The sequence below is a fragment of the Pongo pygmaeus genome, chromosome 4 (assembly GCF_028885625.2).
Source record: "Pongo pygmaeus isolate AG05252 chromosome 4, NHGRI_mPonPyg2-v2.0_pri, whole genome shotgun sequence".
Taxonomy (NCBI): Eukaryota; Metazoa; Chordata; class Mammalia; order Primates; family Hominidae; genus Pongo; species Pongo pygmaeus.
Window position 1 is genome coordinate 90,796,921 of NC_072377.2, and position 60,948 is coordinate 90,857,868.

Sequence of the window (60,948 nt, forward strand, 5' to 3'; positions counted from 1 at the left end):
GAGCTTTTTTTCATGTGATTTTTGGCAGCATGTATGTCTTCTTTTGAGAAGGGTCTGTTCATGTCATTTGACCACTTTTTAATGGGATTGTTTGGTTTTTCTCTTGTAAATGTGTTTAAGTTCGTTATAGACGCTGGATATTAGGCCTTTGTCAGATGCATAGTTTGCAAACATTTTCTCCCATTCTGTAGGTTGTCTGCTTACTCTGTTGATAGTTTCTTTGGCAATGCAGAAGCTCTTTAGTTTAATTAGGTCCCATTTGTCAGTGTTTGCTTTTGTTGCAATTGCTTTTGGCGTCTTTGTCATGAAATCATTGCCCATGCCTATGTCCTGAATGGTATTGCATATGTGGTCATCCAGGCTTTTTATAGATTTTGGGTTTTACATTTAAATCTTTAATCCTTCTTGAGTTAATTTTTGTGGATGGTATAAGAAAGGGGTCCAGTTTCAATCTTCTGCCTATGGCTAGCCAGTTATCCCAGTTGCAGCAGAAACTGATGGGTATGTGCTTGATCTTTCTTTACTGGAAGAGACTCTCTGTTGTCTCAGGCAGTGGTTTGGTCTGTGAAATGCCCAGTTCCCTGAGTTCCATGCAGACCCTGGAATGGGGGACAAAGATGAGAAGATCTAGGTCCACAGTGTGTGTGGTGGGGGGTGTGGGATGAGGGTCACCTTGCTGTACCAGCTCCACCTCTATCCTGGGGCTTGTCGCTTTCAGTTCAGATAGACACTGTCATTTATCTCGAGGCTGCCATGCAGCTGAGGGTCATGGAAAATACCTGTACCGTTGCTCTCCACCAGATTGGCCTCAGGAAAGACCTTTTCCCTCAGCACAACATAGATAGCTTTGCAGATCGTCTGATCAGCATTCCTGTAGCCGCTCCATGTAGAGAGGGAGAAGAGCCCTGCCCACTCTGTAAGCCCAGCCCAGTGGACACACTACCCATGGGGTTGCAGTGCCCATTATAGCCTTGGAATGGCCATCCACAGGTGCAACTGTACCAACCTACCATAAGAATAGCCAAGGCGGCAGGGCGCGGTGGCTCATGCTTGTATTCTCAGCACTTTGGGAGGCCGGGGCGGGTGGATCACGAGGTCAGGAGATCGAGACCACGGTAAAACCCCGTCTCTACTAAAAATACAAAAAATTAGCTGGGCATGGTGGCGGGCACCTGTAGACCCAGCTACTCGGAGAGGCTGAGGCAGGAGAATGGCGTTAACTCGGGAGGCGGAGCTTGTAGTGAGCCGAGATCGCGCCACTGCACTCCAGCCTGGGCGACAGAGCAAGACTCCATCTCAAAAAAAAAAAAAAAAAAGAATAGCCAAGGCTATGTGTGCAGCAGTGGGTGGAGGAGGCTGGGAGGAGAAGTCCCCCTCTTCATATCTGTTTCTGAGCACTGGTGCCACCTGGCCACTGAGATACAACCATGATCCTCCCATACAGAGCCCAGTGCTGCACCTGCATCTCTGCTGGGAGGTATGAAATCACTTTCAGCTCCCAAGCAAGTAGCTTTAGAGCACAGGAGAGTGCCACCCTGATCTCCTTTGTCCCAAGGGGTGCTTTGTTGTGCTGTACTCTTCCTCCTCCTAGGGACAATCTGCTCTAATTGTTAGACCTCCAGGAATTCTGCAGCTCCCTTGAATCCTGTCAGCATTTTGTGGTTGTCAGAATTGAGCACAGTCTGAGCACATTCTGGTGAATGTCTGTTCGGGATTGAGTGATGCAAAAATAGAAAGGCTAAGACTTCCCGGGCAGGACAGAGTCCCACAGTGAGTGGGACTAGTCTCAGCTCAAGTCTAGAGAGAGGGCAAGTAACCCTGCAGGGGTGGGAGCAGGTACACCAAATGCCTGGAGGCAAGAATGCCTGGAGATATAACCAGGCAAGGAGTAGAGAAGCCACCTCTGCACAGGAAGGGAGGGGTGGCCCATGTTCCCAATCCAGTCTGTGGAGTGGGAACCACCTCCCTCCCTCGCCTCAGAAGCGGTAGGGCTCACTCCCTCAACTGACTAAGGTGACTAAGGCAGCAGGCTGGGGCACCCAGCAATGTCACACGCGGGCTAGTCCCAGGTCACAAAGCTGTTTCTGGCTGCAAATCTGACTGCCTGGGAGAAACTGCAGCTTCAGCAAGTCTCCTCCCACTTCAGTCCTGTGATGTGAGAGAGCCCAGTTCCAGCTGCAATGGCTGGAGCACACCCCATACTCATTCTGGTCTCCTTCTGTAAACCAAGTACTCCAATCTCTGGCCAGAGACTAAAATACCTGCAGCAGCCACCACTGTCAGCTTATCAAAAAATGACTGACTTAGTATGAGCCCAGATTGAAAACAGAATCTTCCTCTCAGCCCTAGGTCTGGGAAAATGCCTGCAGCTTTTTCCAGTGTCCTTTTTCTCTCACAGTCTCCCAGACTCTCCCCAAGTTAGCTTCAGGGTTTGGGAGAAACAAGGTGCTCTCCCATAGCCTGGGTTACATAAACAGCCAGTGGAAAGCTGAGTGACAGAAGAAAACTCCCCTTCTCACATATCGGGGCTTCACTCACTTTCCTCAGCCAAACAGTGCCACACAGGCTGCTTGCCTACCTTCTCTTTCCCAAATGTTTGAAGTATCCTTCACTTTTTTGATGAATTCTCAATATTTCTTCTTGAATAAACCCTCACAGTGTTAATTTAGATGCACGATTTTGCTATTTCCAAGTAGACAAGGTATGCTAAAAGCCTTTAATCCACCATCTTGGGGTAAAATTCCTGATATTGGTAATTTAGTTCCTTTAAGGTTTTTTTCTTGATCAATATAGGTAAAGACTTACCAATTTCACTTATTTTTCCAGAAACCAAGTTTTGGCTTCATTAATTTTCTCTATATTTTGCTGCTGTTAATTTCATTGATTCATTCCTTTATTTTTATTGTTTCTTCTTACTTTTGAGTTAATTTGATTTTGTTTTGTGATTTCTTTTAAATATTTTTTAGGACAACAGAAATTTATGATCTCACAGTTTTGGAGGCTGTAAGTCCAAAATAAAGGTGTCAGCAGTGTTGTACTCCCTCTGAAAGTTCTGAAGAAGCATTTTTCTTTGACATCTAATTTCTGATGACTCCTGCAGTCACTCCAATCTCTGCCTTGGTGGTCACATAGCCCTCTTCCTTCTATATGTCTCCCTGTCTCTGTTTTCAAATATCCTTCTCCTTTTTCTGATAAAGATCCCAGTCTTTGGGTGACATCCTAATCCAGATAACCTCATTTTGAGTTGATAACATCTGCAAAGACTCTATTTGCAGACCTACATTCAGAAGTACCAGGAGTTAGGACTTCAACATGTCTTTCATGGACACAATTCAACCAACCACACTATTAAATAGGGAGGGATTTGACTCAGATGTAACAGAAACATTATCTATTCACAGAAATCTGGCAGTAGAGTCAGTGGCAGATGTCGACATGTTTTTTTTTTTTTTTTAATTTCAGTAGTTTTTTTTTTTTTTTGGAAAACAGGTGGTTTTTGTTTACATAGATAAGTTCTTTAGTGGTAATTTCTGATATTTTGGTGCACCTGTCACCTGAGCAGTGTAAACTATACACAATGTGCGGTCTTTTATCCCTCACCCTCCTCCCAACCTTCCCTTTGAGTCCCTGAAGTCCATTATACCATTATTATGCCTTTGCATTCATATAGCTTAGCTCCCACTTATAAGTGAGAACACATGATATTTGGGTTTCCATTCCTGAGTTACCTCACTTAGAATAATGGTCTCCAACTCCATCCAGGTTGCTGCAAATGACATTATTTTGTTCCTTTTCATGGCTGAGTAGTATTCTATATTGTATATATACCACATTTTCTTTATCTACTCATTGGTTGATGGGCATTTAGGCTGGTTCCATATTTGTGCAATTGCAAATTATGCTGCTATAAACATGCATCTGCAAGTGTCATTTTCATATAATAACTTCTTTTCCTCTAGGTAGATACCTAGTAGTGGTGTTATAGTAGGTAGCTAGGAACAGGCATGAGCAGGGCAGGAGAGGGCTCCCCCAACCCCACCAGGAATGTCAAGTGACAATCAGGTGATGGTCAGGCAGTTGTTAACCATCTCTCGAAAATAATTGGTCACAGCCAGCACCAGGGAAAGGCAGTCTCCCTATAGATAGAAAAAACCTCAAACTGGTGATCAGCAGCTCTCCAATAAGATCTCAGGAGTTGGGTGAGTGGGCTTGAGCATGTGCAGTAAGAGGCAAAATGGTGGAGTTTACTGTATATGACTGAGAGCCGTTCCACCAGTAAGGGAAGAACACCTCAAGTGAGCATGCATTCGACTCCAGTAAACACGCTGCACGTGCTCACCTCTCAAGTGCTAGCAGGCCAGTGCACATGCGGGCAGCCCACCCCAAGGGAAGAATCAGGGAAAAAGAAACAGAAGACCCTGGAAGTATGCCAACATATAAAACCCTGAGTCAAAAAGTCAAACTGTGCACTTGTCTTTCTAGTCACTTTTTTGGCCCTCTTCCAAGTATACTTTCTTTCCTTTTGTTCCTGCTCTAAAGCTTTTTAATAAACCTTTGCTCGTGCTCTAAAACTTGCATCAGTCTCTCCTTCTGCCTTATGCTGCTCAGTCAAATTCTTTCTTCTGAGGAGGCAAGAACTGAGGTTGCTGCACACCCATACAGATTTGACACTGTTAACACTGGAATTGATGAGTCAAATGGTAGTTCTACTTTTAGTTCTTTAAGGAATCAACATACTGTTTTCCATAGTGGTTATACTAGTTTACATTCCCACCAGCAGTGTAAAAGTTATTTTCACAATATGGATTCTACCCATACATGAGCATGGGATGTGTTCCCTCCACGCCAACATCTATTTTTTTTTTATTTTTTAATCATGACCATTCTTGCAGGAGTAAAGTGATATCTCATGGTGGTTTTAGTTTGTATTTCCCTGATAATTAGTGATAATGAGCATTTTTTCGTATTTGTTGGCCACTTGTATATATTCTTTTGAGAATTGTCTATTCATGTTTTAACCCACTTTTTGATGGGATTATTTGTTTTTTTCTTGCTGATTTGTTTGAGTTCCTTGTAGATTCGGGATATTAGTCCTTCATCAAATGCATAGTTTGTTAATATTTTCTCCCATTCTGTGGGTTGTCCATGTACTCTGCAGATTGTTTCTTTCACTGTACAGGAGCTTTATAGTTTAATTAGGTCCCATATGTTTATTTTTGTTTTTGTTGAATTCACTTTTGCATTCTAGGTCATGAACTTTTTGCCTAAGCCAATGTCTAGAAGAGTTTTTCTGATGTTATCTCACAGAATTTTTATGGATTCGGGTCTTATATTTAAGTATTTGATCCATCTTGAGTTGATTTTTGTATAAGGTAAAAGATGAGGATCCAGTTTCATTCTTCTACATGTGGCTTGCCTATTATCCTAGCACCTTTTGTTGAGTAGGGTGTCCTTTCCATACTTATGTTTTGTTTGCTTTGTTGAGGATCAGTTGACTATAAACACTTGGCTTTATTTCTTGGTTCTCTATTCTGTTCCATTGGTCTACATGGCTATTTTTATACCAGTACCATGCTGTTTGGGTGACGATACCCTTGTAGTATAGTTTGAAGTCAGGTAATGTGATGCCTCCAGATTTGTTCTTTTTGCTTAGTCTTGCTTTCACTACACAGGCTCAGTTTTGGTTCCATATGAATTTTAGGATTGTTTTTTCTAGTGATGTGAAGAATAATAATGGTACTTTGATGGGAATTGCATTGACTCTTGCTTTTGGCAGTATAGTTATTTTCACAATATTGATTCTACCCATCCATGAGCATTTGTTTGTGTTGTCAACGATTTCTTTCAGCAGTGCTTTGTAGTTTTCCTTATAAAGATCTTTCACCTTCTTGGCTAGGTATATTCCTAAGATTTTTTTGGTTTTGGGGTTTTTTTTAATTTTTAAGTTCCAGGGCACATGTGCAGGATGTTCAGGTTTGTTACATAGGTAAACGTGTGCCATGGTGGTTTGCTGCACCTATCACCCCATCACCTAGGTATTAAGTCTGGCATGCATTAGCTATTTTTATTGATGCTCTCCCTACCCTCTGTCCTCTTCCAACAGGTCCCAGTGTGTGTTGTTCCCCTCCCTGTGTCCATGTGTTCTCATTGTTCAGCTCTTACTTATAAGTGAGACCATGCCATGTGGTATTCTGTTCCTGCGTTAGTTTGCTGAGGATAATGGCTTCCAACTTCATCCATGTCCCTGCAAAGAACATGATCTCATTTCCTTTTATGGCTGCATAGTATTTCATGGTGTATATGTACCAAATTTTCTTTATCCAGTCTATCACTGATGGGCATTTAGGTTGAGTCCATGTCTTTGCTATTGTGAATGGTGCTGCAATAAACATAATGCATGCATGCATATTTATAACAGAATTATTTTATTCCTTTGGGTACATACCCAGTAATGGGATTGCTGGGTCAAATGTTATCTTTGACTCTGGGTTTTTGAGGAATCACCACACTGTCTTCCACAATGGTTGAACTAATTTACACTCCCACAAACAATGTAGAAGAATTCCTATTTCTCCACGGCCTTGACAGCATCTGTTGTTTCTTGACTTTTTAGTAATCACTATTCTGTCTGGAACGAGGTTTTGATTTGCATTTCCCTGATGATTAGTGATGTTAGGCATTTTTTCATGTTCGTTGGCCCCATGTATGTCTTTTTTTTGAGAAGTGTCTTCATGTCCTTTGCACACTTTTTAATGGGGTTGTTTCTTGTTTTCTTATACATTTGTTTAAGTTCCTTGTAGCTTCTGGATATTAGACCTTTGTCAGATGGATACATTGAAAAAAATTCTCCCATTCTGTAGATTGTCTGTTCCCTCTAATGATAGTTTCTTTTGCTGTGCAGAAGCTCTTTAGTTTAATTAGATCCCATTTGTCAATTTTTGCTTTTGTTGCAATTGCTTTTGGTGAGTTCATCATAAAATCTTTGCCCATGCCTATGTCCTGAATGGTATTGCCTAGATTTTCTTCTAGGGTTTTTATAGTTTTGGCCTTTACATTTAAGTCTTTAATCTATCTTGAGTTAATTTTTGTATAAGGTGTAAGAAAGAGGTCAGTTTCAATTTTTGGCATATGGCTAGCCAGTTCTCTCAGCACCATTTATTAAATAGGGAATCCTTTCCCCATTGCTTGCTTTTTGTTATTGTTGTTATTATTGGTTTTTCTTTTAGACAGAGTAACTCCATCACCGAGGCTGGAGTGCAGTGGCATGATCTCAGCTCACTGCAACCTCCACCTCCTGAGCTCAAGCTATTCTCGTGCCTCAGCCTCCCAAGTAACTGGAATTGCAAGCATGCATCAATATGCCTGGCTAATTTTGTGTTTTTAGTAGAAACAGGGTTTTGCCATGTTGGCCAGACTGGTCTCAGACTCCTGAGCTCAAGTGATCTGTCAGCCTTAGCCTCCCAAAGTGCTTGGATTATAGGCATGACCCACCATGCCCGGCCTGTTGCAAATGCTTTTGGTGATTTCATCATAAAATCTTTGCTCATGCCTGTGTCCTGAGTGGTATTGCCTAGATTTTCTTCTAGGGTTTTTATAGTTTTAGGTTTTACGTTAAGTACTTAATATATCTTGGGTTAATTTTTGTATAAAGTGTAAGGAAAGGGTCCAGTTTCAATTTTCTGCATATGGCTAGCCAGTTCTCCCAGCACAATTTATTAAATAGGGAATTCTTTTCCCATTGCTTGTTTTTGTCAGGTTTATCAAACATCAGATGGTTGTAGACGTGCAGTTTTATTTCTGAGTTCTCTGTTCTGTTCCATTGGTCTATGTGCCTGTTTTTGTACCAGTACTATGCTATTTTGGTTACTGTAGCCTTTTGGTATAGTTTGAAGTTGGGTACCGTGATGCCTCCAGCTTTGTTCCTTTTGCTTAGGATTGTCCTGGCTATACGAGCTCCTTTTTTGGTTCCACATGAATTTTAAAATAGTTTATTCTGATTCTGTGAGGAATATCAATGGTAGTTTAATGAGAATAGCATGAATCTATAAATTGCTTTGGGAAGTATGGCCACTTTCATTATATTGATTTTCATATTTATAAGCATGGAATGTTTTTTCACCTGTTTGTGTCTTCTCTAATTTCCTTGATCAATGGTTTGTAGTTCTTCTTGAAGATGTCCTTCTTTTCCCCTGTTAGCTGTATTCCTAGGTATTTTATTCTCTTTGTGGCAATTGTGAATGAGAGTTAATTCATGATTTGGCTCTCTGCTTGTCTGTTTTTGGTGTATAGGAATGCTTGTGATTTCTGCACATTGATTTTGTATCCTGAGACTTTGCTGAAGTTGCTTATCAGCTTAAGAAGCTTTGCAGCTGAGATGATGCAGTTTTCCAGATATAGGAACATGTCATCTGCAAGCAAAGACAATTTGACTTCCTCTCTTCCTATTTAAACACTCTTTATTTCTTTCTCTTGCCTGATTTCCCTGGCCAGAACTTCCAATACTATTTTGAATAGAAGTGGTGAGACAGGGCATCCTTGTCTTGTGCCAGTTTTCAAGGGGAATGCTTCAAGCTTTTGCCCATTCATTATGATATTGGCTGTAGGTTTGACATAGATGGCTTTTATCATTTCGAGGATTGTGAGTATTTTATTGATGATTTTTGCATCAATGTTCATCAGGGATATTGGCCTGAACTTTTCTTTTTTTGTTGTATCTCTGCGAAGTTTTGGTATCAGTATGATGCTGGCCTCATAAGATGAGTTATGGAGGAGTCTATCCTTTTCAGTTGTTTGGAATAGTTTCAGATAAATGTACCATTGGTAGAATTCAGCTGTCAATTCATCTGGTCCTGGACTTTTTTTGGTTGGTAGGCTATTTATTACTGACTCAATTTCAGAACTTGTTATTGGTCTATTCGGGGATTCAACTTCTTCCTGGTTCAGTCTTAAACGGGCATATGTGTCCAGGAATTTATCCATTTCTTCTAGATTTTCTAGTTTATATGCATAGGGGTGTGTATAGTATTCTCTGATGGTTGTTTGTATTTCTGTGGGGTCAGTGGTGATATTCCCCCTTATCATTTCTGATTATGTTTCTTTATATCTTCTCTTTTTTTCTTCTTTATTAGTCTAGCTAGTGGTTGATCTATTTTATTGACTTTTTTTAACCAGCTCCTGGATTCATCGATTTTTGTTTTTTTTGAAGGGTTTTTCATGTCTCTGTCTCCTTCAGTTCCACTTTGAGCTTGGTTATTTCTTGTCTTCTGCTAGCTCTGGGGTTTGTTTCTCTTGTTTCTCTAGTTCTTTTTGTTGTAATGTTAGGATGTCGATATGAGATCTTTCTAGCTTTTTGATGTGAACATTTAGTCCTACAAATTTCCCTTTTAACACTGTTTTAGCTGCATCCCAGAGGTTCTGGTTCATTTTCTCTTTGTTCTCATTAGTTTCAAAGAACTTCTTGATTTCAGCCTTAATTTCATTAATTTACCCAGGAGTCATTCAGAAGTAGGTTGTTCAGTTTCCATGTACTTTTGTGGTTTTCAGTCAGTTTCATAATCTTCAGTTCTAATTTGATTGTGCTGTGATCTGAGAGACTGTTATGATTTCACTTCTTTTGCATTTGCTGAGAAGTGTTTTACTTACAATTATATGATTTTAGAGTAAGTGTCATGTAGCACTGAGAAAAAAATGTATATTCCATTGTTCTGGGGTAGAGAGTTCTGTAGATATCTTTCAGGTCCACTTGATCCAGGGCTGAGTTCAAGTCCTGAATATCTTTGTTAATTTTCTGTCTTGATGATCTATCTAATATTGGCAGTGGGGCATTAAAGTCTCCCACTATTATTGTGTGAGAGTCTAAGTCTTTTTGAAGGTCTTTAAGAATTTGTTTTATGAATCTGGGTGCTCCTGTATTGGGTACATATATATTTAGGATAGTTAGCTCTTCTTGTTGAATTCAGCCCTTTACCATTATGTAATGCCCTTCTTTGTCTTTCTTGACCTTTGTTGGCTTAAAGTCTATTTTGTCAGAAACTAGAATTTCAACCCCTGCTTTTTTCTGCTTTCCATTGGCTTGGTAAATTTTCCTCTATCCCTTTATTTTGAGCCTATGTGTGTCTGCACATCAGATGTGTCTCTTGAATACAGCACACTGATGGGTATTGTCTTTTTGTCCAGCTTTCCATTCTGTGTTTTTTAATTGTGGAATTTAGCACATTTAAATTTAAGGTTAATATTGTTAGGTGTTAATTTGTTCCTGTCATCATGATGCTGGCTGGTTAATTTTGCAGACTTGTTAATGGTAGTTGCTTCATAGTGCCATTGGTCTGCATACTTTGGTGTGTTTTTGTAGTGGCTGGTAACAGTTTTTCCTTTCCATGTTTAGTGATTCCTTCAGGAGCTCTTGCAAGGCAGGCCTGGTGGTGATGAAATCCCTCAGCATTTGCTTGTCTGAAAAGGATTTTATTTCTCCTTCGCTTATGAAGCTTAGTTTGGCTGGATATGAAATTCCGGGTTGGAAATTCTTTCCTTTAAGAACGTTGATTATTGGCCCCCAATCTCTTCTGGCTTGTAGGGTTTCTGCTGAAAGGTCCACTGTTAGTCTAATGGGCTTCCCTTTGTAGGTGAACTTGCCTTTCTCTCTGGCTACCTGTAACATTTTTTTCCTTCATTTCAACCTTGGAGAATCTGACTATTATGTGTCTTGGGGTTGTTCTTGTGGAGTACCTTATTGGGTTTCTCTGGATTTCCTGGATTTGAATGTTGGCCTGTCTTGCCAGGTTGGGGAAGTTCTCCCAGATGATATCTGAAGTGTGTTTTCCAACTTGGTTCCATTCTCCCGATCTCTTTCAGGTACTCCAATCAGTCATAGGTTTGGTCTTTTTACGTAGTCCCATAGTTCTCATAGCTTTTGTTCATTCCTTTTCATTCTTTTCTCTCTAATCTTGTCTGTTTGCCTTATTTCAGCAAGATAGTCTTCAAGCTCTGATATTCTCTCCTCCACTTGTTTGATTCAGCTATTGGTACTTGCATTTGTATCATGAAGTTCTCATGCTGTGTTTTTCAGCTCCATCAGGTCATTTATGTTCCTCTCTAAACTGGTTATTCTAGTTAACAGCTCCTGTAATCTTTTATCATGGTTCTTAGCTTCTTTGCATTGAGTTAGAACATAATCCTTTAGCTCAGTGAAGTTCATTATTACTCGCTTTCTGAAGCCTGCTTCTGTCAGTTCATCCATCTCAGCTTCAGCCCCGTTCTGTGCCTTTGCTGGAGAGGTGTTGTGATCATTTGGAGGAAAAGAGGCATTCTGGCTTTTGGAATTTTCAGCGTTTTTGCACTGGTTTTCCTCATCTTTGTGGATTTATCTACCTTTGATCTTTGAGGCGTTGACCTTTGAATGGGGTTTTTGTGGCATCTTTTTTCTTGGTGTTGTTGTTGTCATTGCTTTCTGTTTGTTTTTCTTTTAACAGGCCCCTCTTCTGCAGGTCTGCTGCAGTTTGCTGAAGGTCCACCCCAAACCCTGTTTGCCTGGGTGTCACTGGTGGAGGCTGCAGAACAGCAAAGATTGCTGCCTGTTCCTTCATCTGGAAGCTTCATTCCAAAGGGGCACTGACCTGATGGCAGCCAGAACTCTCCTATATGAAGTGTCTGGTGACGTCTCTTGGGAGATCTCATGCAGTCAGGAGGCACAGTATCAGGGACCCACTTAAGGAGGCAGTCTGGCTGCCCCTTAACGGTGTGGGTTCACTGCCGCGGGGGGAATTCCCCTCGTCCAGATTGTCTGGACTCTTCAGAGCCAGCAGGCAGGAAAGATTAAGTCGCTGAACCTGAGACCACGGCCGCCCCTCCCCCTAGGTCCTCTGACCCAGGGAGATGGGAGTTCTGTCTAATAAAACCCTGAATGGAGTTGCTGGAATTCCTGCAGAGAGGCCCTACCCAGTGAGGAGAGATGGATCTGGTTCCCACTTAAAGAAGCAGGCTGGCCATGATTTGCCATAACCACTGCACTGTGCTGTGGGAAATTCTACCCAGTCCAAACCTCACAGTTTCCCTAGCACTGGCAGGAGAAAGCCACTGACTAGATCCACAGTAATGGCAGTCACTCCTCCCCCCGGGAACTCTGTCATCTTAGGCCAACTCCAGGCTGCTGTGCTGGCCAGTGGAGATTCCAAGCCAGTGGGTCTTAGCTTTCAGGGTTCTGTGGGAGTGGGACCCACTAAGTGAGTCTGCTTGGCTCCCTGGCTTCAGCCTCCTTTCCACAGGAGTGGATGGATCTCCTGCCTCACTAGAGTTCCAGGAGCTGCCAAAGTATGCAAAAACTGCAGCTCAATGCCTGCCCCAAGTGGCTGCCTACCCTAGCAGCTGCCATGGATCTGCACAGCTTTGTGCTTGGGGCCCAGGGCCCTGGTAGTGTAGGAAAATGAGGGAATCTCCTGATCCATGGATTGAAAAACTCTGTGGGAAAAGCATAGTTCTCCAGGTGGGTAGCACAATCCCTCACTGCGGGAGGGAGGTCCCTTTGCCCCATGAAGCTCCTGAGTAAACCATCACCCTACCCTGCTTTTCCTTGCACTCTGTGGGTTGCACCAACCACCTAGTCAGTCCCAATGAGAGAATCTCAGTATCTCAGAAACGCAGAATTCACTCGCTGTTTACCGTCCTCTCCTTGGGAGCTGCAGACAGGAGCTGTTTCTACTTGGCCATATCGGCCCCTCCCCTTCACAGTTGGCTTCTTCTAATTTGTTTTTGTTTGCTTGTTTGTTTGTTTTGCAGCTTTTGTAAAAGGGGGTTGAGTTCTTGATTTTTTTCTCAGCTTGGTTGTTGTTGGTGCATAGCCGTGCTACTGATTTTTTTACAATGATTTTGTATCCTGATACTTTGCTGAATTCATTTATCAGATGTGGGAGCTTTTTCATTGAGCAGAGATTTCTAGTTATATGATCATATCATCAGTAAAAAGCAACAGCTTGACTTCCTCTTTACTGATTTGGATGAACTTTATTTCTTCTTCTTGTCTGGTGCTCTGTCTAGGACTTCCAGTACTGTGTTGAATACAAGTGGTAAAAGTGGGTATCCTTGTCTTGTCCCAGGTCTCAGGGCAAATGCTTTCAACATTTCACCATTCCATATAATATTGGCCATGGGTTTTTCATAGATGGCTTTTATGATCTTGAGATATGTCCCTTCTATGCCAATTTTGCTGAGGGTTTCAATCATAAAGGGTGCTAGATTTTCTCAAATGCTTTTTGTGCATCTATTGAGATGATCATATGATTTTTGTTTTTAATTCTGTTTAGGTGATGTATCACATTTATTGTTAAACCTTCCCTGATCCCTGGTATAGAACCCACTTGATCATGGTATATTATCTTTTTAATATGCTGTTGGGTTAAGTTATCTAGTATTTTCTTGAGGATTTTTGGATCTAAATTCATCACGGTATTGGTCCGTAGTTTTCTTTTTTGTTACATCCTTTCCTGGTTTTGGTATTAACATGATACTGGCTTCATAGAATTATTTAGGGAGGATTGCCTTGTTCTCTATCTTTTGGAGTAGTTTCAGTAAGATTCGTACCGTTCCTTCTTTGAATGTTGGATAGAACTCAGCCATGAATCCATCTGGTCCTGGACATTTTTTGTTGGCCATTTTTAAATTATTGTTTCAGTCATGCTACTTATTATTGGTCTGTTCAGAGCTTCTATTTCTTCCTGATTTAATCTAGGAGGGTTGTATATTTCCAGAAATTTATCCGTCTCCTCTAGATTCTCTAGTTTCTGTGTGTAAAAGTATTTATAGCAACCTTGAATAGTCTTTTGCATTTCTGTGGTATCAGTTGTAGTATGTCCCTTTTCATTTCTAATTGAGTTTTCTTGGATCTTCTCTCTTCTTTTCTTGGTTAATCTCACTATTGGTGTATCAATTTTGCTTGTCTTTCCAAAGAAACAGCTTTTTGTTTCATTTGTCTTTTGTATTTGTATTTGTTTCCATTTCATTTAGTTCTGCTCTGGTCTTTGTTATTTCTTCTATTCTGCTGGGTTTGGGTTTGGTTTGTTCTTGTTTCTATAGTTCCTTGAGGTGTGAGCTTGAGGTTGAGATTGTCTGTTTGCACTGTTCCAGACTCCATGATGTGGGCATTTAATGCTATAAACTTTCCTCTTAGCACAGCTTTTGCTGTATCCCAGAGGTTTTGATACATTGTAGCACTATTTGTTCAACTCAAAGAATTTTTTAATTTCCACCTTTATTTCTTTGTTGACCCAAAGATCATTCAAGAGCAAATTATTTAATTTCCATGTATTTGTATAGTTTTAAGGGTTCCTTTTGGAGTTAAATTCCAGGTTTTTTCCACTATGGTCTGACAGGATACTTGATATAATTTTGATTTTCTTAAATTTATTGAGACTTGTTTTGCGATCTATCATATGGTCTATCTTGGAGAATGTTCCATGTGCTGAAGAAAAGAATGTATATTCTGCAGTTGTTGGATAGAATGTTCTGTAAATATCTGTTAAGTCCATATGTTGTAGGGCATAGTTTAAGTCCATTGTTTCTTTGCTGACTTTCTGTCTTGATCCCCTGTCTAGTGCTGACAGTAGAGTACTGAAGTCCCTCACTATTCCTGTGTTGTCATCTATCTCATTTCTTAGGCCTAGTAGCAATTGTTTTATAAATTTGGGAGTGCCAGTGTTAGGTACATATACATTTAGGATTGTGATATTTTCCTGTTGGACTAATCCTTTTATTATTATATAATGTCGCTCTTTGTCTTTTTTTTTATTTTTTATTTTTTATTTTTTTTCTGTTGTTGCTTTAAAGTCTGTTTTGTTTGATATAAGAATAAAAGAATAGCTATTCCTGCTTGCTTCTGGTTTCCATTTGCGTGGAATATCTTTTTCTACTCCTATACCTTAAGTTTATGTGAGTGCTTATGTTTTAGGTGGGTCTTTTGAAGACAGCAGATACTTGGTTGGTTGATATTTATCCATTCTGTGTCTTTTAAGTGAAGCATTTAGGCCATTTACATTCAACATTAGTATTGAGATGTGAGGTATTGTTCTATTCAATACGAAAGCTGTTGCCTTAATACCTTCTGTTATTTTTTTCATTGTGTTATTGTTTTATAGGCCCTGTGATCTTTATCCTTTAAGGAGATTCTATTTTGGTATATTTCCAGGGTTTGTTTCAAGATTTAGAACTCGGCCGGGTACAGTGGCTCACATCTGTAATCCAAGCACTTTGGGAGGCCAAGGCGGGTGGATCACTTGAGGTCAGGAGTTCAAGACCAGCCTGACCAACATGGTGAAATCCTGTCTCTACTAAAAATACAAAAACTAGCTGGGCATGGTGGTATGCACCTGTAATCCCAGCTACTCAGGAGGCTGAGGCAGGAGAATCACTTGAACCCAGGAGGTGGAGGTTGCAGTGAGCTGAGATCATGCCACTGCACTCCAGCATGGGCAACAGAGTGAGATTTAGGACTCCTTTTAACATTTCTTGTAGTGCTGGCTTGATAGTGGCAAATTCTCTCAGCATTTGTTTGTTTGAAAAATACTTTATCTCTCCTTCATTTATGAAGCTTAGTTTTGCCAAATACAAAGTTCTTGGCTGGTAATTGTTTTGTTTCAGGAGAGTAAAGATGGAACCCCAATTCCTTCTGGCTTATAGGGTTTCTGCTGAGAAATTGCTGTTAATCTGATAGGTTTTCCTTTTAGAGGTTATCAGATTCTTTTGTCTTACAGCTCTTAAGATTATTTTGTTCATCTAGACTTTAGATAACCTGATGACTATGTGCCTAGGTGATTATCTTTTTGTGATGAATTTCCTGGGTGTTTTTTGAGCTTCTTTTATTTGGTTGTCTAGATCTCTAGCAACGCCAGGGAAGTTTTCCTCAATTATTCCCTCAAATAATTTTTCCAAACTTTTGAATTTCTCTTTCTCCTCAGGAACATGAATTTTTCTCAGGTTTGGATGTTTAACATAATCTCAAATTTCTTAGAGGCATCATTCGTTTTTTTAAAATTCTTTTATCTTTGTCTTTGTCAGATTGGGTTAATTCAAAAGCCTTTTCTTCAAGCTCTGATATTCTTTCTTCTACTTGTTGTATTCTACTGTTGAAACTTTCAGTGTGTTTTGCCTTTCTCTAAGTTTATCTTTAGTGTCCAGAAGTTGTGATTGTTTTCTGTTTATGATATCTATTTCTCTGGAGAATTTTTCTCCTATAATATGTATTTTAAAAAATTTTCCTTAAGTTGATTTCACCTTTCTCTAGTATTTCCTTGAGTAGCTTGATAATCAACTTTCTGAATTCTTTATCTGGCAAGTCTGAGATTTCTTCTTGGTTCACATCCATTGCTGGGGAGCTAGTGTAATCTTTTGGGGGGTGTTATACTAATAGAACCCTGTTTTGTCATATTAGCAGAATTGCTTTTCTGTTTGCTTCTCAATTGGGTACACTATTTCTGTGGAGAGGTCTGAAACTCAATGCCTGATGTTCAGATTATCTTGTCCCATGAGGTGATTCTTTGATGTGGTGTTCTCCCCCTTCCTCTAGCAATGGGGCATCCTGAGAGCTGGACTGCAGAGATTGTTATCACTCTTCTGGGTCTAGCCACCCAGAGGTGCAAATAGGCTCCAGCCTGTTGCTAGGGAATGTCTGCAAACAGTCCTATGATGTGATCCATCTTCATGTCTCCCAGCCATGGATACCAGCTCCTGCTCTGGTAGAGGTGGCAGGGAAATGAAGTCAACTGTGAGAGTCCTTGATTATAGATACATTTAGTATGCTGGCTTTCTTAAATGCTGGTTATACCAACAGTGAAGTTTTCACATAGACACACTCGAGACCTCTGGCTAGCTAGTATGTTGCAGGCATTGGAATTAGGTGTTGTGTTCTCCTTCCTAGGATCAAGGTTACTCTGTCATGAGTTGCTATAATGGCTTGAGTTGGTTGACCTCCAGCCAGGAGGTGGTGCTTTCAAGACAGCACCAGCTGCAGTAGTAGTAGGGGGATCTAAGCTTGCCCTAAGTTGTCCAAGGGAGGTACGTTGGTTTCTCAGGTGATGGATGGGGTCATAAAACTCCCAAGAGTTTCTGTCTTTTGTGTTTGGCTACCAACACAGGTAGGGAAATACTATCAGATAGAGACAGGGTTAGGCAAGTCTGGGCTCAGACTCTCCTTCGGTAGGGCTTGTCATGGCCACTGTGGGGGATGAAAGGTGGTTCTCAGGCCAACGAGATGATGTTCCAGAAGGGATCTTGGTCACCTGTGCTGTATCATATAGTTTGCCAGGGAAGTGGGGGATAGCCAATAGCAAGAGTCCTCACACAGCTCCTACACAGTCAGCAGGCCAGTCTTGCTCCTGCAGTGCCCTGCTCAGACTTTGCCCCAGGCCCTGAGCTTCCCTACTGAAAAAGCAAGCATGGTTTTCAGGCCTTACCCCTCCCTGTCTGCCCAATCCATCAGTGGCAGCTCCTGCACTCCTGCACTTGTATCTGCAGCAGCTCCTGCTCATCTCCTCAATTCCACTCAAGAAAATTGTGCCCAGTTGAAAACACTACCAATTTCACTTGGAAGCTTCCTTTGCCCTGTGACCCATCCCCAATTCCACTGGCTGCCTTCCTTGAGAGCCTCTGTTAATTATAGTCAGGGATGGCTTCCCTGGGCTTAAGCTGGAGACTGGGAGTGCCTGTCAGGCACCTCCCATTACTATTTCTACTTTTATATTTCACACGACACCCTAAATCTGTTTCAGCTCTAGGTAAGGTTAAATCCTTCTCCTGTGATCTGAATGTTCAGATTCCCCAGGGGAGCTGTGTGTTCGGAGGCAGGTTTCTCCACCTCACACTTTGGGAACTCAGTTTTTTACCTGTTTTGCAGAATTGGCACTGTTGTGCCACTTCTTTCAAAGAAACTGTGAATTATTTTGGTTTTCCTGGTACATTCCTGCAATGGTTCTTGGAGCAAAAAATCATAGTATAATTCTCCATATGCTGTTCTGTCTGTCCAAGTGGGAGCAGCACATTAGCCCTGTCTCCTATCTGTCACCTTGTCTGATACCCTCTCCTTTTTGTGATTTCTTAATACAAATTTAAATCAGTCATTTTTTGACATTCCTTTTTATTAATACACTCATTTAAATCCATGCATTTTCCTCAAATTAACATTTTAGAAATGCTCCATTAATTTTTATATTCTGAAATGTCATTTTCACTTCCCAAACTTTTTCTATTTCCCCTTGTAAGATGTTCTTTGTCTCATGAAGTATTTAGGCATTTATATTTAATGCAATTCTCAATATGGTTTAAATCTACCATCTTCCTTTTCTTTTTTCATTTGTCTCATTTTTTCTTATTCCTTTTTTCCTTTTTGGAGGGGATTGAGTACTTTATTATTACTCCATTTTATTTTTACAGTTAGCTTATTATTATGTCTACCTCTATGATTTCTTAGTGTTTTTCTGTTATCAATATCCATCTTTAATTAATTACAGTGTATCTTCAAATAATATACTGCTTCCCATATAAGAAACTTACAATTTATTTTCATTTCTCCCTTCTGTACTTTGTGCTGTTGTCATTTTGCTTTTTAGCTCTACATCCATTTTACTTCTGGAAATGTTACAAAACCTACACAACATTTCACTATTGTGTTTCAGACCTACTTTAGACCTGTTTTCCATTCTGAGTACTCTTGAGTTTTGTGTAGATCCAAGATTCCGTATCATGTCCATCTCTTTCTGACTGAAGAACTTACTAGAACATATCCTATAATGTAGTTCTTCTGACAATGAATTTTCCAATATTTATTTTTGTCTAAAATTTATTTATTTCACCTTCCTTTATGAAAAATCTTTTTTTTATTATACTTTAAGTTCTAGGGTACATGTGCACAACGTGCAGATTTGATACATAGGTATACACATGCCATGTTGGTTTGCTGCACCCATCAACTTATCATTTACATTATGCATTTCTCCCAATGCTATCCTTCCCCTAGCCCTCTGACAGGCCCCAGTGTGTGATGTCCCCTGCCCTGTGTCCAAGTGATCTCATTGTTCAATTTCCACCTATGAGTGAGAACATGAGGTGTTTAGTTTACTGTCCTTGTGATAGTTTGCTGAGAATGATGGTTTCCAGCTTCATCCATGTCCCTGCAAAGGACATGAACTCATCCTTTTTTATGGCTGCATACTATTCCATGGTGTATATGTGCCAATTTTTCTTAATCCAGTCTATCATTAATGGACATTTGGGTTGGTTCCAAGTCTTTGCTATTGTGAATAGTACCACAATAAACATACGTGTGCATGTGTCTTTATAGTAACATGATTTATAATTCTCTGGGTATATACCCAGTAATGAGATTGCTGTGTCAAATGGTAATTCTAGTTCTAGATCCTTGAGGAATCGCCACACTCTTCCACAATGGTTGAACTAATTTACACTCCCACCAACAGTGTAAAAGTGTTCCTATTTCTCCACATCCTCTCCAGCATCTGTTGTTTCTTGACTTTTTAATGATTGCCATTCTAACTGGCATGAGATGATATCTCTTTGTGTGTTTGATTTGCATTTCTTTGATGACCAGTGATGATGAGCATTTTTTCATGTGTCTGACGGCTGCATAGATGTCTTCTTTTGAGAAGTATCTGTTCCTGTCCTTTGCCCACTTTTTGATGGAGTTGTTTGTTTTTTTCTTGTAAATTTGTTTCAGTTCTTTGTAGATTCTGGATATTAGCCCTTTGTCAGATGGGTAGATTGCAAAAATTTTCTCCCATTCTGTAGGTTGCCTGTTCACTCTGATGATAGTTTCTTTTGCCATGCAGAAGATCTTTAGTTTAATTAGATCCCATTTGTCTATTTTGGCTTTTGTTGCCATTGCTTTTGGTGTTTTAGTCATGAAGTCCTTGCCCATGCCTATGCCCTGAATGGTATTGCCAAGGTTTTCTTCTAGGGTTTTTATGGTTTCAGGTATAACATTTAAGTCTTTAATCCATCTTGAGTTAATTTTTGTATAACGTGGAAGGAAGAGATCCAGTTTCAGCTTTCTATATATGGCTGGCCAGTTTTCCCAGCACCATTTATTAAATAGGGAATATTTTCCCTATTTCTTGTTTTTGTCAGATTTGTCAAAGATCAGATGGTTGTAGATGTGTGGCATTCTTTCTGAGGCCTCTGTTCTGTTCCATTCATCTATATATCTGTTTTGGTACCAGTACCATGCTGTTTTGGTTACTGTAGCCTTGTAGTATGGTTTGAAGTCAGGTACTGTGATGCCTCCAGCTTTGTTCTTTTTGCTTAGGATTGACTTGGCAATGAGGGCTCTTTTTTGGTTCCATATGAACTTTGAACTAGTTTTTTCCAATTCTGTGAAGAAAGTCATTGGTAGCTTGATGGGGATAGCATTGAATCTATAAATTACTTTGGGCAGTATGTCCATTTTCACAATATTGATTCTTCCTATCCATGAGCATGGAATATTCTTCTATTTGTTTATGTCCTCTTTTATTTCATTGAGCAGTGATTTGTAGTTCTCCTGGAAGAGATCCTTCACATCCCTTGTAAATTGAATTCCTACGTATTGTATTCTCTTCATAGCAATTGTGAATGGGAGTTCACTCATAATTTAGCTCTCTGTTTGTCTATTCTTGGTGTATAGGAATGCTTGTGATTTTTGCACATTGATTTTGTATCCTGAGACTTTGCTGAAGTTGCTAATCAGCTTAAGGAGATTTTGGGCTGAGGTGATGGGGTTTTATAAATAGACAATCATGTCATCTGCAAGCAGAGACAGTTTGACTTCCTCATTTCCTAATTGAATACCCTTTGTTTCTTTCTCTTGCCTGATTGCCCTGGCCAGAATTTCCAACACTATGTTGAATAGGAGTGGTGAGAGAGGGCATCCTTGTCTTGTGTCGGTTTTCAAAGGGAATTCTTCCAGTTTTTGCCCATGTAGTATGATATTTGCTGTGGATTTGTCATAAATAACTCTACTATTTTGAGATATGTTCCATCAATACCTAGTTTATTAAGTTTTTTAGCGTAAAGGGCTGTTGAATTTTGTTGAAGGCCTTTTCTGCATCTATTGAGATAATCATGTGTTTTTGTCATTGGTTCTGTTTATGTGATTACATTTATTGATTTGCTTATGTTGAACCAGCCTTGCATCCCAGGGATGAAGCCCGCTTGATCGTGGTGGATAAACTTTTTGATGCACTGCTGGATTTGGTTTGCCAGTGTTTTATGGAGGATTTTTGCATTGATGTTCATCAGGGATATTGGTCTAAAATTCTCTTTTTTTGTTGTGTCTCTGCCAGGCTTTGGTATCCGGATGATGTTAGCCTCCTAAAATGAGTTAGGGAGGATTCTCTCTTTTTCTGTTGATTGGAATAGTTTCAGAAGGAATGGTATCAGCTCTTCTTTGTACCTCTGGTAGAATCATACTGTGAATCCATCTGGTCCTGCACTTTTTTGGTTGGTAGGCTATTAATTATTGCCTCAATTTCAGAGCCTGTTATTGGTATGTTCAGAGATTCAACTTCTTCCTGGCTTAGTCTTGGAAAAGTGGCTGTGTGCAGGAATTTATCCATTTCTTCTAGATTTTCTAGTTTATTTGTGTAAAAGTGTTTATAGTATTCTCTGATGGTAGTTTGTATTTCTGCAGGATCGGTAGTGATATCCCCTTTATCTTATAATTTTTTAATGCATCTATTTGATACTTCTCTCTTTTCTTCTTTGTTAGTCTTGCTAGCGGTCTATTATTTTTGTTGATCTTTTCAAAAAAAACAGCTTCTGGATTCATTGATTTTTTTGAAGGTTTTTTTGTGTCTCTATCTCTTTCTGTTCTGCTCTGATCTTAGTTATTTCTTGCCTTCTGATAGCTTTTGAATTTGTTTGCTCTTGCTTCTGTAGTTCTTTTAATTGTGATGTTAGAATGTAGATTTTAGATCTTTCCTGCTTTCTCTTGTGGGATTTAGTGATATAAATTTCCCTCTACACACTACTTTAAATGTGTCCCAGAGATTCTGGTATGTTGTGTCTTTGTTCTCATTGGTTTCAAAAAACATCTTTATTTCTGCCTTAATTTCGTTATTTACCCAGTAGTCATCCAGGAGCAAGTTGTTCAGTTTCTATGTAGTTGTGCGGTTTTGAATGAGTTTCTTAATCCTGAGTTCTAATTTGATTGCACTGTGGTCTGAGAGACTGTTATGATTTCCATTCTTTCACATTTGCTGAGGAGTGCTTTACTTCCAATCATGTGGTCAATTTTAGAATAAGTGTGATGTGGTGCTGAGAAGAATGTATATTCTGTTGATTTGGGGTGGAGAGTTCTGTAGATGTCTATTATATCTGCTTGTTGCAGAGCTGAGTTCAGGTCCTGGATATCCTTGTTAACCTTCTGTCTCATTGATCTGTCTAATATTGACAGTGGGGTGTTAAAATCTCCCATTATTATTGTATGGGAGTCTAAGTCTCTTTGTAGGTCTCTAAGGACTTTCTTTATGAATCTGGGTGCATATATATTTAGGATAGTTAGCTCTTCTTGTTGAATTGATCCCTTTACCATTATGTAATGGCCTTCTTTGTCTCTTTTGATCTTTGTTGATTTAAAGTCTGTTTTATCAGAGACTAGGATTGCAACCCCAGCTTTTTTTTTTTTTTTTTTTTTTGCTTTCCATTTGCTTGGTAGATCTTCCTCCATCCCCTTTTATTAGCCTATGCGTGTCTTTGCACCTGAGATTGGTCTCCTGAATACAGTACACTGATGGGTCTTGACTCTTCATCCAATTTGCCAGTATGTCTTTTAATTGGGTCACTTAGCCCATTTACATTTAAGGTTAATATTGTTATGTGTTAATTTGATCCTGTCATTATGATTTTCACTGGTTATTTTGCCCGTTAATTGATGCAGCTTCTTTATAGCATCGATGGTCTTTACAATTTGGCATGTTTTTGCAGTGGCCGGTACCAGTTGTTCCTTTCCATGTTTAGTGCTTCCCTCAGGAGCTCTTATAAGGCAGGACTGGTGGTGACAAAATCTCTCAGCATTTGCTTGTCTGTAAAGGATTTTATTTCTCCCTCACTTATGAAGCTTAGTTTGGCTGGATATGAAATTCTGGGTTGAAAACTCTTTTCTTTAAGAATGTTGAATATTGGCCCCCACTCTCTTCTGGATTGTAGGGTTTCTGCCGAGAGATCTGCTGTTAGCCTGATGGGCTTCCCTTTGGGGGTAACTCGACCTTTCTCTCTGGCTGCCCTTAACACTTTTTCCTTCATTTCAACTTTGGTGAATTTGACAATTATGTGTCTTGGAGTTGCTCTTCTCAGGGAATATCTTTGTGGTGTTCTCTGTATTTCCTGAATTTGAATATTAGCCTGCCTTGCTAGATTGAGAAGTTCTCCTGGAAAATATTCCGAAGAGTGTTTTCCAACTTGGTTCCATTCTCCCCGTTGCTTTCAGGTACACCAATCAAACATAGATTTGGTCTTTTCACACAGTCCCATATTTCTTGGAAGCCTTGTTCATTTCTTTCTACTCTTTTTTCTCTAACTTTGTCTTCTCACTTTATTTCATTAATTTGATCTTCAATCATTGATACCCTTTCTTCCACTTGATCAAATCGGCTATTGAAGCTTGTGCATGCATCACGAAGTTCTCATGCCATGGTTTTCAGCTCCATCAGGTCATTTAAGGACTTCTCTACACTGTTTATTCTAGTTAGCCATTCATCTAATCTTTTTTCAAGGTTTTTAGCTTCTTTGTGATGGATTCGAACATCCTCCTTTAGCTCAGAGAAGTTTGTTATTACAGACCTTCTGAAGCCTACTTCTGTGAACTCGTCAAAGTCATTCTCCATCCAGCTTTGTTCTGTTGCTGGCAAGGAGCTGTGATCCATTGGAGGAGAAGACACACTCTGATTTTTAGAATTTTCAGCTTTTCTGCTCTGATTTCTCCCCATCTTTGTCGTTTTATCTAACTTTGGTCTTTGATGTTGGTGACCTACAGGTGGGGTTTTGGTATAGATGAACTTTTTGTTGATGTTGATGCTATTCTTTTCTGTTTGTTAGTTTTCCTTCTAACAGTCAGGTCCCTCAGCTGCAGGTCTGTTGGAGTTTACTGGAATTGCACTCCAGACCCTGTTTGCCTGGGTATCACCAGCAGAGGCTGCAGAACAGCAAATACTGCTGCCTGATCCTTCCTCTGGAAGCTTCATCCAAGAGAGGCAGCCACCTGTATGAGGTGTCTGTTGGCCCATACTGGGAGGTGTCTCCCAGTTAGGCTACATGGGGTCAGGGACCCACTTGAGACAGTCTGTCCATTCTCAGAGCTCAAACGCTGTGCTGGGAGAACCACTGCTCTCTTCAGAGCTGTCAGTCAGGGATGTTTAAGTCTGCGGAAGTTGTCTGCTGCCTTTTGTTCAGCTGTGCCCTGTGCACAGAGGTGGAGTCTAGAGGCAGTAGATCTCATTAAGCTGCGGTGGGCTCTGCCCAGTTTGAGCTTCCCAGCCACTTTGTTTACTTACTCGAGCCTCAGCAATGGTGGACGCCCCTCCCCCAGCCAGGCTGCCACCTCACAGATCAATCTCAGACTGTTGCACTAGCAATGAGCAAGGCTCCATGGGCATGGGACCTGCCGAGCCAGGCACAGGAGAGAATCACCTTGTCTGCCAGCTTCTAATACCTTGGGAAAAGTCCAGTATTTGGGCAGGGAGTGTCCTGTTTTTCCAGGTAGTCTGTCGCAGCTTCCCTTGACTAGGAAAGAGAAATCCCCTGACCCCTTGCACTTTCTGGGTGAGGCAACACCCCGCCCTGCTTCAGCTCACCCTCCATGGGCTGCACCCACTGTCCAACCAGTCCAAATGAGATGAACCAGTTACCTCAGTTGGAAATGCAGAAATCACCAGTCTTCTGCGTCGATCATGCTGGGAGCTGCAGACCCGAGCTCTTCCTATTTGGCCATCTTGGCAACTCCCTCTGAAAAATCTTTTTACTAGATATAGAGTTCTATATCCTGCTTACCCACCCTTCACACTTATATATCATTTCTGTGTAACTTGGCTTGATCGGTTTCTAGCGAGAATCACACAGTCATTCTTTTCTTTGTTCCTCTGTGAATAAATGTGTTTTTATTTTTTCTTCTGGTCTTTAATATTTTCTCTTTATTACTAGTTTTGGACAATTTATAATGTGTTTTGGTGTAAGCATCTGTGAATTTATCCTGTTTGAGTTTCTTTGAGCTTCTTACATCTGTGGACATTTAGTTTTCACCATTTTTGATTATTTTTTGTCCACTATGTGTTTACATATTTTCTTTTCCCCTCTTTTTCTGGGACTTCAAGTGTGTCTGTGTGTGTGTGTGTGTGTGTGTGTGTGTATGCACATGTGCAGGTGTGTGCATGTGACTGCTCTCCCATAGTTCACTGAGCCTCTGTTCATTTTTCTTTTGTCATTTTTGTTTCATTTTTAATATTTATATTATTTTGTCTTCAAAATCTTTAATCTTTGCTTCTTCAATGTCTAACCTGCAGATTGTTCCATCCTATAAAAGTTTCATCTCTAGAAGTTCTATTTGGTTCTTTCTGTCATTATGTTTATATTTTTCTTTACATCATCAAGAATATTTAATACCTGTATATTCATATTCTATGTGTGTTCATGTATAAAATAGTTTTAAAGCCTTGCCTACTAATTCCATGATCATTTTCATTTCTGTGTCTGTTTTTAGTGACAGATTTTTCTTCTGGTTAAGGATCACTTTTTCCGGCTTTCTTCAAATGTCTAGTAATTCTTCTTTGAATATCAGACATGAATTTTATGTTGGTAAGTGCTGAATTTCATTTAAGTAATGTTGGACTTTGTTCTGGCAGGCATTTAAATTACTTGCAGATCAGCATATTTTTCAGGCATATTCTAAAGCTTTTTTAGAGTGGGTCTAGAATTACCTTTACACTGAGGTAACTTAGCCCCCACTACTAAGGCATGACCTTTCTGGGATTTCTATTGACTGCATTATGTGTTCAGTAATATCGCTCCACTTTGGCTAGTATGAACTCAAATAATTCCTAGCCCTGTGTAAGTTCTGTGAATTACTCAGCTTCTGGTTCTCCACTAATTTTTCTCTTCCAGGTAGTTTTTCTTTACTTGACTTAATAAAGTTCTACCTTTATGTTCACCGATTTGTATTCAGCCAAAGATTCAAGGACCTTATTATATAGATTTCTGGAGCACTTTTTGTGCATAGCAACTTCTTCTCTGGAAATCTTCCCAGCAAATTCTAGCCACCTCACCTTCTTGATGTCTGGTCTTGTTTTTTTCAACCCATTAAGACTATAAGGCTTTGTTTGTATTTCTCCTCCCTTCATTGCAGTCTAGAAATTCTTCTAGGCAGAAAGCTAAGGGCAACTATAGATTTCATTTTATATGCTTCCCTTCTATTAGGAATCCTAGTCCTATGATTCCTGTTAAACAATTTCTGAAAATAGGATTTTCAGCTATTTTTCCTGTTTTCTAGTTGTTTTGTCAAGAGAGGAAGACCCATAGTAGTTTCTCATTCATGAGTGAAAGAGCACGTCCCCTTGGTAATTGGTCTTTTGTAGAGATACTGCATTTTCTTTGGAACAATTTTATTGTTGGCTCTGTTAAGAGATACAGTATTCATAGCTACAGAGCATATTTTACCTAGTTTTTTCACTGAGGGATTCCAAAAGTATCATAAAAGTCAAAGGCTTCTTGATAGTAGTATTTCCATGCATGGTGCAGGATGAGTGACCATAATTTATGCCCTTCTGTGGGATAAAAAGGACGAGTGTTTCCAATGGGATGTATGTTTGCAGCTCCTGGTTTTGTGCAACGAGCTGAGGAATAGCCCCTCTAGTACATGGTCTGTAACTTTAAATCCTGTTTTTGTGTTGCCATCAAAGTCCTAGCCTCTAAAGCATTTACCATAATGGGCCACACGGTTTCAATTCCCACTTGCCATTGCTTGTTTCCACTTTATTTCCAGCTCCTAGAGATTTGACTTTCTTGTTTTGAAACTCAGCTATGTGATTTTATACAGCTATAAAATGGTAATTCGTTTTCTGTAATTCCATGTGTTTGTAAAGAAAGAATGCTTTTCAACATCAGTTCTGCCTACCATTTGATTATTAGTGTTCCAAAAATTTTACATGATGCAACTGCAAGTCAAAAAGAGTATGTGATTTTTATCAGGGTGGAAACTGATTAGTAAGAGGTTAGTAGAAGGACAGAACAGTCACACCTTTTAAATTTAAAAAAAATCAACAAGTATTTTGTTGCACTTCAGTTAATATTGAATTGAAATTTTTCATTTACTGCCCCCCAGCAAAAAGTAAATCTAGCTTTAGTGCTGCAAGTATACAACATTTAGGAATTAGCACATAATAAATATTTATAATTGTTGGATGATTAAAAACAGCAGAAGTATGTTGAAAAATCAATTTTTTAAAGAAGTATTAGAAGCAAGGAGCAGAAGATAAAACTATTGCTAAGAAGTTTAGTATTATTACTTTCAAGCATGTAGAGGATTAAGTCTGAAGCTTATGGAAATCCATATATAAGCCTTTTAATGAGTAGATTTTTAAAACTTATTATTGGTATATTGAGTTTTTTAAATATTGCAGACGATTTTGCTAGTATCTTTCCTCAATAAGTCTATATGCTCTCACCCTACCCTTTGTCAAGTTTAAGAGAGTTCATTTTGTTCAGAAAAATGTTCCAGTACATGTCCAAATTTGGTGACTATAGTTTTCCTCTGGTGAAATTGCCATATTTTATTATGCTTGTTTTCCATTTTCTAAAAGAACACTTATTTTTAAAGTTTACAGTAGTAAAATCGGATGTCTTTGAAAAAATATGAGATTTAAACAGTATTCCTTTGTAATTTCTGTTAAGTAGATTGGCTGGTTATTTTCAAAGTGGAGATTGTGTCCATCAATGTCAATTGCATTGTATTCTCCAGGTTTGTCAGACACTGTTCCAATATAATCCAACTTTTTAAAACATTTGGGATAATTACTCCTACATCTTTTTCCACATTCTAGGCCAGATACAGAAATAAATGAATGTTAGAAGTATAGTCAGCCAATTTGCATGTATAAATGTCTAGTCCATTTATATCAATCCAAATATGTCTCCCTTAATTTAATTTAAGACTAAGTGCCTTAAATTGATATGATTTTAAAAAGGAAAAGATAAAATAGCATTATTTATAGTCACTAAAATAATCCATGAAAGATTAGGAATAAAAGCTTAAATTTTGATTAAATGACCAATTAAAAACAAAGAATAGTTACAGACTGAGCCTCAATCGTAGAGAAGCCATGACACTTAGGAAGAGAAGCATGAGCTAATTCATACAAATAATAGAAAGTTACTAATATGATGAAGTCTGCTGAATTCTAAATTGCTACTGGGTAATTTTTCAGTTAAGTATAAATGTAGCATCTGGCACATTCATCCAACTTGAATACATGTCATGTGGTTAAATAAAATATGAAGAGCTATTTAAAATTTGAAAGATGTAGACTAAATGCTACTAAACTGTTTAGCATTCCACATTTTCATTCCTGAAAATCTAACTTCTCTTCAGGTTTTTCTTTCTTCTCTAATAGTAGCCTTAACATAATTTCTAAAGTGAAAAAAAATTGGGATAAATCATGAAAAATAAAAATATGAATTCCAAATAGTTGCATTTACAAAACACTAAGCCATGCTCAACAAAACTTTTTTTAGGAACTCAATCTTAGAAATGTTTTCTAATATTATTCTTTCATAAATGATAGTTAATAAAGAATAAGCATCTTGCATTTATGTTTTCAGAAGGACTTATAATAATATTTAAACAAACATGCTCATCAACAGAGAGAAATAAGTGTCTGAAGAACAGTCCCACAGGAAAATCATTTTTTAAATAAATTTTATCCTTTTATGACAGCCATTTTAGTACCATATATCTTAAAAATTAACATAGTTACTCTGAAAATGCCCTACTGCACATTAGTTGTGGTGGCAATACTTTAGAGCAACTATGAATATCATCAGCAGAAGGCTTGTGCTTCCACAAAATCGTGTATCATGCAGATATTAATAGAATAAGTTGGCCAGGTGCCTGGATTCCTGTATTCAAGGGCAGGAAGCATCCAGCACCGGAGAAAGATGAAGGCTGGGAAGCTAGTCCAGTCTCACTTTTTCACATTTTTCTGCCTGCTTTATATTCGCTGGCAGCTGATTACATTGTGCCCACAAGATTAACGGTGGGTCTGCCTTCCCCAGCCCACTGACTCAAATGTTAATCTCCTTTGACAACACCCCCACAGACACACCCAGGATCAATACTTTGCATCCTTCAATCCAATCAAGTTGACACTCAGTATTAACCATCACAAGTCTACCTTTGTCAACTTAAACACATACACATCTCCTGAGATCATACTTAATCTTCAAATAAAGTAAATAATAAGGTCATAATTAGGTCTAACATAATACAACCAGAAACACACCAACCCCCAACTCAAATACTATTACGTAAAGTTAACAATACTTCAATTCTGAAATGAAGTCAATAAATCTTATGTCGAATGATGAAGTCAAAGGAAATAAAATGAAGATATTTTCTTAGTACAACTGTATACATCCACAAACATGATTTTAACAAAAGGAGGAAATACTCATGACAGTTACAGTCCTCATTTCTGCAGCTGGTCATGTGGTTCCAGCTGGTATTGATAACTATCTTCTTCTACTACCCATTCTGCATTTCCTTTGCCTTCAGAAAGCACCTCAGCAGGTCATGTTTTTTTCCTGGTGTAGTGACCCAAACCTTCATTCCCGAGGGGTCTGGACCATTTGTAGTCCTTTCTGGATTGAGCTATTGTAGTTTCCCATTGACTTTAATCACAGGGCATGGTAATACTAAGAGACGCCCTAATGGATCTCCTGTATTCCATGCATACTCTTCCTTACCTCTGTTTTGGAGCAGTAGACTGATTTCATCTTGATGGTCTGGGTCAGTCACCCCAGCCAACAGTGTAACTCCCTTTTTAGCCTGTTGACTTAAAGGTAAGAGGATCCCAAAGTGTCCAGGTGGCAATCTTTAACTTCCTGTTTAATGGAATCATTGTTGTGTCTCCTGGTGGCAATATTCCTCCATCTGGAACTAAGACCTATAGGCCAGCAGAATGTAATGTCACAGGAACAGGAAACAAAAATTTTGCTATTGGAACACTAGGGGTGATGGTGAGTGGTGCCACTTCCACTTGCACCCCTTGATTCCTGGACCCGTGAATCCTGTCTATGGGAGAAATAGTACCATATATTGGACACTAATTCAGAGCATACACAGCCTTCTGGAGAACTTTGCCCCAGCCCTGCAAAGTAATGTCACTGTACACTGTTGGCACTGTAATTGTGACTTCAAAAGGACATTCCACTGTTGTCAATCCAGCTGTTTCAGGATGATGAGGAACATGGTAAAACCAGTGAATTCCATGAGCATGAGCCCACTGCTGCACTTCTTTAGCTGTAAAGTGAGTACCTTGGTCAGAGGCAATGCTATGTGGAATACCATGATAGTGGATAAGTATCGGGGGAACCAGCCCCTAGTATTTCAACATAGGTTCTTTTCTATTTTCCCTAAGTGTCAGCCGGTCTGAGAAATAAAGGGAAAGAGTACAAAAGAGAGAAATTTTAAAGCTGAGTGTCCGGGGGAGACGTCACATGTCGGCAGGTTCTGTGATGCCCCCTGAGCCACAAAACCAGCAAGTTTTTATTATGGATTTCAAAAGGGGAGGGGTGTACGAATAGGGTGTGGGTCACAGAAATCACATGCTTCAAGGGCAACAAAATATCACAAGGCAAATGGGCAGGGCAAGGTCACAAGTCCAGGGCAAAATTAGAATTACTGATGAGATTCCCTGTCCCACTGTGGATGCATTGTCATTGATAAACATCTTAACAGGAAACAGGGTTCAAGAGCAGAGAACCAGTCTGACTAGAATTTCACCAGGCTGGAATTTCCCAATCCTAACAAGCCTGGGGGTGCTGCAGGAGACCAGGGTGTATTTCATCCCTTATCTACAACTGCATAAGACAGACACTCCCAGAGCAGCCATTTTAGGGCCCTCCCCGTGGGAGTGCATTCTTTTCCCAGGGCTGTTCCTTGCTGAGAAAAAGAATTCAGTGATATTTCTCTTATTCGCTTTTGCAAGAAGAGAAATATGACTCTGTTCTGCCCTGCCCCGCCCTGCAGGCAGTCAGACTTTATGGTTATTTCCCTTGTTCCCTGAAAATCACTGTTATCCTGTTCTTTTAGGATGCCCAGATTTCATATTGTTCAAACACACATGTTTTACAAACAATTTGTGCAGATAACACAATCATCACAGGGTCCTGAGGGGACATACATCCTTAGTTTACAAAGATTATGGGATTAAGAGATTCAAGTAAACACAGGCATAGGAAATTATAAGAGTATTGATTGGGGAAGTCAGAAATGTCCATGAAATCTTCACAATTTATGTTCAGAGACTGCAGTAAAGACAGGCATAAGAAATTATAAAAGTATTAATTTAGGGAACTAATAAATGTCCATGAAATCTTATCAATTTATGTTCTTCTGCTGTGGCTTCAGCCGGTCCCTCCGTTCAGGGTCCCTGACTTCCCGCAACAGATAAGGCATTCCATGAGTCCGTGGATGGAGTCTTGGCAGAAACATTGCATGCAGGATAGGCAAACCCATATCTGGAGTAAGTGTCTGTTCCAGTGAGGACAAGCCTCTGCCCTTGCCATGATGGAAGAGATCCAATATAATCAACCTGCCACCAGGTAGCTGGCTGATCACTCTGAGGAATGGTATCATATCGAGGGTTCAGTGTTGGTATCTGCTGCTGGCAAATTGGGCACTCAGCACTGGTGGTAGCCAGGTCAGCCTTGGTGAGTGGAAGTCCATGTTGCTGAGCCCATGTGTAACCTCCATCCTTGCCACCATGGCCACTTAGTTCATGGGTCCACTGGGCAATAAGAGAGGTGGCTGGGGAAACAGGCTGAATGATGTCCACAGAACAGGTTATCCTATCCACTTGATTATTGAAATCCTCCTCCGCCAAGGTCACCCGTTGGTGAGCACTCACATGAGATACAAATATCTTCACAGTTTTCAATCACTCAGAAAGGTCCATCCACTTATCTCTTCCCCAGATTTCTTTGTCACCAATTTTCCAATCATGCTTCTTCCAAGTCCCTGACCATGCAGCCAAACCATTGGCCACAGCCAATGAATCAGTATATAATCGCACATCTGGACATTCTCCTTCCAGGCAAAGTACACAACCAGGTGCACTGCTCGAAATTCTGCCCACCGGGAAGATTTCCCTTCAATGCTGTCCTTCAGGGATGTCCTAGAAAAGGGTTGTAATGCAGTGGTCTACTTTTGGGTAGTGCCTGCATATCGTGCAGAATCATCTGTGAACCAAGCCTTAGTCTTCTCTTCCTCTGTCAATTAATCATAGGGAACTCCCCATGAGGCCACTGGTGCAGGCTAGGGGAGAGGAGGCAGGATGGCAGGAGTGAAGACCATGGGCATTTGAGCCACTTCTTCATGTAACTTATTTGTGCCTTCAGGACCTTCTCAAGCCTGATCAAGTATACTTTCATTTGATGATGGAATGCTGCTGTGCATGACCCACTTTATGGCTAGATAGGTCAGAAAGCACCCACTTCATGATAGGTAGTTCAGGTTGCATGGTGACTTGATGATCCATAGTCAAACATTCAGTTTCCACCAAAGCCCAGTAACAGACCAATAGCTGTCAGTCAAAATGAGAGTAGTTATCTGCAGAAGATGGCGGGGCCTTGCTCCAAAACTTTAGAGGCCTCCCCTGTAATTCACCTATGGAGGCCTGCCAAAGGCTCCAAACAGCATCCCTATCTGCCACTGACACCTCAAGCACCATTGGGTCTGCTGGGTCATATGGCCCAAGTAGCAGAGCAGTTTGCACAGCAGCATGGACCTGTTGCAGAGCCTTCTCCTGTTCTGGACCCCACTCAAAACTGGCAGCCTTTTGGGTTACTTGATAAATGGGCCAGAGTAACACACCCAAATGAGGAATGTGTTGCCTCCAAAATCCAAATAGACACACTAGACGTTGTGCCTCTTTCTTAGTTGTAGGAGGGGCCAAATGCAGAAACTTATCCTTCACCTTAGAAGGAATATTTTGACAGGCCCCATACCACTGGACCCCTAGACATTTTACTGAGGTAAATCCCTGAATTTTAGTTGGATTTATTTCCCATCCTCTGGCAGCCAAATGTCTCACCAATAAGTCTAGTGTGTTTGCTACTTCTTGCTCACTGAATCCAATCAGCATAATGTCATCAATCTAATGGGCCAGTGTGATATCTTGAGGAAGCAAAAAGCCATCAACATCTCTCCAAATAAGATTATGACACAAAGCCAGAGAGTTGATATACCCCTGAGGTAGGATAGTAAAGGTATATTGCTGGCCTTGCCAGCTGAAGGCAAATTGCTTCTGGTGGGCCTTATGGACAGAAATGGAGAAAAAGGCATTTGCAAGTCAATGGCTGCATACCAGGTACCAGGAGATGTGTTAATTTGCTCAAGCAATGAAACCACATCTGGTACAGCAACATATTATTCAATGACAAAAAGCTAAAAGCTTTTCCCCTAAGAAATGGGAGTAGACAATGATGCCTACTCTTATCACTCTTAGCATATACTGGAAGTCCTAGCCAGAGAAATTAGGCAAGAGAGAGAAATAAAGAGCATCGAATTTGAAAGGAGGAAGTCAAATTGTTCCTGTTTGCAGGCAACATAATCATATATATAGCAAAACCTAAAGACTCTACAAAAAAACCCTCTTAGAACTGATAAGCAAGTTCAATAAATTTGCAGGATACAAAATTAATATTCAAAAAACAAAATTCAAAATTAATATTCAAAGAAATCTTTCTATATGTAAGTAAAGAACTAGCTGAAAAAGAAATCAAGAAGGCAGTGCCATTTACAATAGCTACCAAAAAATAAAATAAAATACCTAGGAATAAATTTAACCAAGGAGGTGAAAGACCTCTACAAGGAAAACTGAAAAACACTGATGAGAGAAATTGAAGAGGATACAAACAAATAGAAAGGCATCCCATGCTCATGGATCAGAAGGACTAATATTGTTAAATGACAATACTAACCAAAACAATCTGTAGATTTAATTCAATTCCTATCAAAATATCAATGACATTCTTCATAAAAATAGAAAAAAATCCCTAAAACTTGTACTGAAGCACAAAAGACTCTGAATAGCCAAAGCAACCCTGAGCAAACAGAACAAAGAAGGAGATATCACACTACCAGACCTCAAAATATACTACAATGCTGAAGTAACAAAACCAGCATGGCACTGGCATAAAAACACAGAGACCAATAGAACAGAATAAAGAACCCCAAAATTAGTTAAACCGTGTATCTACAGCCGACTGATTTTTGACAGAGGTGCCAAGAATACTCATTGGGGAAAGGACGTTCTCTTAAATAAATGATGCTGGGAAAACTATCTATATACAGACGAATGAAACTAGTCCCCTAGCTCTCCCCATATGCAAAAATGAACTCTAAATTGATCAAAGACCTAAATGTAAGACTTAAAACAGTAAAACTACTAGAAGAAAACATAAATGAAATGCTTCAAGACATGGGTCTGAAAAAAGATTTTATTAGAGCACAGGCAACAAAAGCAAGAAATAAACAAATGGGATTATATTAAGCTAAGAGGCTTCTGCACAGAAGAAAAAAATCAGTAGAGTGAAAAGACAACCTATAGAATGGGAGAAAATATTTGCAAACTATTCATCCAACAGGGGATTAATATACAAAATATACGAGGAACTCAGACATCTCAATGGCAGAAAAAAAATGACCAATTAATATGAACAGACATTTCTCAAAAGAAGACATGCAAATGAGGAACAAATGTTTGAAAAAATGCTTAACATCACTAATCAGGAAAATGCAAATCAAAACCACAATAATGTTGTGGTGTATCATCTCACCCCAGTTAGAATGGCTATTATCAAAAACAAAAAATAACAAATGCTGGGAGAATGTGGAGAAAAGGGAACTCTTAACACACTGCTGGTGTGAAGTAAACTAGTACAGCTACTATGGAGAATAGTAAGGAGGTTCCTCAAAAAACTACAAATAGAGTTTCCATATGATATAGCAATCCCACTACTGTGCATTTATCTAAAGAAAAGGAAATTACTGTATCACAAGAGACATCTGCACCCCTGTGTTTATTACAGCGCTATTTACAATAGCCAAGATAAGATACCATCATAGGTGTCAAGCAACAGATGAAAGGATTTTTTTTTTTTTTTGAGACAGAGTCTTGCTCTGTCGCCCAGGCTGGAGTGCAGTGGTGTGATCTCGGCTCACTGCAAGCTCCGCCTCCTGGGTTCACACCATTCTCCTGCCTCAGCCTCCCGAGTAGCTGGGACTACAGGCGCCTGCCACCACACCCGGCTAATTTTTTGTATTTTTTAGTAGAGATGGGGTTTCACCATGTTAGCCAAGATGGTCTTGATATCCTGACCTCGTGATCCACCCGCCTCGGCCTCTCAAAGTGCTAGGATTACAGGCGTGAGCCACAGCACCTAGCAGATGAAAGGAGTTTTTTTCAGACGGAGTCTCGCTCTGTCACCCAGGCTGGAGTGCAGTGGCGCAATCTCGGCTCACTGCAAGCTCCGCCTCCTGGGTTCACGCCATTCTCCTGCCTCAGCCTCCAGAGCAGCTGGGACTAGAGGCGCCCGCCACCACGCCCGGTTAATTTTTTGTATTTTTAGTGTTAGCCAGGATGGTCTCCATCTCCTGACTTCGTGATCCGCCCGCCTCGGCCTCCCAAAAGTGCTGGGATTACAGGCATGAGCCACCGCGCCCGGCTGATGAAAGGATTTTTAAACAATCTAACATATACATACACAATAGAATACTATTCAGCCATAAAAAAAAAAGAATGAAATCCTGTCATTATGACAACATAGATGGAACTAGAGGGCATTATACTAAATGAAATAAGCCAAGAACCAGAAAGTTAAATACTGCGTGTTCTCACTCATATGTGGAAGCTAAAAAAAGTTGATCTCATAGAAGCACAAAGCAGAACAAAGATTAATAGAGGCTAAAAAGGGTAGGGGGAAGGGAGGGATAGGGAGAGATTTGTTAAGGAATACAAAATTACAGTTAGATAGGAGGAATTAGTTTTAGTATTCTAGACCACTGTAGCATAACTGTAGTTAATAATAATATATAGTTTCAAATAGATAGAAAAAGGATATTGAACATTCCCTACACAAAGAAATGATATATGTTTGAGATTATGGATATGCTAATTACTCTGTTCTGATCACTGAACATTATATATGATGAAGTATCACTTTGTACCCCATAAATATGTACAATTATTATTTGCCAATTTTTTAGATTTAAAAAAAACATTTTCCAGTGACCAAAAAAGGTGCAATTCTCTAGAACTACTGGGAGCCTATTGGGCTCTTTTGTTCATTCAGAGCCTCAGATCTCTCTAATGTGTTTACTGCAGTTTAGTTCATGTATTCTATAAAATAAAAATTATGATTAACTTAGGTTCCCAAAAAAAAAAAAGAAATATGAACCCCAGTATAGAAGTCTATCCTTATTTGCAGTTTCACTTTCTGTGCTTTCAGTTACCCATGGTCAACCATAGTCTAAATATATCGAATGAAAATTTTCAGAAATAATTGATAAGTTTTAAATTGCACACTGTTCTGAGAAACATGATGAAATCTCACACTGTCCCACTCCAACCCACCCAGGACATGAATTATCTCTTTATTCAGTGTATTCATACTATATACATGAACTGCCCTTTAGTCACTGAGTAGCCTCTCAGTTATCATATTGAACATAGTCCATATAGGGTTCAGTATTATCTGGGGGTTCAGACATCCACTGAGTGTCTTGGAAGATACCTCTGACACATAAGCATAGACTGCTGTACTTATTTGGCAACTTTTAGGATCATGGGTAAGAATGCTGACTTTAAATTCAGACTGTTTTATGTTTGAATCCTAGACTTACCACTGTCCGTATAACTTTAAGTAAATTATTTCTCTATATTTTGGTTCTTCTCAAATGTAAAATGGTAGTAGGATATTAACGTGCTTTATAGAATTTTAGTGATGTTTAAATGAGATGGCCTATGTAACCTCTAAATTAGCATAGTTTGGCCAATAGTAAGTTCTCAAAAACACTGTTATTGTTGCTAGAAATGATAAATGTCATTTATCATTTAGTAAAAATTTGTAGCTTATTTATTTTATTATTTTTGAGATGGAGTCTCACTCTGTTGCCCAGCCTGGAGCGCAGTGATGCAGCCTTGGCTCACTGCAACCTCTACCTCCCAGGATCAAGCAATTCTCCCACCTCAGCCTCCTGAGTAGCTGGGATTACAGGTGCGCACCACCACACCCGGCTAATTTTTGTATTTTTTGTAGAAACGGGGTTTCACCATATTGGCCAGGCTGGTCTCAAACTCCTAACCTCAGGTGATCCACCTGCCTTGGCCTCCCAAAGTGCTGGGATTACAGTCATGAGCCACTGTGCCTGGTAAAAATTTATAGTTTAAAATAAACATTTTAAAAATAATTTAGAAGCATATCATTATTATTATAAATACTTGGAATGATGGCATGTTTGTATACTCAGCCAGCTTTCTAACCAGATATCATTGATGTATTATATATATCAAAATGAAATTAACTAGGATTTTGCTAATTCCTTACATGATTGTTAAGGCTAAAATGCAATCTGTTATTAAAATGACATCATGTCAGTTCTGTTTCTCAAAACTAAATTTAAAGAAGTTGCCCTTTAGGCATATTCTGATTGACATGTGGTTGAATTATTTCTAAAGAACATTCATTCAAATGCAACAACAATTTCATTCAGATCCTGAAACTTAAAATTTTGGCATGGCCTTTTAATGGAGGATCTTCCTTTTAAATGCCTGATAAAGATAATAAGAAAACACAGTCCTGACCAGTGAACATGAACGCTTAGACTATTTGGAGAAACATGGCTGAACACCCTAAAGTTGGACGGTCGTGAAAACCCAGCAGAACTGTAGATAGCACATTAGGCAGCAAATGTGGGAGGGAAAAATGATCCAGCTCAACTTTTAGGAGGTTTTCAAAACATTTCAACTGTAAATGAATTGAGTGGACCATGAAACTGATAAAATATCTAGGTTGTCATCTTCATTTTGGGTTACATGGATCATGATTTTTTCAATTAGTAGGCAAAGACCAAGCATCTCCATGTAAGTAACAGCCTTCTGTGTTCTGGTCTCCTTCCCACCTCGCTACCACCTCCAACCCCTGCTGAATACTAAATTTTGCTGACATTTTCAAAAAGATCACAACTTTTATGCATGTTTCTTTTCTTATTTGGTGGAATCACTTCCTATTTTGACAATTCAAGAAGTAAATGATAATGTGACCCATTTCCCTAAAATCAAGGCCTCCATTTTGCATAACACAATGAGACTTTTAAACAGGAAAGGGAAAAGGAAGAATTTAATTAGTAGGGAAGTTTGAAAATATACTTTAAAGAATATACAGGAAAGGAATAAGGGCATTTGACATCCTCTAGAGATCTTTTCTATATAACTAATGCATATGAGAAAAGCAGATGTTACCAATGGAAAATGTGAAACTGAAACACCCCATACTTACCAACCAAAATCACAGAGAATGCTTCCTAGGGACCAGGATATTGCTCCGTCAGGAGAGGTCTCTAGAAATCCAAAAAATTGTCAATAATCATTCAGTACAAAGACAATGATAGTGGGTCCAGGAATACATATTTAGAGAATTAGTTTCTCTGAAAGGAAGGCTGAAGATCATGTTAGGACTTTGAAATGAGTCTAAGTCAATATCAGAGTAGACCCAGATTTATTTTCAATAATTATATCTCTCCAATTTACATTAAGATTCTGTAGCCTTGAAATGACCAGGACCCAGGTGATCCAAGATCTTTAGACCACTTCAAAACCCCGTCTGATTCCGCACTAGCCTCCTTTGGGCCAAAAAAACATTGGTCTAGTAATTGCTTCCTTGTCATAGCTCTATTTTCAACATGAAGAGTAAAGGACATGTGTGACCATAGTACAATTATCCTTGATAAGTTGTTCTCCCATACAAGTTGGTTCCAAAGGTAAATGATGAAAGGCATAATGTCCACAATGTCTGAGCATCTGAAAAGTATGAAGAAGTGAATTCCTAACACATATAAAAATGCATTGTCTTCTAATTGAGTGATGGGTTTTAAAGTTCGGGAAACAGGAAAGAAAGTTTACAAATCTATTATACTTACTTGTATTTCTTTACTTCTTACACTAAACGAGTGGAAAATAAAGAACTATTAGAACTGGGCTGGGCGCGGTGGTTCACGCCTGTAATCCCAGCAATTTGGGAGGTCAAGGCAGGCGGATCACCTGAGGTCAGGAGTTCACAACCTGGCCAACATAGTGAAACCCTGTCTCTACTAAAAGTACAAAAATTAGCCAGGTGAGGTGGCAGGCACCTGTAATCCCAGCTACTCAGGAGGCTGAGGCAGGAGAATCGCTTGAACCAGGGAGGCGGAGGTGGAGGCGGAGGCGGAGGTTGCAGTGAGCCAAGATAACACTACTGCAGTCCAGCCTGGGCGACAAGAACAAGGCTCCATCTCAAAAAAAAAAAAAAAAATTATTAGAACTGGCTTATGTACGAGAAATTTTTAAAGCATACAAATGTAAATGGGATTTAATACTATTCACAGCTTCCTTCCATAATGTCAAAAAGCAGTCCTCTTTCCTTGTACCCAGAAAAACTGCCTTTTTAAACTGTAAAACAATTATGAACATTTATTCAAACTGTTTAAATATGAATACTTATGAACCATCATCATTCTATTGTATTGTTTATCAATCAAGATTCTGTAATGTTTCCAAAATAGTCTTGGAAATGACCGGGTGGGCTGAGACCTATCATTATTAGAACAGGAGCAAACTGAGCTGATACTTAAGTTGATTGTGCCTATTTGCATGGCCATGATGTTGACTATTTGTTAAATGCCTACTTGTATCAGACATTGTTTTAGGTACATTGTTTTAATACTATAAATATCTCATTTAATATTGAAAATTGGGACACCGATTAACTTGTCAAAAATAACACAGCTAGTGTGTAGCAGAACCTAGATTCAAACTCAGATCAGTCTGCCTCTAAAACCTACACCCTGTCTCCTAAATTGGGTTGCCTTCTAAGGTAATTTGTTTAACAAATGCTGAAAGAACTAGTCCCTTTTCTGTATACATATTTATAGCATTTTATAGATAATGAGAACCCCCAGTGTCTTGTTACTAATAGTCACTCAAAAAACATTTCCTGAATGAATGAATGAATGAATGAATGGTCAACTAACTCATCTCCAGAATCAGGCAGCTCATTCTCAACTTAAAAAATATGATTTTTATATTTTATATAAAATATATATATTCTATTTTAAATAAATAGAAATACATATTTTTAAAACATCTTTAGGGAAGCATAATTCACAATTTCATTTGGCAATCAACTATTTTCATTTTAAAAAATAATTTTCAGTGTCTACAAAACTAACATTAAGAGCTTTATACAGTAAAATTATGAAACAAGTGAAGCCTGTCAGTTCAGTATGAAATAAAACAGTGAAATCGTTTCTTTTATTCTTATAAGCAAACAAGTAAAACACGGAGTTGGATAAATGAAAACATTTCTTAGAAATATAAAATTTAATGTTGATTCCTTTTTCTAATAAAAATCTAACTTAGGCCAAGCGTGGTGGCTCACGCCTGTAATCCCAACACTTTGGGAGGCTGAGGTGGGTAGATCACCTGAGGTTAGGAGTTCAAGACCAGCCTGGCCAACATGGTAAAACCCTGTCTCTACTAAAAATACAAAATTAGTCGTGTGTGGTGGTGCATGCCTGTAATCCAAGCTACTTGGGAGGCTGAGGCAGGAGAATCACTTGAACCTGGGAGATGGAGGTTGCAGTGAACTGGGATCATGCCACTGCACTCCAGCCTGGGCAACAAGAGTGAAACTCCATCTCAAAAAAATAAAAATAAAAAAAATCTATTAAATCATTGTATTTTCATTTGGATTAATGAAATTATCTCTTCCTCCAAGGTTGTGAAACAAACTGTCTATTTTGTTTCTGTTTTTGTTTTGTTTTTTTTCTTTTGAAACAGAGTCTCGCCCTGACACCAGGCTGGAGTGCACTGATGCAATCTTGGCTCACTGCAATCCCTGCCTCCCGGGTTCAAGCAATTCTCCTGCCTCAGCCTCCCAAGTAGCTGGAACTACAAGCACATGCCACCATGCCCATCTAATTTTTGTATTTTTAGTAGAGACAGGGTTTCACCATGTTGGCCAGGATGATCTCAATCTCTTGACCTCGTGATCTGCTCACCTCAGCCTCCCAAAGTGCTGGGATTACAGGCGTGAGCCACTGTGCCTGGCCCAAACTGTCTATTTTCTGAATATGTTTCAGCCCTTCTGATGATATAGAACTCTGGAAATCTACAATGAATAGAAAGATAAGTATTGAATTCATGTATCTTACAGAATGATCTACTTATAAAGTCAATATTTTACAATGTAAACTACAAGTGTGTCAGCCATATGCTGAGCCACCTAAAATCAACACTTCTTTGAAGCCCACAGAATTTCTCACCTCCTTTAAAAAAAAAAAGAAGTCCATTACCAAGAATAGGTCATCATAAATAGAATTATCTTAGGCTGGGAAAGATGGCTCACGCCTGTAATCCTAGCACTTAGGGAGGCTGAGGCAGGTGGATCACTTGAGGCCAGGAGTTTGAGACCAGCCTGGCCAATGTAGTGAAACCCCATCTCTACTAAAAATACAAAAATTAGCTGGGCATGGTGGCGCACACATGCAGTCCCAGCTACTTGGGAGGCTGAGGCATGAGAATCGCTTGAACCCAAGAGGCAGAGGCTACAGTGAGCCAAGATCACGCCACTGCACTCCAGCCTGAGCAACAGAGCGAGATTATGTCTCAAAAAACAAACAAACAAACAAAACAACAACAACAACAACAAAATAAGCTTAAACCTAAATAAGAAAAATATTATTCAATGATTCACTTTTAAGTCAGCAATTCAAAAAGTGCGTCATATATTTTCAGCCACTGCATGCTGCATTATGCCACAACTTGGAAGTGTTCAATGTAGAACAATTGACAGAAACAGCTCTCTCGTCCAAACATAACAGTTTTCCATTAAAGATAAATGAACTCTAAACTTTCACCTAGATCTTTCTTCAGAGGTAGACTGTGTTGTGATATGGAGCACTCCACACATGCTCACCCTTAAAATATGCTCAGATGCTGCCCCCCCCGGAGAAGTTTCCCTGACTACCCATCACACACCCAATCCTCCAAGCAAAATATTCACTCTTTTCTCTGATGCTGAAGATGTTTTCCAGGACACTTATTTCATTATGTTGTAATCAGTTTTTTTTTTTAACTGTACTGTGAAATTTTTGACTGGTAAAACGATATCTTAGTCACTGTTCAATATTTAAAGATAAAATTTTCTTATTAGTATTATCTTCTCCAAACTAAATGTATCCACTACTTCTCATCATTCCCTGCGTAAAGGTTTTCCAGATCCCTTAAATAACTTGGCCACCCTCCCGAATGCTTTTTGCTTAGTAAATGTCCCCATGACTCAAAAATAACATTCCACATTGGAGCCAAATATATTTATCTGAAGCAGACCTACATAGCTCTCCAGAGTTTATGCCATTGTGATCCCTTGTTTGTAAAACCAACTTATAACACGTTTCTGTAAACAACTAAGCATCTGGGATAGTGTATAAGATAGATTAAGTCATTCAACAGGCATATATTAAGTAGAACCAATGTACCAGGCACTGTACTAGGAGCTGAGGATCCTACCATAGTCACATCAAGGAGGAGTTTCTTGTGTAGCTTCCCAGCATGTATTAACACATGTGTCACACATAAATGGGGGTTTCATAAACAATTACTTTTGGTATGCTATTGGTTATATCAATATTAACAGACTTCTTTTTTTAAGACCTTTTGCAAATTCTAATATATAAATTGTGACTCTCCAAGACTAAGAATATAATATGCAGCATTTCCCAAATATTTGATCATACCACACTGTTTTCACGATTCATCTTGAAGAAGCATCTCCTGAGAATACTTTCTACAGTACCTTCTAGAATCTATAGAGGAGTAAGCAGATCATTGTGGTCTAGGGAAATAAGAGCAAAGGAAGTACTCCAGGGTGAGATGCAAGTAAAGTACAAAGGTGGGATGCAAGTACAAGGGATGTAAGGGAAAGCTTCTAGAGAGAAGAGATACTCAATACAGATCTCCAAGGACACGTCTGAGTAAGTTAAGTGAAAAGAAGTCAGTGGTGAGGTTTTCAGAAAGACTTTTCAGGTATGGGCAAAGCCCAAAGGGGCTTACTGTGCACAGTAGCATGTCATGGTCAGAATGGCAGTCACATCTACATTAGCTGGAGGAATCACACGAACACATCATATTTAAAAAAATCATGAAAAAATTCATTAGAAGCCCTTAACTTCTAATGAGAATGTGACTGCTATCAGTCAGGAATTCTCCCTACTCCCAAACCTACTCTTCTAAAAAGTATACAAAACCAAGAAGAATGAAAAATTGGAATTAAACAAAAACATTTTCAATGAAGCTAAAAAACATATCATCTGTAGATCCCTAAATGTAACTATGAGTTGCTAAAAACAATTAAGATCGGGAAGAAGTTAATAAGGGAGTTAAAAAGGAGTCAAATCACAGAAAGTGGAGCCTGTCCACTGTTGTCTTGAGTCCCAAAAAGCACCAGCAAAAACACAGCTTTCTAAAAATTGAAGACCTATTCTGAAATCTAAAAACTGTAATTCTTGTTTACAAGGCTGTAGGAGCTGTGTTGAGCAAGGCAGGAAATGGCTTGATTTAGAGTAGCAAAATATGAGGGGCTCTAAAAAAAAAATCACACAAACAAGCCATATTTGCAGGAAGCTGTCTGCTTCTGTGGCAGAAACTTGTGGAGAAATATTCTACATAGAGAATTATTCTGTGTGGTGATGACTCTCTCTACCTAACTGTAATGAGCTCTACAGAAAATAGCTGGTCTAGTGAAATACACACATTTAATAATAACTAAATTAGTAAAAAAGAAACAAGTACAGGCATAACTCGGAGATATTACAGGTTTGGTTCCAGATCATCACAATAAAGCAAGTCACATGAATTTTTTTGGCATCCCAGTGCATATAAAAGTTATGTTTATACTATACTGTAGACAATTAAGTGTCCAGTAGCATTATGTATAAAAAACAATGTACATGCCATAATTTAAAAATAACTTATTGCTAAAAAATACTAATAATCATCTTGGCCTTGAGTAAGTTGTAAGCTTTGTGCTGGTGGAGGGTCTTCTCTACTTTGATGGCTGCTGACTGACTACAGTGGTTGTTGCCTAAAGTTGAAGCATCCATGGCAATTTCTTAAGATAAGAAAACAATGAAGTTTGCTGCATCAATTGATTGTTCATTTCATGCAATATTTCTCTAGTATGCAACGCTGTTTGATAGCATTTTACCCACAGTAGAACTTCCTTCAAAATTGGAGCCAATCCTCTCAAGCCCTATCTCACTGCTCTATCAACTAAGTTTATGTACTATTCTATGTCCTTTGTTGTCGTTAAAACAATGTTCACAGCATCTTCACCAGAAGTAGATTCCATCCCAAGAAACCTCTTTCTTTACACATCCATAAAAACCACTCCTCATTTGTTCAAGTTTTATCCTGAGATTGCACCAATTTAGTCCCAACTTCAGGCTCTGCTTCTAATTCTAGTCCTCTTTACATCTCCACCACATCTGCAGTTACTTCACTGCACTGATGTCTTGAACCCCTCAAAATCATCTGTTAGGGTTGGAACCGTCTTCTTCCAAACTTCTGTTAATGTTGATATTTTGACCTCCTGCCATGAATTGTGAATGTTGTTAATGGCATCTAGAATGGTGAACTCTTTTGAAAAGACATTCAGTTGACTTTGCCCAGATTCATCAAAGGAATGACTAGGGCAGCTGAGCACTATGTAATGTATTTCTTAAATAGCAAATCTGAAAGTCAAAATTACTCCTTGATCCATGAGCTGTAGAATGGATGCTGAATTAGCATCCATGAAAGCAATATTAATCTTCTGTACATCTCCATCAGACCTCTTGGGTAATCAAGTGCATTGTCAATGAGCAGTAATATTTTGAAAAGACTCTTATTCTGAGAAATAGGTCTCGACGGTAGGCTTAAAATATTCAGTAAACCATCCTGTAAACAGATGGGCTGTCCTCTAGAGTTTGTTTTTTCATTTATAGAGCACAGGAAGAGTAGAGACAGCATAATTCTTAAGGCCCTAGGATTTTCAGAATGGTCAATGAGCATTGGCTTCAACTTAAAGTCACCAGTTGCATTAGCTCCTAACAACAGAGTCAGCCCATCCTTTGAAGCCAGTCGTTGACTTCTCTCTAGCTTTGAAAGTCCTAGATGGCATCTTCTTGCAATAGAAGGCTGCTTTGTTTACATTGAAAATCTGCTGTTTAGTGTAGCCACCTTCATCAATGATCTTAGCTAAATCTTCTGGACAGCTTGCTACAGCTTCCACAGCAGCAGCTGCTGCTTCACCTTGCACTTCTAGGTTATGGAGACAGCTTCTTCCTTAGCCTATACTAGGTTTTAGTCTTTGCTGGCTTCCTCACCTCTATCAGCCTTCATGGAATTGAAGAGAGTTGGAGACTTTCTCTGGATTAGGCTTTGGTTTAAGGAAATGTTGTGTCCAATTTGATCCTCTATTCAGACACAAAAACTTTTCTTCATATCAGTAATAAGGATGTATCACTTTCTTACTATTCATATGTTCACTGGAATAGCACTTTAACTTCCTCCAAGAACTCTTCCTTTGCATTCACAACTTGGCTAACCAACTGGTGCAAGAGGCCTAGTTTTCAAACCTGTCTCACCTTTCCACATGCCTTCCTCACTAATGTTAGTCATTTATAGCTTTTCATTTAAAATGAGAGATATGGTCGGGCTCAGTGTCTCACTCCTGTAATCTCAGAACTTTGGGAAGCCAAGGACCAGTGGATCACTTGAGGTCAGGAGTTCGAGATCAGCTGGACCAACATGGTGAAACCCCGTCTCTACTAAAAATACAAAAAAAAAGCTGGGCATAGTGGTGGGCACCTGTAATCCTAGCTACTAGGGAGGCTGAGGCAGGAAAATTGCTTGAACCCAGGAGGTGGAGGTTGCAGTGAGCCAAAATAGTGCCACTGCACTCCAGCGTGGGTGACAGAGCAAGAATCTGTCTCAAAAATAAATAGATGGATTATAGATAGATAGGTAGATAGATAGATAGATAGATAGATAGATAGATAGATAGATAGATAGATAGATAGACAACTCTTCATTTCACTCAAACTCTTAGAGGCCATTGTGGCATTATTAATTGGCCTAATTTAACATTGTTGTGTCTCAGGGAATAGGGAGGCCTGAGGACATAGAGAGATGTGAAACAGCTGATTAGTGGAACCATCAGAACATGCATGTTTATAGATTAGTTTGATAAAGAACTTTTATAGATTAAGTTCTATAGAGAACATTTATAGATTAAGTTCTGTTAAGATGGGTCCAGTTCATGGTGTCCCAAAACATTTGAAATACAATAGTAATAGCAAAGATTACTGACCACAGATCACCACAACAGATATAAAAATAAAGAAAAAGCTTGCAATATTGTGCAAATTACTAAAATGTGACCCAGACAATAAGTGAGCACATACTATTGGAAAAATGATGCCTATAGACTTGCTTGATGCAGGGTTGCCACAAACCTTCAATCTGGAAAAAAATGCAATATGCAATATCTGCAAAGCACAGTAAAGGAAAGCACAATAAAATAAGGCATGCCTGTAGAAAATCAATACAAGGCAATATAAAGAAAAAATATCAAAAACAAAAAGAACACAGCAGAAAAATATGACTAGGGAGAAAAAAAATCAAACAATAATATATTCATTAAATCATATTGTGAAGCTGTAATAATTAAAACAGGAGGTAGTGACACGAGTAGACAGATAGATGAAGAGATTAGTAAATTCAGAAGCTGACCCAAAGACATATGTGAATTTAGTGTATGGCAAAGATGTCATCTCAAGTCAGCATGAAAAAGAGATGCTGTTTAATAAATGGTGTTAAAGCAGCTAGGAAAACATCCAAAAAATGTTTACATCAAATCCATACTTCACACCATATACCAAGATAAATTTCAAATAGAGCAAAAGTTTCAATCTTACCAAACACTGCTAGAAACAAAACTTTATAATGTGTACATACTTCCATCATTGGCCATCTGTGAGGATATTTGATGCCCCAGCAATTGATATTTTCAACACTTTTAATAATTGCAAATCAAATGAGTAGAAATATGACACCTTGTTTTACATTTGCATTTCTCTGGTTACTGCAGTTTAAATATATTTTAATGTGTTTATTGACCATTTGAATTCCCTCTTTTGTGAATTTGCCTGTTTGAATCTTTGTCTGCTTTTTCATTTGGTTTTATTTGGTTGTTTGTCTTTTTCATATTGATTATTTTAGGATTCTTTTTTACTTTCTAGAAAGCAGTCCAAGTTTGCTTTGTGTGAGGCAATTAGTTTCTTCTATATCATTGCTTATCTTTTAATTGTATATATGGTATATTCTGATGTGCACCTGTTTTTAATTTTGATGGAGTCAAGTTGTCATTCTTTTCCTTTGTGATTTTTCTTTTTTGTGTCTTGTCGAAGAGGACTTCCTGACCTCAAGGTCAGAAAGATGTTCTATATTATCTACAAAGAAGGAGAAGAAAACAGAGAGGAGAAAGAGAAAGGAAAAGAAAATATTTAATTTTTATAGTATATATTTGATTCCTATAGTACAGCAAAGCATATAAGAAAAATTAGAGGCAAATGACAAACTAAGGATAATATCTGTAATGTATATCACAGGCCAATCTTTTTTTTTTTTTGAGACAGAGTTTCCCTCTTGTTGCCCAGGCTGGTGCGATGTTGGCTCACTGTAGCCATTCAAGCCATTCTCCTACCTCAACCTCCTGAGTAGCTGGGATTACAGGTGCTACCACACCTGGCTGATTTCTGTATTTTTAGTAGAGACAGGGTTTCACCATGTTGACCAGGCTGATCTCGAACTCCTGACCTTAGGTGATCCACCTGCCTCAGTCTCCCAAAGGGCTGGGATTACAGGAGTGAGCCACCTTTCCCAGCCCCAATCTTTATAATATAAAAACAATACTGGAAAGCCACAAGAATATATAGCAACACAAAAGATAATTGTCAAAATACATTATCAGTTGATAATGATAGAACTGTTGATAGAAAATGAAATACAAAAAACTTTAATTGGACAATAGAAAAAATACTAATTTAGAATAAGCCATAAGTCTATGTTTCACCTGATAGATTAACAAAAACCCTTAAGTTTTGACAACAGCCCATTGACAAGGCAATGGAAAAACAGATACTTTCAATTATTGCTGGTGAGAATATAAATTGGCCTATGGAAGGCAATTTGAAAACTTTTTCTAAATTACAAATATGTACAACTGTTTACTCAGCAGTTCTATTTCTGACAATGTATATTAAACTTACATATATGAAAATAAACAATACACATTGCATCACTGTGAGAGCAAAAAATTGGACTATTTTAAATTATCAACAGGGATCCTATTAGAAAAATTACATCTGTACAACAGCATCCTATGCTGCTGTAAAAAAAAGAATGAGGAAACTTTCCATATACTGATACCTAAAGATCTGTGAAATGCATTGTATGTTTTTTGTTTGGGGTTTTTTTAATGAAAATTGTATATATTCAAGATGTACAATGTGGTGTTTTGGTATATATAGTGAGCTGATTACTACAGTCAAGCTAATTAATATATCCATCTTTTAGTATAGTTGTCTTTTCTGTGTGTGTGGGAGAGTGGTAAGAACACTTAAGATCTACTCTGTTAGCAAATTTCAGGTGTACAATACAGTATTAACTATTATGCTGCACACTGCAGCATTATTCACGATTACCAAGATGTGAATAAATTATTATACACACACACACACACACACACACACACACACGTGGAATATTATTCAGCCTTAAAAAAGAAAGATAGCCTGCCATTTGCAACAACATGGATGAACCTGTGGAATATTACGCTAAGTGAAATAAGCCCACACAAAAACATGCTGCATGATCTCACTTATAGGTGGAATCGTAAAAAGTTGAATTTATAGAAACAGAGAGTTGAATGGTGGTTACCAGGGATGCAGAAGTGGGGGAAATGGGGAGGCCCTGGTCAAGGGGCACAAAGTTTCAGTTGTATAGGCTGAATTCTGAAGGCCTGCTATACAGCATGATGACTCTAGTTAATAATAGTATTGTATATGGGACCTGTATTGTTAATTTAACAAAGCAACTTGTGGAAGAAATGGGTAGGAGACAGAGTTTTGTGCTAGGCAGGGAAAGAATATATCATTTATTGGTTTCTATTTGCCTGAAGAAACTCTTGGAGAATTCAAAATGAGCTAATTACAGTGGTTACCAATGTGTGAAAAAGGGACAGGAGGTAAATGAGGAAAAAGAGAACAAGGAAAGGGAGGCTTTGCAGACTACACATATTTACATTTTTAAAAATTTTTTAGGCCGGGTGTGGTGGCTCACACCTGTAATCGCAGCACTTTGGGAGGCCAAGGTGGGCAGATCATGAGCTCACAAGATCAAGACCATCCTGGCTAACATGGTGAAACTCCATCTCTACTAAAAATACAAAACATTAGCCAGGCGTGGTGGTGGGCGCCTGTAGTCCCAGCTACTCGGGAGACTAAGGCAGGAGAATGGCCTGAACCCGGGAGGCAGAGCTTGCAGTGAGCTGAGATCATGCCACTGCACTCCAACCTGGGCAACAGAGCGAGACTCTGTCTCAAAAAAAAAAAAAATCTGAAACATTGTATTGCCTATTCAATTGATTTAATTTAAAAATTAATTTATTTTCAAACAACTAAACTCAATAATATTAATTTAGTTCAAAAACTAGAAGCCAAACAATAAAGGTGATACCTTTGGCTATCTTTCTCCCTGTCTCAGAGTTTGAAAAATTGTAGAGATTCTTAATCCAGTCTGTCGTTGTTGGACATTTAGGTTGGTTCCAAGTCTTTGCTATTGTGAATAGTGCCACTATAAACATACGTGTGCATGTGTCTTTATAGCAGCATGATTTATAATCCTTTGGGTATATACCCAGTAATGGGGTGGCTGGGTCAAATGGTATTTCTAGTTCTAGATCCCTGAAAATGTGGCACATATACACCATGGAATACTATGCAGCCATAAAAAATGATGAGTTCATGTCCTTTGTAGGGACATGGATGAAACTGGAAACCATCATTCTCAGCAAACTATCACAAGGACAAAAAACCAAACACTGCATGTTCTCACTCATAGGTGGGAATTGAACAATGAGAACACATGGACACAGGAAGGGGAACATCACACACCAGGGACTGTTGTGGGGTGGGGGGAGGGGGGAGGGATAGCATTAGGAGATACACCTAATGCTAAATGATGAGTTAATGGGTGCAGCACACCAACATGGCACATGTATACATATGTAACTAACCTGCACGTTGTGCACATGTACCCTAAAACTTAAAGTATAATAATAATAAAATTAAAAAATAAAAATAAAAAAAGAAAATGGAAAAAAGAGACAGATTTGGGAGATATCAATATCAATAGGTGAAATGAGTAAGATCTAATGATGGATTAAATCTTAGGCATGGGGACATACTGAAACTGACGAGTGAGCTGGGCTGTGTTGAGATGCTGCTGTAACTTTCTTGGATACAATAAAGAATATTTTAAAGACCAAAAAAAAAAAAAATTGTAGAGATTCAGTGGAGAGGTGGTCTTCTGATTAAAGTTCTAGTATGATGCTATTTTTATGTGTCAAAACAAATTAAGTTTCTTATGATGTTTCAGGACCGGAATTATAAATTCAAAATGTTTTTTCTAAAGGATACTATAATGGGATGAAACAATTTATGGTAAGCTGAAGCAGTGAAGATATTCCATGCAATACAAAAATGTCAACTTCAAATTAACCTGAAGATCACATATAAAGGGAAGAAAACAACTTTACCACTAAATGATCAACTGACAACTGACAACATGAAGCAGAATATAGTGAAATGTATAACATTTTATTATCACATCTATTTCTTGCAATTCAGAAAAACCATGAAGGATATCTTCCAAATCTGTAATTTAATGCATAACACTGTAACACATTTTTAAAGTAAGTTTTAAAATGAGTCAGCCTTATAAGGCTGAGTGACATTTTGTCACAGATTTAAAGGAAAATCCTGTCTCTGTTAAGATCTTATAATATATATATAATAAAGAAATGCACAGAATAAGGTTAGACAAATTTGAGAATTTTGTTATCACCTTAACATCAGGGTGTTAATGCATATGTAACCACAAATATTAGAACTATTTCTTCCATTATATCAGATGACAAGAAAGATGCCTGAAAATTGTCTTATTTGTTCAGGTAAATTAAATGATGTCAGATCAATGAATGATGTGCTTATCATTATAGAATCTAGATGTTCAGTGTATCATGGGCTAAAACAACATTTGTAATGGTGTGAAAATGAAATGCTTCAACATCAAAAAGATTCATTTCCCAGAAAGGATTTATTTTTACAGTTATTCTTTTTCTGTTGGACTAGCTGGTTTATGATTCTTGTCTGTGGAAAAAGAACCTGAAAAAAATAACTGTCACTGTAATTAAGCACAGCAAAGGTAGAGAAACAAAGGGAGCATTCAAAATGGATAGAGGGGTGGGGAGGGATGTCACTCGGGAACATTCTTGTGTTCGTTAGTTCACCTGAAACTAACTCTTAAAGAACTAAATATTGTTCTCATAGAAGCACATACTTGGTGTACAAGAAGGAATGACCACAGGATGGGGCCAAAGGCGAAGACAGTTGAAACTCAATGAGCTGAAAAACTTACTATAAAGGGAAAAAAGGAAAGGGACATTCTCAAGACATTTTACTACAGATCCTGTGGAGGTAATGCCATTTAGTCTTTATTGACTTTTCCTTAAACTTTGGCATTTTTACACTTTTTTTTTATCTATTTAATTTCAGCAGGTGAGGGAAGAGCAGGAATGCCAAACTCCTGGTGTCTCCCTTAGCACAGGGCCTGCTCCATAAAGGTTTTTGGCCTTGAAAGGTCTGTGGCTCCACCCAGGGCTGCAAAGATGGATGTCAACTTTGGGCAGAACAAGAGAAACAGGCCCAGGAATGGGAAAGGGTTATGACCACTAACCCTGCTACCATATGGTCAGATATCTTTTATTCATGAAGAGAAGTTAAAAATCTATATCTCATATATTCTTGATATTTAAATGTTTTTCAGAAGTTGTTCACAGCCTGAGGGTAGCTCGTTTGCAACCTGTGTGCTTTAATAGTAGTAACAGGTAACCCTTATGCAAAACTCCCTATGCACCGGGGGTTGTTCTAAGTATTTTATATATATAACCTCATTTCAAACTCCTAATAACCACTTGAGGTAAGACCTTTTTATCCCCATATTTAAGATGAGTAAACTGAGGCACAAACAAGTCTATAGCTTGCCCCAGGTGGCACAGCTGGCAAATGGCAGAGGTAGGATTTGAACCTACAGAGTCCGCTCCAGAATTCATACTCTCAAACACAAAGATGTTTCTATAAGAAAATTTCCCTTTCAAAGAGCTAGTTATAAATATTTGATTAATTATGGAACTAAATCAGCTAACCCTGGCCCTATGCCTACTGATATATTTCAGGTAAACATTTTTCTGAAATTTTTTTTAAATTTTTGAGAAATTAATGAGCCATCAGTGTTTCTGAAGGGCCCAATTTGAAAGAGAAGTTATTTTGAAAAACTCAAGCTTACTAGGTATTATTTTCTAGCTGTAAAACATCATTTTGAAAAAATATATATTTTTATGTTTTAGCTACCATGTCTCATTTTGCTTTTGAATAACTTTCTTATTGAAAATACTGAACTGAAGCCAGAAGCCAACTGAAATAATGACTTCTAAGTTTTATTTGAAGATTGAATTCACACTGTTTAAACATTTTTTTTTCTTTTTTTTTTTTTTTTTTTTTTTTTGAGACAGGGTCTCTCACTCCAACGCCCAGGCTGGGGTGCAGTGGCACATCACAGCTCACTGTAGCCTCTGCCTCCCAGGGTCAGATGGTCCTCCTGCCTCAGCCTCCTGAGTAGCTGGTACTACAGGCATGCACAACCATCCAGCTAATTTTTGTGTTTTTTTTGTAGAGACAGGGTTTCTCCATGTTGCCCAGGCTGGTCGAACTTCTGGGCTCAAGTTATCTACCAACCTCAGCCTCCCAAAGTGCTGGGATTACAAATGTGAGCCATCACACCTGGACCATAAATACCTTTTTCAAAAACTAGGAGCTCATCTTATATTACACTTTAACTCTTCAAAATTTTGCACTTTATTACCTAATTTTGTATTCTAATCAATTTAAAATTAGTCGATTTAAATATGAAAAACAAAGGGGCTAGAGACTTCTTACTCCTTGGGTGAAAAATGTGGAACTTTCTGGTATGCACCATGTGGATCTACTAGCACCTCACTATGTGTGGAAGTCCTTTCAATTTATTTGTTTCACCTGGGAAGTTTAGTAGCTACTTTGAGAAATGGAATTACCACATCATCCTTTGAGGAGAGCATAATGTAGTTGTCTCAAAACCTGCATTCAACGTGGCACTCAAAGTCATCAAGTCAGACGTCAACAATTCTAAGAATAACTACTAACGTCACCATTTCTGGGCATTTTCCTTCCATTCCTAAATTGTTAAAACAGAGATCAAGATCATTATCTCAAACATGTTTATCATGAAGTTCAGATAATATGAAATACTGTATAATAATAGTGTGTTGCCTCAGAGACATATTTAATTGGGGACTAAAACATTTGCCTATATTGAGTATATTACTTTTAGTATATAGTGACAATGGCTCATATAATGAAAATGATCATCATTCTGATAGAGGGCTCTGAGTAAATTCTGTTGATCTTTTCTTAATACTATACAAGCCAGGCTAGTCTCTACAATTTTTTATTTTTATTATTTTTTCGAGACATATTTCTCGCTCTGTCACCCAGACTGGAGTGCAGTGGTGTGATCTCGGCTCACTGCAACCTCCGCCTCGCGGGTTCAAGCAATTCTCTGCCTCAGCCTCCAGAGTAGCTGGGATTACAGGCAACAATGACCATGCCCAGCTAATTTTTGTATTTTTAGTAGAGACAGGGTTTCACCATCTTGGCCAGGCTGGTCTTGAACTCCCGACCTAGTTATCCACCCTCCTCTGCCTCCCAAGGTGTTGAGATTACAGTCGTGAGCCAGGGCACCTGGCCTAGTCTCTACATTTTACAGTAGGAATTTAATTGTGTGCATTTGTGTGAGGTAATGCAATATATGTAACATATTTAATATTCTCTCTCTGTCTCTTTCTACACACACACACACACACACACACATCATACAAAAATGTCCACATGTTATATTGGTATATTTTTCAAAGTAAGTTTATAGTGAACATTTTTCCCATCTTTTGTTTTCTCGCCCGGATGCTTTAAAACAGCCAAAAACTAAAATACAATATCCATGTTGCAATTTGGTTATGCTTTGGAAGGATAAACATCTATAATAACCTTAAAATATTTTAAAACTGTATAAAATAGGTGAATTATTACACTAGCAGCAGTAAAATTTCTTACCAGAAAAGCTTGATCTAACAGTTAAAAATGCCATTAGCCTTCATGGAAGACAAGAACATGCTCTCTACTTTGCCAACAAACATACAATATAAGTTTTCCTCTACAAAATAAATTCATATTTTGAAAAGCCATACTTCTGGAGCTTTGATTTACATTTCTGATGGTGGCAAATTAGGAAATTAGACTAAGCACATTAATGAATCTAGAGGATAGTCATTTTCAGTCCAATAATGATATGAAAGCAGTACTCTACCAAAAGATTAAACCTAACTTCACATAAAACTTCCGGTATTCTAGAAGGTGCCACCAACATCTGCAACAGTCATAATAGTAGTGATCCTTTATTCAGCCTTAGTAATTATGTGCAAACTTTATATGCAGTTCATAACTGGCAATGGAAGTAAGACAGCATTTGCATAGTGTAAGATAGAACCTGTCCATGACTGCCTTGGTCACAAAATCTCTGTGTCCTCTGCAGTTCCAGGATGAATATGAGCAACTGCAGTTGTGTATTTTACGCTAGTGAAAAACATTAAAACTGATGAAAAGGCAAACGCAATGTGCATAACTGATCCCTCCCCTCAAAAATCTAACCCTTGTGTCATTTTTTAAAATGGTTAAGAAATAGGTTGACTTTCTGTACAGCATGAAAATTTCTTTGGCTCAAGCCTCCACTAGAAAACCTAAGACAAGGTCAGGCGCAGTGGCTCACGCCTGTAATCCCAGCACTTTGGGAGGCCGAGGCGGGCAGATCACGAGGTCAAGAGATCGAGACCATCCTGGCTAACATGGTGAAACCCTGTCTCTACTCAAAATACAAAAAATTAGCCAGGTGTGGTGGCGGGCGCCTGTAGTCCCAGCTACTCAGGAGGTTGAGGCAGGAGAATTGCTTGAACCTGGGAGGTGGAGGTTGCAGTGAGCCGAGGTCGTGCCACTGCACTCCAGCCTGGGTGACAGCATGAGACTCTGTCTCAAAAAAAAAAAAAACTAAGACAAATCCTACTGGATAACACTGTCCTTCAACACATGCAAACCATGTGGTGACAAAGCAAAAATTAAAAAGCATCACTATTTGAAAGTGACCCCAATCAAAGCACCCAGACTCACTGGTTACTCACATTTTTTTTTCTTGCCCTTCCGTGGTGTACACTGTTTTCAGAAGGTTGACTGTTCACTCTCCAATGGCATAAGCCTGTTGCATCATATCTACAGGTGTTACCTTGTAGATAACTTGTATCCGTACTTTTCGGAGATGTTAACTGTAAGGAAGAAACCTAAAAAATTCATTCTGATAGAATGACCCTCCATCAGGTCCAATTCTTTCTAAAGAAACCTCTCTTGTAGAGAGTCCTTGTGTGGGAAAGAAACAACTACATTCAGTGTATGCAGAAGTATGATCCTCCATACTTACTCTGAGGAGTCTACTTTTTCACTATTAAAGCTCCATCTGTACCTGATATTGCCTATAAGGTCACCACTATCATCTCCTAATTCAGACTTTCAGCTCGGTACAGCTTCAAATCCGCCTTAGAATAAGCAAGAGTGATTCCCTGAAGTGGCACCATGAAAAGATGTCAAAGCATTAATGTTCCTCATTAACATAAGATACTGGGGAACATTATTAAAGACAAACACGTATGAACAACAAAAGGTAGTTCTCTGCCCCAGAATTTCTACTCCTTCCCTTACTCCATGCAATTTCAGCCAGTAAAGAGCTTGGCTTGCTTTTTACAAGCAGGGTCTCCCTCTATCGCCCAGGCTGGAGTGCAATGGTGCAACCATAGTTCACTGCAGCCACAAACTCCTGGGCTCAAATGATACTCCCACCTCAGCCTCCCAAGTAGCTAGAACTACAGACACATGCCACCATGCCCAGCTAATTTTTTTTAAAAAATACTTTTTGTAGAGACAGAGTCTCACTATGTTGCCCAGGCTGGTCTCATACTCTTGGCCTCGTGCAATCCTCCTGCTCAGCCTCCCAAAGCACTGGGATTATAGGTGTGAGCCACTCCACCTGGCATAGCTGGACATTTTTACTGTGCAAATACTAAATATTTGAGTCACCCCTACTACCTTCTCCTATGACCTGGACAATGCCGGCACTGAAGGCTAAGTGAGAAGTTTGAGGAAGTCACTGAAAACTCATAAGACATTCAGGCCTTCATCTGCTTTTTCTTCCAATTGAGCTGGGTCCATGGAGACAGAGTGAACAGCATTGGACAGGAAGCCAAGCTTAGCTAGGTAGCACAGAGGTCTTAGATAAAGCAAACAAAGCAGGGCTTTGTGAGATGACAAAAAGGAAATGAGCAAAGTCACACCCTAAGCCCATCCTCCAGGCAGTCCAGTGAGCAGGAAACAAAGCCACAAAACCAATGGCCCCAGTGATGAGAATATACTGTACAGGTGGTCAAAAGGAAGTTCAAGTTAGGTTCTGCCTTTGAACCCACTTCAATGTATTCTAATTGCCTACAGTTGTACTCTAAGAAAATAAGGGAAAGGCCTTCTTACTTTTAAGCTTATATTAAACATCGCATATTCATATACTGAAGCTCTTTTTAAAAATAAAATGAGTCTAATCTTACAAAATGTTTTCTTATATTAACAAAGAAATCTATGAGTAATTGCTAACAGTGCTATTTATTTTAGAAACTGAAAAAAAAAAAAAAAGAAAGACAACTTAAAGATTTAGCATTCTGCCCAGATTCTCCTTGTCACTTAGCAAGGATAAACCCAAGCTTTCAGATGTTAAACATTTTTCCTATTCTCAAAATGCAGAGAGGCCACTGTTGATAATGAGGACCATGATGGCATTTTAAACCAGAATACTTATTGAACACCTAATAATACCTAGACAATAAGAAAATTACATCTAATCTAAACACTAAAGACAATACTAATCTAAACACTAAAGACAATACTATCAATGTTGAGTAAAGCAAAGAAATAGAATATTTACAAACAATTAAAAGTTAAATTATGGAATAAATATTTTTGTCATAGACATTTGGGAAAACTATTGAGTGTTTATGTGTGTGTGTGCGTGCATGTGTGTGTGTGTACATGCATACAGTCATGTACTGCATAATGACATTTTAGTCAATAATAGACTACGTACACAACAGTGGCCCCATAAGATTATAGATCTGAAAAATTCCTATCCCCTAGTGACCCTGTAGCTGACAAAATGTTGTAGCACAACACATTACTCATGTGATCATCATGATGCTGGTATAAACAAACCTACTGTGCTGCCAGTCATGTACTAGCATAGCACATAAAATATGGACAGTACATAACACCTGATAATAAATGACTATGTTACTGGTTGATATATTTACTATGCTAAACTTTTTATCATTAGAGTGTATTTCTTCTGCTTATTAAAAAATAAGTTTAAGTGGATAACAGCCTCAGGCTGATCCTTCAGAAGGAATGCCTTCCAGAAAAAGGCATTTATTTAGGAATGCCTTCCAGGAAAAGGCATTGTTGTCATAGGAGAAAAATCTATGGGTCATAACATGGGAGATGACAGTTTCATGCGGGCTATTGCCCCTGAAGGCCTTCCAGGACCTTCTACATGAAGGGGTTATTGCCCCCGGAAGGCCTTCAGGGGCAATATGTTCCAGGACAACATGAAGGTCCTGGAAGGCCTTCAGGGGCAATATGTCCCAGGACAACAGGTAGAAGTGGAAAACAGTGGTATTTTCCACTAGCATAGGCCCAGGCCAAGATGTGTGTTTGTGTCTTCATTTTTAGCAAAATAGTTTTAAAATAAAAAAAAATTAAAAATAGAAAAGGCACATGGAATAGAGATGTCAAGATATAAAGGATATAAAGAAAATATTTTTGTACAGCTGCACAATGTATTTGTGTTTAAGTGTTATTATGAAATAGTCAAAAGGTTTAAAACCATTTAAAAGTTTATAAACTAAAAAAGTTACAGTAAGCTAAGGTTATTAAAGAAAGAAAACTTTTTAAATAAATTTAGAGTAACCTAAACGTACATTGTTTATAAAGTTTACAGTAGAGTACAATAATGTCCTAGGCCTTCACATTCACTCACCACTCACTCAGGGAGTGACTCACCCAAAGCAACTTGCAGTCCTGAAAGCTCTGTTCATGGTAAGTGCCCTAAACAGGTGGACCACTTTTAAAACCTTTTGTATCACATTTTTACTATGCCTTTTCTATGTTTAGATACACAAATACTATTGTATTATAATTACCTATAGTATTGAATTCTATATTACAATTATATACTGTATTACAGTTACCTATGGTATAGTACTCTTACTATTGTAATACAGTACATAATTGTAATATAGTATTCAGTACTATAGGTAATTGTAATACAATAGTATTTGTGTATTTAAACACAGAAAAGGTACAGTAAAATGCTGTACCTTTTTATTAACATGTTGTACAGGTTTGTAGCTTAGGAGCAATAGGCTATACCATATAGCCTAGATGTGTATAGACTATACCATCTAGGTTTATGTAAATACACTCTATGATACTCATACAAAAATGAAATTGCCTAATGACTAATTTCTCAGAACATATTCTCCACCATTAAGTGATCCATTACTCTATATATAGTATAACACTCTATGTACTCTCTATATATAGTGCTTAAGTATATAGTACACAGTCATGTATCACTTAATGATGGGATATATATCATCATATGTATACACAGATGGCCCCCAGTGATAATGATTTAACTTATAATTTTTTGACTTTTTGATGATGCAAAAGCAATGTTTATTCAGTAGAAACTCTACTTCAAGTACCCATACAATCATTCTGATTTTCACTTTCAGAACAATATTCAATAAATTATATGAGATATTAGAATAGGCTTTGTGTTAGATTATTTTGCCCAACTGTAGACTAATTTAAGTGTTCTAAGCACATTTATGGTAGGCTAGGATGAGCTAGGATGTTTGATATGTTAGGCGTATTTTTTTTTTAAGATGGAGTCTTGCTCTGTTGCCCATGCTGGAGTGCAGTGGTATGATCTCGGCTCACTGCAACCTCACCTCCCGGGTTCAAGTGATTCTCCTGCCTCAGCCTCCTGAGTACCTGGGATTACAGGTGTGCATAACCACACCCAGCTAATTGTTGTATTTTTAGTAGAGATGGGGTTTCAGGATGTTGGTCAGGCTGGTCTCAAACTCCTGACCTCATGATCCGCCCACCTCAGCCTCCCAAAGTGCTGGGATTACAGGCGTGAGCCACTGCACCTGGCCGTTAAGTGTGTTAAATGCATTTTCCACTTACAATATTTTCAACGTAGGATAAATTTATTGGGATGCAGCCCCATCATAAGTGGAGGAGCATCTGTATATAGGATTGAGTGTCTAGGTAACGTTTCAGGAAGGACACAGGAAGATCTAATTGGTGTGTAAGCAAAGGATAGTAGCCAAGACATCCTGAATCCCCTGAAACAACTCATTCAGAATAAGAGAAATAGGAATGAGCATAGTATGTGTGAAGAGACAATGAGTGAAATTAATCTGGGCAAATTAGACTGCATAGATTAGGGAGCAATGAAAAATAAATCTATATAGGTCAGGTAGTCTCAGTCTTGTGTACATGGCCAAAAACTTGAAACTGATGTCAATATGACGTTATAGGTTCTATAAGAGGAGCTGACACAATGGAAGACATGTTTTAGGACACTATGCAGGTTAGGTTTAGAAAAGGATGACTTAAGCCATGCATATTAGCCATAAGGCTAAATCAAGTATTCAGACATGTTGTCATAAAGATATGACCAATAGGACTCTCGAAAAGGAAATGAAAGGGTAAATTTGAGAAACACTGAAAAAGGAGGAAACCCAAGTCCCTAATAGACTGGATAT

General features: G+C 38.7%; 1 long non-coding RNA gene across 1 annotated transcript; it reads right to left on the reverse strand.

Annotated features, from left to right (window-relative positions):
• Positions 1 to 47,649: 47,649 nt before the first annotated feature.
• LOC129036833 (uncharacterized) lies at positions 47,650 to 57,334 on the reverse strand. The gene is made up of 3 exons (XR_008502661.1): positions 57,155 to 57,334; positions 56,200 to 56,340; positions 47,650 to 48,046 (listed from the first exon to the last, which is right to left on the reverse strand). It is a non-coding gene; the product is annotated as an uncharacterized LOC129036833 (long non-coding RNA).
• Between the last annotated feature and the right edge of the window lie 3,614 nt (positions 57,335 to 60,948).